Here is a 71,459-nt window from a genome sequence, read left to right on the forward strand (position 1 = left end):
TGTCACGTATTAATGTGCAATGTTTTACCAGTGTAATGTGCTGTGTTTATCATGCTTGTTCTTATACTATGTATATTGTAATGTGCTGTGTTTATTATGTTTGTTCTTATACTATGTATATTGTAATGTGCTGTGTTTGTTATGCACAAGCTTAAGGATAGAATTAGTTTATTTGCTGGGAGGAGTTTAGCAAAGAGGCTGTACAGAGGGCTCTTGGAGAAAGAACGTCCTGCTCTGGGAGAAGTCCTGGGCAGGCTAGCCCAGAGCAAGACGCTCTCCACATCCAGAAACCGAGGGTACCCCGACCGAGGGGATACAAGATGCCACAGACTGTCGGGCAGTGTGGACGGGACCTGGTACTGTGGGAATGTCTCCAGAAGGACTGTTGTGGTTCTCAAATCTGGATGGGAGCCATTGATGCTGAGCAGCCTCCAGAAGTTGCAGGGACAGAGCAGGAAGCATTGTGTTGATTACAGTAAAGTTTTCCCATTGGAACAGAACCGTGGCCTGTGGTGTTTTCCTGAATACTCATCCCCAGCGGCTGAAGTGAGCATGTGATGAAGGTAAATGATTGTGCCGCAGGACTGGGACTTCACTTGTCTGTTTGTGTGCAAGGGGCTGGGGTGCTCACTGACTGGGTCTTAGTTAACTCGGCCATGACTACAACCCCGTGCCACCTTGTTACACAGGCAGCACATGTTCACAATACAATGCCGGAGTAAGGGATGTAGAAGTCAAACTGTGCCAATAAACAGGCCGGATTGATAATGGGAGACAGAATGCGGAAATATTCAGAATCAGGAGTGATGGGAGGAGCTGTGAAATACAAACCTTGCTGGCACGGGATAAGCATAGGAATCTAATCTCTGCAGGACAGGACAGGGTTAAATTCCTGCAGAGATTGGTCATGCCCACCTAAAGGCAAATGGAAACAACATGCAGATGTAGCAGTGGTGAGGAGTGCTGCAAGAGGCAAACTCCAAGAGACTGCCTGATTCAAGGAGAAGCCGTGCAGTGACCCTAGTGAGTAAGGCAGGGGCTGAGGAGGCATGCAAGTTACCGCCTTGACAATCACAGACTCATGTTAGAGCAGGGGGCTAGGTTCACAATTGTGTGTGTGTAGCCCATTCACTATCCCCATCTATTCCCCAACCCCTGAAGATGGCTGGACCATGATTGTAAATACATCATTGTAAATACACACCTGTACTTTGTATCTCCCCCACCTCATTGTAGATTGTAAGCTCTCACGAGCAGGGACGTCTTATTTTGCTTTAATTATTGTATTGTTAACGTTGTTACTTATGACTTTTGTGTTTGAAACTGTTAAACTGTAAAGCGCTGCGGAATATGTTGGCGCTATATAAATAAAGATTATTATTATATTATTATCCCAAAGGTGTTATCTAGGGCTGAGGTCAGAGCCAAACTCCCCCAACCAGGTCTTTATAGACCTTGTGCTCTGGGCACAGTCATAGTGAACAGAAAAGGACCTTCCCCAAACTGTTCTCACAAAGCTGGAAGCTTCAATTTTCCAAAATGTCTTATATGTTGAAGCATTAAGATTTCCCTTCCGTGAAACTAAGAGCTTAGGCCAACCCATAGTCTGAGGGTGACTGCTTTACACCAAACCAGCGGCATTATTCTACATGATGGAAGGCTTGCAGGCATCCACTTTATACCTTTGACAATGAGGCAATGAAAAACCTGATTCAATGAATACTTTTCTCCATATGTAGGGTATCAGCCTATCTTTAGGTTTTAAGGGGTAACTTATTTCCCTGTTGAATGAGAATTACCTATGTAAGGATACTTACAGGCCATGCAATACTACTCTGGACTCTTAGGATTGAGACTTCGAATAGGTGAATATAGATCAAATCCTCTTTCTCTCTGAAGAGGCACTTTGCATATTTAATTTCCCAGAGGAGCATTGCATGACCTATAAGTCTCCTTACACTCTCATGTTACACTCTACAAAGAGGGATATTACCCCTCAATCCCCAGTCATAGGCCTCTCATACAACCAAATCAGATCCAAGTCAGATCACTTGCTTTGCACTGAGGAGGAGCAATACCCCCAAACAGGTGTCTGCAAACATAGATACTGGTTTGGATTTAATCCTAGGTCACATGACAAGGCTCATTAAAGGGTCTGACGAGGCAATTTGCATGCCTATCTCTATGCATTAAAATCAAATGTCCTCTGTAGGAAATAATGTAGTTGTCACTCAGCCTCCCAGTGCTAAAGGTGACAAGATACAGCATTTTTCTTTTCACAGCTTTATACGTACATATCTATTGTGTAATAATGACAGGAGCTGCAACTTTTCCAGTGATGATTCTACAATAATGAGGTGATTTTTTGTATCCGCTCGTTCGGCTCTGCTGCACGCTGGCTTGCTCATTTTCTTTATCTTCTCCTGTTGAACTGCAGTCTCCTTAAATTTCAGTGCAATTATCAGTGGCCCGGGCCATTTACCTTATGTAATGATGGTTGAAAAGGATAATTATGCTGATTGTGCTGCTCCTCTGTGCTGTTTGTTATCCGGTGACAGCTGTCTGTGTGGGGAGAACAGGCAGTGTCGCTACTTACATTGTTTCGCTTCTGCCTGTCAGAAAAGTTGAGACTTTTCACCTTGTCGTGACTCGCTAATTTTTCAGGTTCCTGTCATTGCTTTGCAACTACGTTAACATTTTTCTGCAAATTTCAATACGTAAAAATCCCACATAACCATCATATCAGACTGCATGTAAAAAAAAAAACCTGAAAAAAATACCTACACAACCGAGTCATATATTTCAAAGTCAAAACTCAAAATCTCACATCAAAGGGATTTACCTATCTCAAGTGAAGACATTAGCGGATATGATATCACTTTCTGATAACTGGGGTCTGAGCTTATCTGTCCCCCTCAGCATGGGAGCGCGGCATTCTCTTCTGACTTTCCAGCATAGCTGAGCTCCCAGTCACCTTAATGGGGCTAGGCTTCAGTTTCCTGTGCATCGGGTACTCAAGAGGGTATGTGCAAGGGAAACTGTGTGCCCTTCATTCTCATAAGCAGTGGGGTCTCAGAGTTTGGACCTCCTTTGATCATATATTCAAATGCAGGAGAAGAGAGAGGAACGCACTCACCGATCAGGTAAGATCCAATTCTTTATTCAAGCATGGACAAACTTAGCAGGGAGGGGAGTGGAGGATGACGGACGATGGCCGTTTCGCGCTGACGAGCGCTTCTACTGCTCTTTACTGGTCGTGCATCTCCTGAATTCGTTACTCGCACGAAAAGTACTGTAGTCAGGCTTTTCGTTTCTCGGTGAATAATTAGGTATTCAACTCAGTATATTTGAGTGACCCTCCCAGCTTGCCAATCACAGTATTGCCAGCGCCATGTTTGGTGTGGCATTACTGTGATTGGCTGGCCTTCCAGCATCATAGGGAATATTTAAAGGCTGTCGGTGCCATCTTGCACACATTGCAGCCGGAAACAGCATAGGGAGAGCGTAGTTTGGGGGTAGGGACAATTAAAGTTGTGTAGGGAGAGTGATAGAAGTTTATACTGATCATTTCATTCATTCAAAAAACTCTTTTAAGAGCTGAAGACTGTGAAAAGATTAGATTACTGCTGTTGGCGTGTCTCATAAATGCGATTTTAAAAATTCCCCGTTTCCTTATCTAACAGTTGTGCGACTGGCGCAATCCAGGTAGAGATGTTACATGACAACTTAGCAGGGGCAATAATCTTCATTACTCAGCATTTGGAGTGTGTCAGCAAGGCGATTGAAAAATAATTAAGAATTTTCTCTTGCCTTAAAAAACTAAGTTTCTTTATCTAGCAGTTGTGCGATTGGCGCAACTCCTGCAGAGATACACAAATGTGACTATTTATCTGTAATTAACGCCAGTCTGCTGTTGACATGTATAATCAAGTGGCGAACTCCCAAGAAATAGCCACACATTGCTAGATACAGTGAATTTCTACCTTTGTAAGAGTAGTTGTAAAAAATAAAGGCAGTATTTTTTGTTTCATAAGCATAACGCATTAAATATGAGAAAAGGTGACGTTAAGGGATGTGGATGTGGGGGTGCCCGCCAAGGCTGTGTGACAGATCCAAAGGTGATTGTATCTAGTTCCAGGTTCCTGTCAAAATTTGGTCAACGTGCTACACCAATAACGAACCCAGAGAAGTGCGAGGATGTTGTGGGTTAGATGGCAGACAAAGGCTCCAGTGCGTTGACAAGCAGCACTATGAAGTCTTCCACATTGTCCAGTCTCAGTAGTCAAGAGACTGGGCCTCTGAATCCTCAACCTGGTCCTTCTTCCTCCCACCATCAAGAGTCCCAGGAGACATATGACCCCTAAGGCTGGCCACTCTGAGGAACTGTTTACATTCCCTTGTAATTTGTCAAGCCTCTCAATGTGCACTATTAAAGTGGGTCATGAGGAGGTGGAGTACAGTGATGCCAAAATATTTGTGCACCCACTAACACGAGAAAGGCACATTGGGGAAGGTGGTCAATTGATGTCTGAAGATTAGGAAGGTAATCATGAGGCACAGCTGCCATCAGGTCAGTCTCAAATTGCAGCTCAGAAGGAGGATCAGATTGAGGAATTGGAAGATGATGTGGTCGATGATGAGGCCATTGATCCAAACTGGCATGGTGGCACGCCAAGAGAGCACAGCAGTACAGAGAGGGATGGATTCGTATCAAGAAAACAGGCAAGAAGAGATAGTGGTTTGCCCAGAGTTAGAACTTAGTCAACTGTTCCACAGAGCCCCCCTACTCGGCTAGATAACAAGCCAAGGGTGTGCTGTCCCTCTGCCTGGCATTTTTTTTTCTGAAAGCCCTTCAGATGAAACAACAGTAATTTGCAACATCAGCCATACCAAGGTAAGAAGTGGCAAGAACACTGTCAATCTGAGCACCACCAGCATGCAAAAGCACATGGCAGCCAAGCACCCCAGTAGGTGGGCGGAACAAATCTGTGTCTGAGGGTGAAACCACTGCCTCTTCCCCTGTGTTACGGCCTTCCCAATCTGCTGACCATGAAGCAGGTGTTGATTCCTCCTGCCCACAACCAGCAGTTGGACACATACACACACACAACAGTCAGCAACCGCGTCCTCTTCTTTGTCCCAGTGCAGCGTTCAGTTGTTCCTGCCCCAGACATTTAACAGAAAACAGAAATATCCACCCACCCACAGGCCCAAACGCTAAACACCCACATCGCCAGATTTCTAGCCCTGGAAATGTTGCCGTTTCGACTTGTAGGAATTGAGTCTTTCCGCGACCTCTTGGAGGTGGTAGCCCCATGGTACTCGATTCCTAGCCTACACTGTATTTCCTGGTGTGCCGTCCTTGCGTTACATAAGCACGTGATACACAATATCAGCCATGCTCTGGCCAATGCAGTCACAGGGAAGGTCCACCTAAACACAGACACAGACAAGTTCTTCTGGACAGGGACGATACATGTCCCTGACAGCACACTAGCTGAACCTAGTGGAGTCTGGGACAGAGTCAGAGGGTGGGACATCACACATCTTACCCACACCAAGAATAGCAGGCCCACTTACATCAGGGTTTCATTCTCCTCATATTCCACTCATTCCATGAGGGAGGGACCTCCCAAAGGTAGGAGCGAGAACCTTCACAAATGTTAAAGGAAAAACTAACGTCAAAACGCTCCATGTGAACATATGCTAAAGAGGAGGTATAATTTTTTTTTTTTGGGGGGGGGGATTTTTATTTAGCGTTATATACAGTTGTGCTCAAAAGTTTACATACCCTGGCAGAATCTTTGCTTTCTTGGCCTTTTTTTCAGAGAATATGAATAATAACACCAAAACTTTTTCTTCACTCATGGTTAGTGGTTGGGTGAAGCCATTTTTTGTCAAACTACTGTGTTTTCTCTTTTTAAATCATAATGACAACCCAAAATATCCAAATGACCCTGATCAAAAGTTCACATAACCCATTTCTTAATACCGTGTATTGCCCCCTCTAACATCAATGACAGCTTGAAGTCTTTTGTGGTAGTTGTGGATGAGGTTCTTTATTTTCTCAGATGGTAAAGCTACCCACTCTTCTTGGCAAAAAGCCTCCAGTTCCTGTAAATTCCTGGGCTGTCTAGCATGAAGTGCGCGCTTGAGATCTCCCCAGAGTGGCTCAATGATATTGACGTCAGGAGACTGAGATGGCCACTCCAGAACCTTCACTTTGTTCTGCTGTAGCCAATGACAGGTCGACTTGGCCTTGTGTTTTTTCGATTGTTGTCATGCTGGAACATCCAAGAACGTCCCATGCACAGCTTCTGGGCTGATGATTGCAAATTTGCCTCCAGCATTTGCTGATAACGTGCTGCATTCATCTTTCCTTCAACTTTGACCAAGTTTCCTGTGCCTTTGTAGCTCACACATCCCCAAAACATCACCGATGCACTTCTGTGCTTTACATTAAAACCTACAAGAGAAAAAAGTAAACAAAAACCCTGATGTAACTAAGTAAAAAAGCAAAAGTGCATTTAAATAACACAGAGTTTTTAGTAATACTGTTTTTTTATAAAAAAAATAGCACAAAAGCCATCCCACCTCGTCACGGTAACTCTGATCGGGACAGTCCTACACTGTCTAATATTAAAACCTTACCATGTGTCAATGTTGACCTCAGTGTGCATAAGGGCAGACAAAAGGACTGGGCCCAACCAGTGAAACACCAGACTGGGGAAGCCTTATATATTATCTAGCTCAGAAACAAGGAGGCCACACCCCGGGTTGCACAGAATGCAACAATACAGAGAAAAAAAAACACAAAATTGAGCTTAACTTAAGTTGGTACACATGCAGAGGTTAAATGCATGTTCACATTGGCCATAAAACATTAAAACCTACAAGAGAAAAAAGTAAACAAAAACCCTGATTTAACTAAGTAAAAAAGCAAAAGTGCATTTAAATAACACAGAGTTTTTAGTAATACTGTTTTTTTTATCAAAAAATAGCACAAAAGCCATCCCACCTCATCACGGTAACTCTGATCGGGACAGTCCTACACTGTCTAATATTAAAACCTTACCATGTGTCAATGTTGACCTCAGTGTGAATAAGGGCAGACGAAAGGACTGGGCCCAACCAGTGAAACACAAGACTGGGGAAGCCTTATATAGTCTCTAGCTCAGAAACATGGATGCCACACCCCGGGTTGCACAGAATGCTGTGCTTTACTGTAGGAATGGTGTTCCTTTCATCATAGGCCTTGTTGACCTTTCTCCAAATGTAACATTTATGGTTGTGGCCAAAAAGTTCAATTTTGGTCTCATCACTCCAAATTACCTTGTTCCAGAAGTTTTGAGGCTTGTCTCTGTGCTGTTTTGCATATTTTAGGCGAGAGACTTTGTGGCATTTGTGTTGTGAATTCTGCTTTTGGGCTCCTTCCGGTGGTTGTCGGTGGTAATGCAGTTGTCCCTGGCCTGCAGTCCTGGACAGGTGTATCTGCTAATTGCAATTCTGACTGGGGTATTTAGGTTTGCAGGACACAGTAATGTCCTTTCCAGTTGTCAATGTTTCTTGGGAAGTGTTCGATCTTTGTCTGGCTTCTCCTGCTTAGCTGCCAATTCAGCAAAGATAAGTGTGCTTGTTTTTTCATTGTATTCCTGCTCTGAGTTTAGGAGTCTCTGGAGTTGCAGATATACGTTCCACGTCTTTAGTTAGATGGAGGAATTTTTGGTATAATCTGCTGTGGATATTTTTGGAAGGGTTTTAATACTGACCGCACAGGACTCTGTTCTATCCTTTCCTATTTTAGCTAGAGTGGCCTCTTGTGCTAAATCCTGTTTTCTGCCAGTGTTTGTCTTTCCTCTCCTACTCACAGCCAATATTTGTGGGGGGCTGCCTATCCTTTGGGGTTCTGCTCTGAGGCAAGATAGTATTCCTATTTCCATCTATAGGGGTATCTAGTCCTCCGGCTGTGACGAGGTGTCTAGGGTTTGTTAGGTACACCCCACGGCTACTTCTAGTTGCGGTGTTAAGATCAGGATTTGCGGTCAGTATAGTTACCACGTACTCCAGTGAAAGTTTTCATGCTGCTCCAAGGTCACCGGATCATAACAGTACAACTGGCCTATAATGAGTTAAATGCATCTCAGAAGAAGGGAAGAAAGGTGTTGAGCCATTTTTTTTTTCTTCAGTCTGCTTTATCTTCTCTTCCCTCTTTATCTCTGGGTGGCTGAGGAGCCTAGTGCTAGCATGAATGTTCAGGACTTAGCTTCTCGTGTAGACCAGCTTGCTGCTAGGGTACAGGGTATTTCTGATTATATTGTTCAGACTCCTGTTTTAGAACCGAAGATTCCTACTCCTGATTTGTTTTTTGGTGACAGGTCCAAATTTTTGAGTTTTAAAAACAACTGTAAACTGTTTTTTGCTTTGAGACCTCGATCCTCCGGTGATTCCATTCAGCAGGTTAAAATCGTCATCTCCCTGCTGCGTGGAGACCCGCAGGATTGGGCGTTTTCCCTGGAATCTGAGAATCCGGCTTTGCTTAATGTAGACTTTTTTTCAGGCTTTAGGATTATTATATGATGAACCTAATTCTGTGGATCAAGCTGAGAAGACCTTGTTGGCCTTGTCTCAGGGTCAAGAGGCGGCAGAATTGTATTGTCAGAAATTCAGAAAATGGTCTGTGTTGACTAAATGGAATAATGATGCTTTGGCGGCAATTTTCAGAAAGGGTCTTTCTGAATCCGTTAAAGATGTTATGGTGGGGTTTCCCACGCCTTCCGGTCTGAGTGATTCTATGTCTCTGGCCATTCAGATTGACCGGCGCTTGCGGGAGCGCAGAACTGTGCGCGCTGTGGCGTTGTCCTCAGAGCAGATTCCTGAGGCAATGCAGTGTGATAGGATTCTGTCTAGAATGGAACGACAAGGATTCAGACGTCAGAATGGGTTGTGTTATTATTGTGGTGACGCTTCTCATGTCATTTCAGTCTGCCCTAAGCGGACAAAGAGGATCGCTAGTTCATTTACCATCAGTACTGTACAACCTAAATTTCTGTTATCTGTGTCCTTGATCTGCTTATTGTCATCATTTTCTGTCATGGCGTTTGTGGATTCAGGCGCCGCCTTGAACTTAATGGACTTTGTTTGCCAGGCGTTGTGGTTTTCCCTTGCAGCCTTTGCAGAACCCTATTCCTTTAAGGGGCATTGATGCTACACCCTTGGCTAAAAATAAGCCCCAGTTTTGGACACAGGTGACCATGCGTATGGCGCCAGCCCATCAGGAAGATTGTCGATTTCTGGTGTTGCATAATTTGCATGATGCTATCGTGCTGGGTTTTCCGTGGTTGCAGGTACATAATCCTGTGTTGGATTGGAAGTCCATGTCTGTGACTAGTTGGGGTTGTCAGGGGGTTCATAATGATGTTCCTTTGATGTCAATCTCCTCTTCTTCCTCTTCTGAAATTCCAGAGTTTTTGTCTGATTTTCAGGATGTATTCGATGAGCCCAAGTCCAGTTTCCTTCCACCGCACAGGGACTGCGATTGTGCTATTGACTTGATTCCAGGCTGTAAGTTTCCTAAGGGTCGACTTTTCAACCTGTCTGTGCCTGAACATTACTGCCATGCGGAGCTATATTAAGGAGTCTTTGAAGAAAGGGCATATTCGGCCATCTTCTTCACCGTTGAGAGCGGGGTTCTTTTTTGTTGCTAAAAAAGATGGTTCCTTGAGACCCTGTATTGATTATCGACCTCCTGAATAAAATCATGGTCAAGTTTCAATACCCTTTATCTTTGCTTACTGATTTGTTTGCTAGGATTAAGGGAGCTAGTTGGTTTACGAAGATTGACCTTCGGGGGGCATATAATCTTGTTCGTATTAAGCAGGGTGATGAATCGAAAACTGCGTTTAACACGCCCGAAGGCCATTTTGAATACCTTGTGATGCCATTCGGGCTCACTAATGCTCCATCTGTTTTTCAGTCCTTCATGCAAGATATTTTCCGGACTTATATTGATAAGTTCTTGATTGTATATTTGGACGATATTTAGATTTTTTCCGATGATTGGAAGTCTCATGTGGAACAGGTCAGGATGGTATTTCAGATCCTTCATGACAATGCCCTGTTTGTGAAAGGGTCTAAGTGTTTCTTTGGGGTGCAGAAGGTTTCCTTTTTGGGCTTTATTTTTTCTCCCTCGTCTATAGAGATGGATCCGGTTAAGGTTCAGGCCATTCATGATTGGATTCAGCCCACATCCGTGAAGAGCCTTCAGAAATTTTTGAGTTTTGCAAATTTTTATCGCCGTTTCATTGCTAATTTTTCCAGCGTGGTTAAACCCTTGACCGATTTGACGAAGTGGCGAATTGGTCCTCTGCGGCTGTCTCTGCCTTTCAGGAGCTTAAACGTCGATTTACTTCTGCTCCAGTGTTGCGCCAACGGGATGTTTCTCTTCCGTTTCAGGTTGAGGTTGACGCTTCTGAGATTGAGGCAGGGGCCGTTTTGTCTCAGAGGGATCCTGTTGGTTCATTAATGAAACTGTGTGCCTTCTTTTCCCATAAGTTTTCGCCTGCTGAACGCAATTATGATGTTGGCAATCGGGAGTTGTTGGCTATGAAGTGGGCATTTGAGGAGTGGCGACATTGGCTTGAGGAAGCTAAGCACCGTATTGTGGTCTTGGCCGATCATAAGAATTTGATTTACCTCGAGTCTGCCAAACGGCTGAATCCTAGATAGGCTCGATGGGCCTTGTTTTTTTCCTGTTTTGATTTCGTGGTCTCGTACCTTCCGGGTTCTAAGAACATTAAGGCTGATGCCCTCTCTAGGAGTTTTTTGCCTGATTCTCCTGAGGTCTTAGAACCGGTCGGTATTCTGAAAGAAGGGGTGGTCCTTTCTGCCATTTCCCCTGATTTACGACGGGTTCTTCAGGAATTTCAGGCTGACAAACCTGACCGCTGTCCTGTGGGGAAACTGTTTGTTCCTGACAGATGGACTAGTAGAGTGATTTCTGAGGTTCACTATTCCGTGTTGGCTGGTCATCCTGGCATTTTTGGTACCAGAGACTTGGTTGGTAGGCCCTTTTGGTGGCCTTCTTTGTCGCGTGATGTGCGTTCTTTTGTGCAGTCCTGTGGGACTTGTGCGCGGGCCAAGCCTTGTTGTTTTCCTGTGCTAGTGGGTTGCTTTTGCTATTGCCAGTCCCTGAGAGGCCCTGGACGCATATTTCTATTGATTTTATTTCCGATCTTCCGGTTTCCCAGAGGATGTCGGTTATCTGGATTGTTTGTGACCGGTTCTCTAAGATGGTTCATTTGGTGCCTTTGCCTAAATTGCCTTCCTCTTCGGATTTGGTTCCGTTGTTTTTTCAGCATGTGGTCCGTTTGCATGGTATTCCGGAGAATATTATGTTCGACAGAGGTTCCCAGTTTGTTTCTAGGTTTTGGCGGGCCTTTTGAGCAAGGCTGGGAATTGATTTGTCTTTTTCTTCTGTTTCATCCTCAGACAAATGGTCAGACTGAGCGAACTAATCAGACTTTGGAGACTTATTTGAGATGCTTTGTGTCTGCTGATCAGGGCGATTGGGTGGCTTTCTTGCCATTGGCCGAGTTTGCCCTTAATAATCGGGCTAGTTCGGCTACTTTGGTTTCGCCTTTCTTTTGTAATTTTGGTTTTCATCCTCGTTTTTCTTCTGGGCAGGTTGAGCCTTCTGACTGTCCTGGTGTGGATTCTGTGGTTGACAGGTTGCAGCAGATTTGGGCTCATGTGGTGGACAAGTTGGTGTTGTCTCAGGAGGAGGCTCAACGTTTTGCTAACCGTCGTCGGTGTGTTGGTTCCCGGCTTCGGGTTGGGGATCTGGTCTGGTTGTCTTCCCGTCATGTTCCTATGAAGGTTTCTTCTCCTAAGTTTAAGCCTCGGTTTATTGGTCCTTATAGGATTTCTGAGATTATTAATCCGGTGTCTTTTCGTTTGGCGCTTCCGGCCTCTTTTGCGATCCATAATGTCTTCCATAGATCTTTATTGCGGAAATATGTGGAGCCCGTTGTTCCCTCTGTTGATCCTCCGGCCCCTGTTTTGGTTGATGGGGAGTTGGAATATGTTGTTGAGAAGATTTTGGATTCCCGATTTTCGAGGCGGAAGCTTCAGTACCTTGTCAAATGGAAGGGTTATGGCCAGGAGGATAATTCTTGGGTTTTTTCCTCTGATGTCCATGCCGCTGATTTGGTTCGTGCCTTTCATCTGGCTCATCCTGATGGGCCTGGGGGCTCTGGTGAGGGTTCGGTGACCCCTCCTCAAGGGGGGGGTACTGTTGTGAATTCTGCTTTTGGGCTCCCTCCGGTGGTTGTAGGTGGTAATGCAGTTGTCCCTGGCCTGCAGTCCTGGACAGGTGTATCTGCTAATTGCCATTCTGACTGGGGTATTTAGGTTTGCAGGACTCATTAGTCCTTTCCAGTTGTCAATGTTTTTGGGAATTGTTGGATCTTTGTCTGGCTTCTCCTGCTTAGCTGCCAATTCAGCAAAGATAAGTGTCTGTTTCTTTTTCTATTTCAAAAACCTGACCTGCACATCCAAACATAGACTCAGTGTGAACAGGTGCTGAACCTAGAGTCGCCAACTCGTATATAGTTAGGTAAATAAGGCAGCACACTGCAGCGCTAGAACATACAAACTTGAAAAACGAAATTTGAACTGCATTACTGCACTAGAAATATGAAAAATGAGAGCTTTTAGCGCATAAAAATGGCCAATTTTATGTGTACCTGGTAGCCCCGTTACGGCATCTCTCTTATACCAGGTCCTAAACTTGCCTTACCTCGCTGAGAATAAACATCTCCATCTGAATGGGTACATGTGAAAACCTCTTACTAGACTAAAATTCTCTCTCTCTGTGGAGGGGTATTGGACCTGCTGTAATTAAAACACCTGAAGCTAGAAGGCGGAGTGCACGATCAGAAGGCTAGAGAATACATTTCAAAATCCTGACCTGCACATCCAAACATAGACTCAGTGTGAACAGGTGCTGAACCTAGAGTCGCCAACTCGTATATAGTTAAGTAAATAAGGCAGCACACTGCAGCACTAGAACATACAAACTTGAAAAACGAAATTTGAACTGCATTACTGCACTAGAAATATGAAAAATGAGAGCTTTTAGCGCATAAAAATGGCCAATTTTATGTGTACCTGGTAGCCCCGTTACGGCATCTCTCTTATACCAGGTCCTAAACTTGCCTTACCTTGCTGAGAATAAACGTCTCCATCTGAATGGGTACATGTGAAAACCTCTTACTAGACTAAAATTCTCTCTCTCTGTGGAGGGGTATTGGACCTGCTGTAATTAAAACACCTGAAGCTAGGAGGCGGAGTGCACGATCAGAAGGCTAAAGAATACATTTCAAAAACCTGACAGGCACATCCAAACATAGACTCAGTGTGAACAGGTGCTGAACCTAGAGTCGCCAACTCGTATATAGTTAAGTAAATAAGGCAGCACACTGCAGCGCTAGAACATACAAACTTGAAAAACGAAATTTGAACTGCATTACTGCACTAGAAATATGAAAAATGAGAGCTTTTAGCGCATAAAAATGGCCAATTTTATGTGTACCTGGTAGCCCCGTTATGGCATCTCTCTTATACCAGGTCCTAAACTTGCCTTACCTCGCTGAGAATAAGTGTGCTGCCTTATTTACTTAACTATATACGAGTTGGCGACTCTAGGTTCAGCACCTGTTCACATTGAGTCTATGTTTGGATGTGCCGGTCAGGTTTTTGAAATGTATTCTTTAGCCTTCTGATCGTGCACTCCGCCTCCTAGCTTCAGGTGTTTTAATTACAGCAGGTCCAATACCCCTCCACAGAGAGAGAGAATTTTAGTCTAGTAAGAGGTTTTCACATGTACCCATTCAGATGGAGACGTTTATTCTCAGCGAGGTAAGGCAAATTTAGGACCTGGTATAAGAGAGATGCCGTAACGGGGCTACCAGGTACACATAAACTTGGCCATTTTTATGCGCTAAAAGCTCTCATTTTTCATATTTCTAGTGCAGTAATGCAGTTCAAATTTCGTTTTTCAAGTTTGTATGTTCTAGCGCTGCAGTGTGCTGCCTTATTTACTTAACTGTTTCTTTTTCTATGGCACACAAGCTGTGTGCTTGTTTTTTGATTGTATTCCTGCTCTGAGTTTAGGAGTCTCTGGAGTTGCAGATATACGTTCCACGTCTTTAGTTAGATGGAGGAATTTTTGGTATAATCTGCTGTGGATATTTTTGGAAGGGTTTTAATACTGACCGCACAGGACTCTGTTCTATCCTTTCCTATTTTAGCTAGAGTGGCCTCTTGTGCTAAATCCTGTTTTCTGCCTGTGTTTGTCTTTCCTCTCCTACTCACAGCCAATATTTGTGGGGGGCTGCCTATCCTTTGTGGTTTCTGCTCTGAGGCAAGATAGTATTCCTATTTCCATCTATAGGGATATCTAGTCCTCTGGCTGTGACGAGGTGTCTAGGGTTTGTTAGGCACACCCCACGGCTACTTCTAGTTGCAGTGTTAAGTTCAGGATTTGCGGTCAGTATAGTTACCACCTACTCCAGTGAAAGTTTTCATGCTGCTCCAAGGTCACCGGATCATAACACATTTGCGCAGTAATGTCTTTCTTCTGGTGACTCAACCATGCAGCTCATTTTTCTTCAAGTGACTCCTTATTGTGCATCTTGAAACAGCTGACACCGCTAGTTTTCAGAGAGTCCTGTATTTCAGCTATTATTTGTGGGTTTTTCTTTGCATCCCGAACAATTTTCCTGGCAATTGTGGACAACATTTTTGTTGGTCTACCTGACCGTGGTTTTGTTTGTACAGAGCCCCTGATTTTCCATTTGTTAATCACAGTTTGAATACTGCTGACTGGCATAATCAATTCCTTGGATATCTTTTTGTATCCTTTTCCTGTTTTATACATTTAAACTACCTTTTCCCGTAGATCCGTTGACAATTCTTTAGCCTTCCACATGACTCACAATCCAGAAATGTCAGTGGCTGGATGAAAGATGCAAGAGTCTGTCTGGATCCCAGAAACTCACTCAGCTTTTATGCACACACACTGATTACAAGCAAACAGGTCACATGTTACCTTTAGTAGCCATTCAAACCCAATGGTGTCAACTTCTATGCATCAGGCCAAAATCACCAGGTCATGTGAATTTTTTGATCAGGGTCATTTGGATGTTTTGGCTTGTCATTATGATTTAAAAAGAGAAAACACAGTAGTTTGACAATAAATGGCTTCACCCAACCACTAACCATGAGTGGAGAAAAAGATCATTCATATTTTCTGAAAAAAGGCAAAGAAAGCAAAAATTCTGCTGGGGTATGTAAACTTTTGAGCACAACTGTACATATAATTATGAAGGAAATAATGTTTCTTAGCATTTTTCCCTTTAAAAAAATGTAGGTTTGGTAGGTCTTTTTTAAAATGCATAAAACCGGCGTAATAGTCTAACATTATTCCCAGATACTATATGCGAGTCAGAAAGGCATGCAGGCATCTTCTCCATGCTGTTTCCATTTAGTTTTAACTCTTTCCCACCCATTTCAGTTTTTTTCCGATTCCCCCAGACCTCTTTGCTGGGTCCAGCAGAAAAATAGTCGGCTTTCCCATTGACCAGCATTGGATTTGTTATTCGGTACGAATACACGGATATTAGAAATTGTTTGGGCCGATTTTGCCAAATCCAATATTTGACTATTCGATTATTCGATCAGCACTAATAGTAAACGGCTTATATGGTTACCAGTGTCAGAAAGGTGGGTTTGCATCCTAGGTCATGGGTCTTCCAGCAGGGCAATGACCCAAAACTCATCTCTTCCGACAAGCCTACAGCCTGCAGTGATCCTCAACCTACTGAACAGCCTTACAGCCAGCTCTTCCCTCTCCTAATGTATCCTCACCCACCCCCTGCAAACTGTGAGCCCTCGCGGGCAGGGTCCTCCCTCCTTATGTACTCGTGTGCCTTGTTATCTGCTCATGTTTAATGTATTTGTCTATATTTGCCCCGTATTCACATGTAAAGCGCCATGGAATAAATGGCGCTATAAAAATATATAATAATAATAATAATAATAATAAAACATACTTCAAGAAGCCCCCAGAAATGGATGGGAATAAGGTGCTAGAGATTTCTGAAGTGGTTAGGAATGAGTCCAGATCTAAATCCCATTAAACACCAGTGCTAAGATCTTAAAATTGCTGTTGGGAGACGGCACCTTCAAATATGAGAGACCTGGAGCAGTTTGCAATAGAAGAGAGGTCCAAAATTCCAGTTGAGAACTGTATGAAGCTTGGTGATGGTTATAGGAAGAGATTGATTGCAGTTATTTATTCCAAAGGGTGTGCAATAAAATATTAAGTTGAGAATGCCAACAATTTTATCTGACCCATTTTCTGGATTTTGTGTGAAATTATGTCCAAATTGTCTTTTTTTCAGTTTTTTTTCCTGTCATTTTAATACACACAAAGGATATAAACATGTGTATAATAAAACATGTGTAAAATAAAACATGTTTTCTGGAACAATTTCAAGCGTCCCAACATTTTGGCCATGACTGTATGTTAGACATGAAATCATTATGCACAAGAGAATTAAAAAATTAATTTTGGAGGTAAAAATTACCTTATATAATAAAAATGCTAAAAAATAAAAAAAATTCATTACTTATGCTTTTGCAGTGTTGCATAATAGGAATGTAATATGTGTGCCATAGAAGAGAAATAAGGAAATTGGTAGTAAATAAATACAAAAATGTAGTTACCTTAAAATACAGCAGTTGCTTCACAAGTACCCCAGCACACCACAAAACATGGAGAGTAGTAGATTCGAGCCTAGAATTATGTGGATTTATTCCTTACATTACTTGACTCCAGGGGCATACACAGAAATCAAGGGGCCCCATAACAGAACTTGTAATTGGCGCACCTCTCCACAACACTAAAATTCCTTTCCCAGGGCATCGTCTACCTCCACCTGATCCTATTGAAGTGGATGGGCAAGAACATTACACAGTTCAAAAGATCCTGGACTCACGATAATTCAGAAAGAAAGTTGCAGTGCTTAATAAAGCGGCAAAAGGGTACAGCCCCGAAGAGCCCCTTACTTTGTAGTCTCCTGCTAATTAAAATCACATGTGCCAAATAATAATAATAATCTTTATTTATATAGAGCCAACATATTCCGCAACGCTTTACAGTCTAACAGTTTCAAACACAACAGTCATAAGTAACAACGTTAACAATAATTAAAGCGAAATAAGACGACCCTGCTCGTGAGAGCTTACAATCTACAATGAGGTGGGGGAGATACAAAGCACAGGTGTGTATTTACAATGATGTATTTACAATGATGGTCCAGCCACCTTCATGGGGTGGGGGATAGATGGAGATAGTGAATGGGCTACACACAAACCTAAAATGACTTTGATTAGTGAACGTGGTAGGCCGCTCTGAACAAATGTGTTTTGAGACTATGCAAATTGTGGATGTTCCTAATATCTTGGGGTAGAGCATTCCAGAGGATTGGCGCAGCACAGGAGGTCTTGGAGTCGGTAGTGGGAGGTACGGATTAATGCAGAGGTTAGTCGAAAGTCATTTGCAGAGCGCAGTGGTCGGTTAGGCCGATAGATAGAAATGAGGGAGGAGATGTACAGGGGTGCTGCACTGTGGAGAGCTTTATGGGTGAGAACAAGTACTTTGAATTGTATCCTGTAATGAATGGGCAGCCAGTGTAACGACTCGATTCCTTGATTCGGATCTGGTCTCTCGGTTCCTTCACTCGGATCTGGTCTCTAAGTTCCTTCACTCGGATATGGTCTCTAGGTTCCCTCACTCGGATCTGGTCTCTAGGTTCCCTCACTCGGATCTGGTCTCTAGGTTCCCTCACTCGGATCTGATCTGTAGGTTCCCTCACTCGGATCTGGTCTTTAGGTTCCCTCACTTGGATCTGGTCTCTAGGTTCCCTCACTCGGATCTGATCTGTAGGTTCCCTCACTCGGATCTGGTTTCTAGGTTCCCTCACTCGGATCTGGTATCTAGGTTCCCTCACTCGGATCTGATCTGTAGGTTCCCTCACTCGGATCTGGTCTCTAGGTTCCTTCACTCGAATCTGGTCTCTAGGTTCCCTCACTCGGATCTGACCTGTAGGTTCCCTCACTCAGATCTGATCTGTAGGTTCCCTCACTCGGATCTGGTCTCTAGGTTCCCTCACTCGGATCTGGTCTCTAGGTTCCCTCACTCGGATCTGGTCTTTAGGTTCCCTCACTCGGATCTGGTCTCTAGGTTCCCTCACTCGGATCTGATCTCTAGGTTCCCTCACTCGGATCTGATCTGTAGGTTCCCTCACTCGGATCTGGTTTCTAGGTTCCCTCACTCGGATCTGGTATCTAAGTTCCCTCACTCGGATCTGATCTGTAGGTTCCCTCACTCGGATCTGGTCTCTAGGTTCCTTCACTCGAATCTCGTTTCTAGGTTCCCTCACTCGGATCTGATCTGTAGGTTCCCTCACTCGGATCTGGTCTCTAGGTTCCCTCACTCGGATCTGGTCTCTAGGTTCCCTCACTCGGATCTGGTCTCTAGGTTCCCTCACTCGGATCTGGTCTCTAGGTTCCCTCACTCGGATCTGGTCTCTAGGTTCCCTCACTCGGATCTGGTCTCTAGGTTCCTTCACTCGGATCTGGTCTCTAGGTTCCCTCACTCGGATCTGGTCTCTAGGTTCCCTCACTCGGATCTGGTCTCTAGGTTCCCTCACTCGGATCTGGTCTCTAGGTTCCCTCACTCGGATCTGGTCTCTAGGTTCCCTCACTCGGATCTGGTCTCTAGGTTCCCTCACTCGGATCTGGTCTCTAGGTTCCCTCACTCGGATCTGGTCTCTAGATTCCCTCACTCGGATCTGGTCTCTAGGTTCCCTCACTCGGATCTGGTCTCTAGGTTCCCTCACTCGGATCTGGTTTCTAGGTTCCCTCACTCGGATCTGGTCTCTAGGTTCCCTCACTCGGATCTGGTCTCTAGGTTCCCTCACTCGGATCTGGTCTCTAGGTTCCCTCACTCGGATCTGGTCTCTAGGTTCCCTCACTCGGATCGGGTCTCTAGGTTCCCTCATTCGGATCTGGTCTCTAGGTTCCCTCACTCGGATCTGGTCTCTAGGTTCCCTCACTCGGATCTGGTCTCTAGGTTCCCTCACTCGGATCTGGTCTCTAGGTTCCTTCACTCGGATCTGGTCTCTAGGTTCCCTCACTCGGATCTGGTCTCTAGGTTCCCTCACTCGGATCTGGTCTCTAGGTTCCCTCACTCGGATCTGGTCTCTAGGTTCCCTCACTCGGATCTGGTCTCTAGGTTCCCTCACTCGGATCTGGTCTCTAGGTTCCCTCACTCGGATCTGGTCTCTAGGTTCCCTCACTCGGATCGGGTCTCTAGGTTCCCTCATTCGGATCTGGTCTCTAGGTTCCCTCACTCGGATCTGGTCTCTAGATTCCCTCACTCGGATCTGGTCTCTAGGTTCCCTCACTCGGATCTGGTCTCTAGGTTCCCTCACTCGGATCTGGTCTCTAGGTTCCCTCACTCGGATCTGGTCTCTAGGTTCCCTCACTCGGATCTGGTCTCTAGGTTCCCTCACTCGGATCTGGTCTCTAGGTTCCCTCACTCGGATCGGGTCTCTAGGTTCCCTCATTCGGATCTGGTCTCTAGGTTCCCTCACTCGGATCTGGTCTCTAGGTTCCCTCACTCGGATCTGGTCTCTAGGTTCCCTCACTCGGATCTGGTCTCTAGGTTCCTTCACTCGGATCTGGTCTCTAGGTTCCCTCACTCGGATCTGGTCTCTAGGTTCCCTCACTCGGATCTGGTCTCTAGGTTCCCTCACTCGGATCTGGTCTCTAGGTTCCCTCACTCGGATCTGGTCTCTAGGTTCCCTCACTCGGATCTGGTCTCTAGGTTCCCTCACTCGGATCTGGTCTCTAGGTTCCCTCACTCGGATCTGGTCTCTAGGTTCCCTCACTCGGATCTGGTCTCTAGGTTCCTTCACTCGGATCTGGTCTCTAGGTTCCCTCACTCGGATCTGGTCTCTAGGTTCCCTCACTCGGATCTGGTCTCTAGGTTCCCTCACTCGGATCTGGTCTCTAGGTTCCCTCACTCGGATCTGGTCTCTAGGTTCCCTCACTCGGATCTGGTCTCTAGGTTCCCTCACTCGGATCTGGTCTCTAGGTTCCCTCACTCGGATCTGGTCTCTAGGTTCCCTCACTCGGATCTGGTCTCTAGGTTCCCTCACTCGGATCTGGTCTCTAGGTTCCCTCACTCGGATCTGGTTTCTAGGTTCCCTCACTCGGATCTGGTATCTAGGTTCCCTCACTCGGATCTGGTCTCTAGGTTCCCTCACTCGGATCTGGTTTCTAGGTTCCCTCACTCGGATCTGGTATCTAGGTTCCCTCACTCGGATCTGATCTGTAGGTTCCCTCACTCGGATCTGGTCTCTAGGTTCCTTCACTCGAATCTGGTCTCTAGGTTCCCTCGCTCGGATCTGGTCTCTAGGTTCCCTCGCTCGGATCTGGTCTCTAGGTTCCCTCACTCGGATCTGGTCTCTAGGTTCCCTCACTCGGATCTGGTCTCTAGGTTCCCTCACTCGGATCTGGTCTCTAGGTTCCCTCACTCGGATCTGGTCTCTAGGTTCCCTCACTCGGATCTGGTCTCTAGGTTCCCTCACTCGGATCTGGTCTCTAGGTTCCCTCGCTCGGATCTGGTCTCTAGGTTCCCTCGCTCGGATCTGGTCTCTAGGTTCCCTCGCTCGGATCTGGTCTCTAGGTTCCCTCACTCGGATCTGGTCTCTAGGTTCCCTCACTCGGATCTGGTCTCTAGGTTCCTTCACTCGGATCTGGTCTCTAGGTTCCCTCACTCGGATCTGGTCTCTAGGTTCCCTCACTCGGATCTGGTCTCTAGGTTCCCTCACTCGGATCTGGTCTCTAGGTTCCCTCACTCGGATCTGGTCTCTAGGTTCCCTCACTCGGATCTGGTCTCTCGGTTCCTTTTGCTCATGCCTGGTCACTCACAATATAAGCCAACTCCATCTGTCCTGCTACAGGTCCAGGCGTCAGCCCCTCCCTTCAGTGCCCTCTTGAGCCTTTTATAATTAAGTGCTCCACAGCTGTCACCTGACCTGGAGTCTCCGCCAATCTCTCCCCCTCAGGAACTATGTATTTATTTTTGAAGTTCCTGCTGATTCAGTTCTTGCTTTCTCTTGTTTTTGGCTAGTTAAGCAGTAGAGGGCGCTGCCTGCAGACACCCCATTAGGCCTCACACTGTGGGAAGCTCATCTGTCCGCCTCCATAGAGCACATACCCAGGACCGGCCTAGGAGGCTGGGCTCACATGGGAGTTCTCATTTTTAATATAGGAATGACAATGGTGTGCAGAACACTGACAGTGGTAATCCCCTTTAAGTGTAAAGCATGGACGATCCACAGAGAACATTACTGCCACATGAAGGAGGGATGAACAGCACGTCAGCTTCTATAGTATTTCTTTCACTTCGGATTTCTCCTCTTTTTAAGAACAGAGATGAAAATCCAGCCAAACCCGTCACTGCAGATCCGAGCAAAATGCACAAATCCCGTGACAACCGGATGCGCCATTATCAGACAGGCTGTGCGGCGGCAACTTCTAGTCTGCGCCTGCGCGTGTCGCTCTGACTAGTGATGTGACGTTCATGAACGAGCCGACTCAAAGAGCCGGCTCTTCACTGTGAACGATATGAGCCGGCACCTATCAGTGAGCCGCTTGTTATCTAGTGGCTCTCTGCTCTCCTCCCTTCCCTGATGTCAGCCTGGTGGTGGAGGGAGAGGAGAGGAGCCAGGAGAGACTGTGTGCTGGAGGGGGAGAGAGGAAAGCTGCTGCTGAAAGTGCTGTACGAGAGGAGTCGGCAGCAGCGCAGTTATCCTCAACAACTGCGACCTCACAGGAACGGACAAATATACCTACCTGGGCCTAGAGATTCACCGGTCAGGGAACTTCAAACAAGCCATAGAGACCCTGAAAGACAAGGCCTGCAAAACTTTCTATGCCATCCGAAGGACACTCTACCATCTGAAGCCACCAGTGAGGGTCTGGCTAAAAATCTTCGACTCCATCATCGCCCCAATCCTCCTGTATGGCAGCGAAGTCTGGGGTCCTCACACCTACCCAGACTGGTCAAAGTGGGACTCCAGTCCAACAGAAATATTCCACCTGGAATTCTGCAAGCACCTTCTCCAGGTCCATCGGAGCACCTCCAACAGTGCTTGTCGGGCCGAGCTGGGCAGATTCCCTCTACACCTGACAGTTCTAAAGAGGGCGCTGTCATTCCGGGCTCACCTGCATAGGAGCATTCCAAGCTCCCATCACCATAAAGCCCTGATACATGAAAGTGAAACAGAAAAACCAGAACCCCCGGAACAGCCCAGCCAAACCCAACCGGAGCAGAACACCAATCACAACAACCTGACAAAAGCCGGAATCAGGAAGATGGCAGATGAAGGCCAGGAGAGGTATGTCAGTGACTGGAAGAATGATATCATCAGCTCACAGAAACTGACCATGTACCGGAGCCTACAGAGAGATTACAGACTGGCCCCATATCTGGAGAAACTCCTGGACCCCAGAGACCGCCAGATCCTGAGCCGATATAGACTCAGTGCCCACAGTCTGGCCATCGAATGTGGCCGACACAGGCAGAGCTACAAGCCCAGGGAGGAAAGACTGTGCCAACACTGTGACCAGGAGGCCATAGAGGACGAAACCCACTTCCTGCTACACTGCTCCAAATACTCAGCAGTGAGGGACACTCACTTCAGGAGACTCTCACATCTCTTCCCAGACTTCATCACCATGAAGGAGGAAGAGAAAACATATATCCTGCTGGCAGAAGAAGAGAGAGCGGTGGAGATAGCAGCGCGGTATGTGAGCGAATGTCATAGACTGCGAGAAAGAGAACTATGATGCCATGGACTATGGCCCCCAACCTGGACCTGCCCCATCCACCTCCCCTATGCCATGGACTATAGCCCCCAACCTGGATCTGCCCCATCCACCTCCCCTATGCCATGGACTATAGCCCCCAACCTGGACCTGCCCCATCCACCTCCCCTATGCCATGGACTATAACCCCCACAATGGATCTGCCCCATCCACCTCCCATATGCCATGGACTATAGCCCCCATCCACCTCCCCTATTGCATGGTCTATAGCCCCCACAATGGATCTGCCCCATCCACCTCCCATATGCCATGGACTATAGCCCCCATCCACCTCCCCTATTGCATGGTCTATAGCCCCCACAATGGATCTGCCCCCATCCACCTCCCCTATGCCATGGATTATAGCCCCCAACCTGGATCTGCCCCATCCACCTCCCCCACAGCTCCTACCCAACATCCCCACAGTCCCTATCCCTATTGCCTCTATACACTTGCTTTGGCAAAACTGATGTGTATTTGGTCCTGCCAATAAAGCTTCTTTGAATCTTTGAATCTTGAATCTATCTCATTCACCCGGCCAATACAGAAGCAGGATGTAAATGAGGGCAGAACATGTGACCACAGAGCAGCCAGTCACAGCTCAAGTTTCACTTGTCCTCATGCACTCATTGCACTGTCTTCTTACATCTTTATTGGCATCCTGCCCTCCCTGTGTTCAGTGTGTTATAGTGATGGACGGTACCTGACTGTCTGGAGGTGTGTGGTTTCTGACAAATTCCATCAGTAAAAAGTGACTGATCCTAACACTACTGTGCAAAACACATGATCAAAGATGAGTGACAAACGGCAGAAGAGAAGCAGCATTTGGGCTCACTTTGATGACATTGGAAACAGTAAGGCTCAATGCAGACTTTGTAAGCACACACTATCTTTTCGAGCAGGGTCTACCATAACCTTCATAGGCATATCAGAACTGCACACCCTACAGTGCCTATTGAAGATAGCACGCAGGTATCTGCTCCAGACCATGTGACGGTGACCCCCAGTACATCATCTACTGGTACTGCTGCTGCAGCGTCTACAGCCACCCCTCAGGCATCAGTTACACCAAAAACTAGTGCCTAGCAACATCAGTCCCTTCAGAGAGAATTTTCTCCAAAACAGGGCAGATAATCACAGAGAGAAGAAACCGGATCAGCCCGTCCAAACTGAGGCACTTAGTGTTTCTTAATGCCAATTTGTCCTAATGACCTTCTAAAAATGTTTCACTGTTAAGTTAAACTGCTGTTTTGCACATTTTTTGCATTTGTTTGATAACTAGAAGGTTTTGTGTCATTATGTTGGTGAGATTACTGAAGAGCCGATTCAAGAGCCGAAAGAGCCGATTCCCAAAAAAAACCCCGAAGTCCCATCACTAGCTCTGACGTCACTTCCTACACGTGGTGATACAGGCGCTGTGTGGGCGGAGCCAGACGTCAGTGACCGCGTTCTGTCATTGATCAGTTTCCTGTCAGGTGACCCTCAGCTGTCCACTCACAACACACTGTGGAAGGTCGCGTCCTTGGTTGCCGGGGCACAAGATGGCGGGCCGCAAGATATTCGGGAAGCTGCGGCACAATGCAGACTTACCGGCCGCCCTGCTGCTCCCCCCGGAGCCTCCCGCCGCCGTCCCTTCTCTGTACCCGCCGGTTGTGGCCTCAATGACCGCTAGGAGCAAAGCGTCCAGGCGGCGGCGCATAGAGGGGCACTACAGCCGGGTGCATGCGCAGACGGACACCGCCGCCAAGCTGAAGCTGATCTCCGGCCTGCAGCGGCTGAAGTATGTGGTGTACCCGCAGACACTGGCGGTGGGCGCCGACCGCTGGTACCAGCACTTCACCAAGACGGCGTACGTGAGGGGGCTCCCGGGGCAGAGCGAGGGGGCGGCCGGGCTGGGGGAGCAGGACATGTCCGGCCTGAAGTCTGCGCTGTGCGAGGCCCTGCTGCAGCACCTCTACTACACCACTAAGGGGCGCAGCTTCCTGTACCGCAGCCAGGAGCTGTCCGCGGCACCCTTCCTGAGCAGCGCCGTGTCCATCCTCCGCAGCTGCTGCGCCCGGTACAACCCTGCCCTGACCCGCTGCAGCCTGGGTGAGTGAGTGCTGCCAACAGAGGTGTGGGGGAGGGTCTCGGGTCTGCCTCCTGCACCCCTCTAGCGTATCACCTGCTGGGATGGGGGGTTAGGAGCCCTGCACCTCCCTGATGTATCCCATGGGGGGTTAGAGGAGTCCTGCACCTCCCTGATGTATCCCATGGGGGGTTAGAGGAGCCCTGCACCTCCCTGATGTATCCCATGGGGGGTTAGAGGAGTCCTGCACCTCCCTGATGTATCCCATGGGGGGTTAGAGGAGTCCTGCACCTCCCTGATGTATCCCATGGGGGGTTAGAGGAGCCCTGCACCTCCCTGATGTATCCCATGGGGGGTTAGAGGAGCCCTGCACCTCCCTGATGTATCCCATGGTGGGGGGGTTAGAGGAGTCCTGCACCTCCCTGATGTATCCCATGGGGGGTTAGAGGAGTCCTGCACCTCCCTGATGTATCCCATGGGGGGTTAGAGGAGCCCTGCACCTCCCTGATGTATCCCATGGTGGGGGGGTTAGAGGAGTCCTGCACCTCCCTGATGTATCCCATGGGGGGTTAGAGGAGTCCTGCACCTCCCTGATGTATCCCATTGGGGGTTAGAGGAGTCCTGCACCTCCCTGATGTATCCCATGGGGGGTTAGAGGAGCCCTGCACCTCCCTGATGTATCCCATGGGGGGTTAGAGGAGCCCTGCACCTCCCTGATGTATCCCATGGGGGGTTAGAGGAGTCCTGCACCTCCCTGATGTATCCCATGGGGGGTTAGAGGAGTCCTGCACCTCCCTGATGTATCCCATGGGGGGTTAGAGGAGCCCTGCACCTCCCTGATGTATCCCATGGGGGGTTAGAGGAGCCCTGCACCTCCCTGATGTATCCCATGGGGGGTTAGAGGAGTCCTGCACCTCCCTGATGTATCCCATGGGGGGTTAGAGGAGTCCTGCACCTCCCTGATGTATCCCATGGGGGGTTAGAGGAGCCCTGCACCTCCCTGATGTATCCCATGGGGGGTTAGAGGAGCCCTGCACTTCCCTGATGTATCCCATGGGGGGTTAGAGGAGTCCTGCACCTCTAGCGTATCACATGCTGGGATTGGGGGTTAGGTGCCCTGCACCTCCCTGATGTATCCCATGGTGGGGGGTTAGAGGAGTCCTGCACCTCCCTGATGTATCCCATGGGGGGTTAGAGGAGCCCTGCACCTCCCTGATGTATCCCATGGTGGGGGGAGAGAGGAGTCCTGCACCTCCCTGGTGTAACCCGTGGTGGGGGTTAGAGGAGTCCTGCACCTCCCTGGTGTAACCCGTGGTGGTGGTGGTGGGGGGGGTTAGAGGAGTCCTGCACCTCCCTGGTGTAACCCATGGTGTGTGGTGGGGGGGGGGGTTAGAGGAGTCCTGCACCTCCCTGGTGTATCCCATGGTGGTGGGGTTGGGGGTTACAGGAGTCCTGCACCTCCCTGGTGTAACCCATGGTGGTGGGGTGGGGGGATTAGAGGAGTCCTGCACCTCCCTGGTGTAACCCATGGTGGTGGGGTGGGGGGATTAGAGGAGTCCTGCACCTCCCTGGTGTAACCCATGGTGGTGGTGGGGGTTAGAGGAGTCCTGCACCTCCCTGATGTATCCCATGGTGGGGGGGTTAGAGGAGTCCTGCACCTCCCTGATGTATCCCATGGGGGGTTAGAGGAGCCCTGCACCTCCCTGATGTATCCCATGGTGGGGGGGTTAGAGGAGTCCTGCACCTCCCTGATGTATCCCATGGGGGGTTAGAGGAGCCCTGCACCTCCCTGATGTATCCCATGGGGGGGTTAGAGGAGCCCTGCACCTCCCTGATGTATCCCATGGGGGGTCAGAGGAGCCCTGCACCTCCCTGATGTATCCCATGGTGGGGGGGTTAGAGGAGTCCTGCACCTCCCTGATGTATCCCATGGGGGGTTAGAGGAGTCCTGCACCTCCCTGATGTATCCCATGGGGGGTTAGAGGAGCCCTGCACCTCCCTGATGTATCCCATGGTGGGGGGTTAGAGGAGTCCTGCACCTCCCTGGTGTAACCCGTGGTGGTGGTGGTGGTGGTGGGGGTTAGAGGAGTCCTGCACCTCCCTGGTGTAACCCATGGTGTGGGGGGGGGGGGGGGGGGGTTAGAGGAGTCCTGCACCTCCCTGGTGTATCCCATGGTGGTGGGGTGGGGGGTTACAGGAGTCCTGCACCTCCCTGGTGTAACCCATGGTGGTGGGGTGGGGGGATTAGAGGAGTCCTGCACCTCCCTGGTGTAACCCATGGTGGTGGTGGGGGTTAGAGGAGTCCTGCACCTCCCTGGTGAAACCCATGGTGTGTGGGTTGGGGGGATTAGAGGAGTCCTGCACCTCCCTGATGTATCCCATGGGGGGTTAGAGGAGCCCTGCACCTCCCTGATGTATCCCATGGGGGGTTAGAGGAGCCCTGCACCTCCCTGATGTATCCCATGGTGGGGGGTTAGAGGAGTCCTGCACCTCCCTGGTGTAACCCATGGTGTGTGGGGGGGGGGGGGTTAGAGGAGTCCTGCACCTCCCTGGTGTAACCCGTGGTGGTGGTGGTGGGGGGGGTTAGAGGAGTCCTGCACCTCCCTGGTGTAACCCATGGTGGTCGTGGTGGGGGTTAGAGGAGTCCTGCACCTCCCTGGTGTAACCCATGGTGGTGGTGGTGGTGGTGGGGGTTAGAGGAGTCCTGCACCTCCCTGGTGTAACCCATGGTGGTGGGGTGGGGGGTTAGAGGAGTCCTGCACCTCCCTGGTGTAACCCATGGTGGTGGGGTGGGGGGATTAGAGGAGTCCAGCACCTCCCTGGTGTAACCCGTGGGGTGGGGGGATTAGAGGAGTCCTGCACCTCCCTGGTGTAACCCATGGTGGTGGGGGGGGGTTAGAGGAGTCCTGCACCTCCCTGATGTATCCCATGGTGGTGGGGTGGGGGGTTAGAGGAGTCCTGCACCTCCCTGGTGTAACCCATGGTGGGGGGGGGGTTAGAGGAGCCCTGCACCTCCCTGATGTAACCCATGGTGGTGGGGTGGGGGGATTAGAGGAGTCCTGCACCTCCCTGGTGTAACCCATGGTGGTGGGGGGATTAGAGGAGTCCTGCACCTCCCTGGTGTAACCCATGGTGGTGGTGGGGGTTAGAGGAGTCCTGCACCTCCCTGGTGTAACCCATGGTGTGTGGGGTGGGGGGATTAGAGGAGTCCTGCACCTCCCTGATGTATCCCATGGGGGGTTAGAGGAGCCCTGCACCTCCCTGATGTATCCCATGGGGGGTTAGAGGAGCCCTGCACCTCCCTGATGTATCCCATGGTGGGGGGTTAGAGGAGTCCTGCACCTCCCTGGTGTAACCCATGGTGGTGGTGGTGGTGGTGGTGGGGGTTAGAGGAGTCCTGCACCTCCCTGGTGTAACCCATGGTGGTGGGGTGGGGGGTTAGAGGAGTCCTGCACCTCCCTGGTGTAACCCATGGTGGTGGGGTGGGGTGGGGGGATTAGAGGAGTCCAGCACCTCCCTGGTGTAACCCATGGTGTGTGGGGTGGGGGGATTAGAGGAGTCCTGCACCTCCCTGGTGTAACCCATGGTGGTGGGGGGGGGGTTAGAGGAGTCCTGCACCTCCCTGATGTATCCCATGGTGGTGGGGTGGGGGGTTAGAGGAGTCCTGCACCTCCCTGGTGTAACCCATGGTGGGGGGGGGGGGGGGGTTAGAGGAGCCCTGCACCTCCCTGATGTATCCCATGGGGGGTTAGAGGAGCCCTGCACCTCCCTGATGTATCCCATGGTGGGGGGTTAGAGGAGTCCTGCACCTCCCTGATGTATCCCATGGGGGGTTAGAGGAGCCCTGCACCTCCCTGGTGTAACCCATGGGGGGTTAGAGGAGTCCTGCACCTCCCTGATGTATCCCATGGGGGGTTAGAGGAGCCCTGCACCTCCCTGATGTATCCCATGGGGGGTTAGAGGAGCCCTGCACCTCCCTGATGTATCCCATGGGGGGTTAGAGGAGCCCTGCACCTCCCTGATGTATCCCATGGTGGGGGGTTAGAGGAGTCCTGCACCTCCCTGATGTATCCCATGGGGGGTTAGAGGAGCCCTGCACCTCCCTGATGTATCCCATGGTGGGGGGTTAGAGGAGTCCTGCACCTCCCTGGTGTAACCCATGGGGGGTTAGAGGAGCCCTGCACCTCCCTGATGTATCCCATGGGGGGTTAGAGGAGCCCTGCACCTCCCTGATGTATCCCATGGGGGGTTAGAGGAGCCCTGCACCTCCCTGATGTATCCCATGGGGGGTTAGAGGAGCCCTGCACCTCCCTGATGTATCCCATGGGGGGTTAGAGGAGCCCTGCACCTCCCTGATGTATCCCATGGGGGGTTAGAGGAGCCCTGCACCTCCCTGATGTATCCCATGGGGGGTTAGAGGAGCCCTGCACCTCCCTGATGTATCCCATGGGGGGTTAGAGGAGCCCTGCACCTCCCTGATGTATCCCATGGGGGGTTAGAGGAGCCCTGCACCTCCCTGATGTATCCCATGGGGGGTTAGAGGAGCCCTGCACCTCCCTGATGTATCCCATGGGGGGTTAGAGGAGCCCTGCACCTCCCTGATGTATCCCATGGGGGGTTAGAGGAGCCCTGCACCTCCCTGATGTATCCCATGGGGGGTTAGAGGAGCCCTGCACCTCCCTGATGTATCCCATGGGGGGTTAGAGGAGCCCTGCACCTCCCTGATGTATCCCATGGGGGGTTAGAGGAGCCCTGCACCTCCCTGATGTATCCCATGGGGGGTTAGAGGAGCCCTGCACCTCCCTGATGTATCCCATGGGGGGTTAGAGGAGCCCTGCACCTCCCTGATGTATCCCATGGGGGGTTAGAGGAGCCCTGCACCTCCCTGATGTATCCCATGGGGGGTTAGAGGAGTCCTGCACCTCCCTGATGTATCCCATGGTGGGGGGTTAGAGGAGTCCTGCACCTCCCTGGTGTAACCCGTGGTGGTGGTGGTGGTGGTGGGGGTTAGAGGAGTCCTGCACCTCCCTGGTGTAACCCGTGGTGGTGGTGGGGGGGGTTAGAGGAGTCCTGCACCTCCCTGGTGTATCCCATGGTGGTGGGGTGGGGGGTTACAGGAGTCCTGCACCTCCCTGGTGTAACCCATGGTGGTGGGGTGGGGGGATTAGAGGAGTCCTGCACCTCCCTGGTGTAACCCATGGTGGTGGGGTGGGGGGATTAGAGGAGTCCTGCACCTCCCTGGTGTAACCCATGGTGGTGGTGGGGGTTAGAGGAGTCCTGCACCTCCCTGGTGTAACCCATGGTGGTGGTGGGGGTTAGAGGAGTCCTGCACCTCCCTGGTGTAACCCATGGTGTGTGGGGTGGGGGGATTAGAGGAGCCCTGCACCTCCCTGATGTGTCCCATGGGGGGGTTAGAGGAGCCCTGCACCTCCCTGATGTATCCCATGGGGGGTTAGAGGAGCCCTGCACCTCCCTGATGTATCCCATGGGGGGTTAGAGGAGCCCTGCACCTCCCTGATGTATCCCATGGGGGGTTAGAGGAGCCCTGCACCTCCCTGATGTATCCCATGGGGGGTTAGAGGAGCCCTGCACCTCCCTGATGTATCCCATGGGGGGTTAGAGGAGCCCTGCACCTCCCTGATGTATCCCATGGGGGGTTAGAGGAGCCCTGCACCTCCCTGATGTATCCCATGGGGGGTTAGAGGAGCCCTGCACCTCCCTGATGTATCCCATGGGGGGTTAGAGGAGCCCTGCACCTCCCTGATGTATCCCATGGGGGGTTAGAGGAGCCCTGCACCTCCCTGATGTATCCCATGGGGGGTTAGAGGAGCCCTGCACCTCCCTGATGTATCCCATGGGGGGTTAGAGGAGCCCTGCACCTCCCTGATGTATCCCATGGGGGGTTAGAGGAGCCCTGCACCTCCCTGATGTATCCCATGGGGGGTTAGAGGAGCCCTGCACCTCCCTGATGTATCCCATGGGGGGTTAGAGGAGTCCTGCACCTCTAGCGTATCACATGCTGGGATTGGGGGTTAGGTGCCCTGCACCTCCCTGATGTATCCCATGGTGGGGGGGTTAGAGGAGCCCTGCACCTCCCTGATGTATCCCATGGGGGGTTAGAGGAGCCCTGCACCTCCCTGATGTATCCCATGGTGGGGGGTTAGAGGAGTCCTGCACCTCCCTGGTGTAACCCGTGGTGGTGGTGGTGGTGGTGGGGGTTAGAGGAGTCCTGCACCTCCCTGGTGTAACCCGTGGTGGTGGTGGGGGTTAGAGGAGTCCTGCACCTCCCTGGTGTAACCCATGGTGTGGGGGGGGGGGTTAGAGGAGTCCTGCACCTCCCTGGTGTATCCCATGGTGGTGGGGTGGGGGGTTACAGGAGTCCTGCACCTCCCTGGTGTAACCCATGGTGGTGGGGTGGAGGGATTAGAGGAGTCCTGCACCTCCCTGGTGTAACCCATGGTGGTGGGGTGGGGGGATTAGAGGAGTCCTGCACCTCCCTGGTGTAACCCATGGTGGTGGTGGGGGTTAGAGGAGTCCTGCACCTCCCTGGTGTAACCCATGGTGTGTGGGGTGGGGGGATTAGAGGAGTCCTGCACCTCCCTGATGTATCCCATGGGGGGTTAGAGGAGCCCTGCACCTCCCTGATGTATCCCATGGGGGGTTAGAGGAGCCCTGCACCTCCCTGATGTATCCCATGGTGGGGGGTTAGAGGAGTCCTGCACCTCCCTGGTGTAACCCATGGTGGTGGTGGTGGTGGGGGTTAGAGGAGTCCTGCACCTCCCTGGTGTAACCCGTGGTGGTGGTGGTGGTGGGGGTTAGAGGAGTCCTGCACCTCCCTGGTGTAACCCGTGGTGGTGGTGGTGGTGGGGGTTAGAGGAGTCCTGCACCTCCCTGGTGTAACCCATGGTGTGGGGGGGGGGGTTAGAGGAGTCCTGCACCTCCCTGGTGTAACCCATGGTGGTGGGGTGGGGGGTTAGAGGAGTCCTGCACCTCCCTGGTGTAACCCATGGTGGTGGGGTGGGGGGATTAGAGGAGTCCAGCACCTCCCTGGTGTAACCCATGGTGGTGGGGGGGGGGTTAGAGGAGTCCTGCACCTCCCTGATGTATCCCATGGTGGTGGGGTGGGGGGTTAGAGGAGTCCTGCACCTCCCTGGTGTAACCCATGGTGTGGGGGGGGGGGGGTTTAGAGGAGTCCTGCAGCTCCCCGGTGTAACCCATGGTGGGGGGATTAGAGGAGTCCTGCACCTCCCCGGTGTAACCCATGGTGGGGGGTTAGAGGAGTCCAGCACCTCCCTGGTGTAACCCATGGTGTGTGGGGTGGGGGGATTAGAGGAGTCCTGCACCTCCCTGGTGTAACCCATGGTGGTGGTGGGGGGGGTTAGAGGAGTCCTGCACCTCCCTGGTGTAACCCATGGTGGGGGGGGGGGGGGTTAGAGGAGTCCTGCACCTCCCCGGTGTAACCCATGGTGGGGGGATTAGAGGAGTCCTGCACCTCCCCGATGTATCCCATGGTGGGGGGATTAGAGGAGTCCTGCACCTCCCCGATGTATCCCATGGTGGGGGGATTAGAGGAGTCCTGCACCTCCCCGATGTATCCCATGGTGGGGGGATTAGAGGAGTCCTGCACCTCCCCGATGTATCCCATGGTGGGGGGATTAGAGGAGTCCTGCACCTCCCTGATGTATCCCATGGTGGGGGGGGTTAGAGGAGTCCTGCACCTCCCTGATGTATCCCATGGGGGGTTAGAGGAGCCCTGCACCTCCCTGATGTATCCCATGGGGGGTTAGAGGAGCCCTGCACCTCCCTGATGTATCCCATGGGGGGTTAGAGGAGCCCTGCACCTCCCTGATGTATCCCATGGGGGGTTAGAGGAGCCCTGCACCTCCCTGATGTATCCCATGGGGGGTTAGAGGAGCCCTGCACCTCCCTGATGTATCCCATGGGGGGTTAGAGGAGCCCTGCACCTCCCTGATGTATCCCATGGGGGGTTAGAGGAGCCCTGCACCTCCCTGATGTATCCCATGGGGGGTTAGAGGAGCCCTGCACCTCCCTGATGTATCCCATGGGGGGTTAGAGGAGTCCTGCACCTCTAGCGTATCACATGCTGGGATTGGGGGTTAGGTGCCCTGCACCTCCCTGATGTATCCCATGGTGGGGGGGTTAGAGGAGCCCTGCACCTCCCTGATGTATCCCATGGGGGGTTAGAGGAGCCCTGCACCTCCCTGATGTATCCCATGGTGGGGGGTTAGAGGAGTCCTGCACCTCCCTGGTGTAACCCGTGGTGGTGGTGGTGGTGGTGGGGGTTAGAGGAGTCCTGCACCTCCCTGGTGTAACCCGTGGTGGTGGTGGGGGTTAGAGGAGTCCTGCACCTCCCTGGTGTAACCCATGGTGTGGGGGGGGGGGTTAGAGGAGTCCTGCACCTCCCTGGTGTATCCCATGGTGGTGGGGTGGGGGGTTACAGGAGTCCTGCACCTCCCTGGTGTAACCCATGGTGGTGGGGTGGAGGGATTAGAGGAGTCCTGCACCTCCCTGGTGTAACCCATGGTGGTGGGGTGGGGGGATTAGAGGAGTCCTGCACCTCCCTGGTGTAACCCATGGTGGTGGTGGGGGTTAGAGGAGTCCTGCACCTCCCTGGTGTAACCCATGGTGTGTGGGGTGGGGGGATTAGAGGAGTCCTGCACCTCCCTGATGTATCCCATGGGGGGTTAGAGGAGCCCTGCACCTCCCTGATGTATCCCATGGGGGGTTAGAGGAGCCCTGCACCTCCCTGATGTATCCCATGGTGGGGGGTTAGAGGAGTCCTGCACCTCCCTGGTGTAACCCATGGTGGTGGTGGTGGTGGGGGTTAGAGGAGTCCTGCACCTCCCTGGTGTAACCCGTGGTGGTGGTGGTGGTGGGGGTTAGAGGAGTCCTGCACCTCCCTGGTGTAACCCGTGGTGGTGGTGGTGGTGGGGGTTAGAGGAGTCCTGCACCTCCCTGGTGTAACCCATGGTGTGGGGGGGGGGGTTAGAGGAGTCCTGCACCTCCCTGGTGTAACCCATGGTGGTGGGGTGGGGGGTTAGAGGAGTCCTGCACCTCCCTGGTGTAACCCATGGTGGTGGGGTGGGGGGATTAGAGGAGTCCAGCACCTCCCTGGTGTAACCCATGGTGGTGGGGGGGGGGTTAGAGGAGTCCTGCACCTCCCTGATGTATCCCATGGTGGTGGGGTGGGGGGTTAGAGGAGTCCTGCACCTCCCTGGTGTAACCCATGGTGTGGGGGGGGGGGGGTTTAGAGGAGTCCTGCAGCTCCCCGGTGTAACCCATGGTGGGGGGATTAGAGGAGTCCTGCACCTCCCCGGTGTAACCCATGGTGGGGGGTTAGAGGAGTCCAGCACCTCCCTGGTGTAACCCATGGTGTGTGGGGTGGGGGGATTAGAGGAGTCCTGCACCTCCCTGGTGTAACCCATGGTGGTGGTGGGGGGGGTTAGAGGAGTCCTGCACCTCCCTGGTGTAACCCATGGTGGGGGGGGGGGGGTTAGAGGAGTCCTGCACCTCCCCGGTGTAACCCATGGTGGGGGGATTAGAGGAGTCCTGCACCTCCCCGATGTATCCCATGGTGGGGGGATTAGAGGAGTCCTGCACCTCCCCGATGTATCCCATGGTGGGGGGATTAGAGGAGTCCTGCACCTCCCCGATGTATCCCATGGTGGGGGGATTAGAGGAGTCCTGCACCTCCCCGATGTATCCCATGGTGGGGGGATTAGAGGAGTCCTGCACCTCCCTGATGTATCCCATGGTGGGGGGGGTTAGAGGAGTCCTGCACCTCCCTGATGTATCCTGGGGAGAGTTATGCCCCAGTAATATGGGGTACAAACCCCTCCTTCCTCGATGCTGAGATTTGACGAGCCCTGTATGGCTGGAGAGTGAGCGTGTGCTCCATTCATTCTCGACAGGACCGCTGGGGATTGAGCACCTGCCACTGGCCGTAGCTCCAGTAATACAATCGACAGGGGATACCTTCCAAACTTGGATCAATCCAATGCCCGTTAATAAAGATTAATTCAGAAGTTTGTGTGACTAAGGGTATGTGCACACGTTGCGGATTCTCTGCGGATCCGCAGCGTTTTTTGCAGTGCAGAAACGCTGCAGATCCGCAATTGATTTACAGTACCATGTAAATCAATGAGAAAAAAAAAGCTGTGCACACTTTGCGGAAAATCCACTGCGGAAACGCTGCGGTTTAAAAGAAGTAGCATGTCACTTCTTTTTTGCGAATCTGCAGCGTTTTTGTACTCATTCCATTATAGAAATCCGCATGGGTAAAAAACACAGCAAATCCGCAAGAAAACAGCAGAAAAAAACGCACAAAAAATGCGGAACCGTACAAAAACCGCGACAAATCTGCAGGTGCGTTTTCTGCCAGAAGAGGCAGAATCCGCACCAGAAATTCCTAAGGCTAATCCACAACATGTGCACATAGCCTAAAAATGCAGCTTGACCCGCCATAAACCAGCCCTCACATCTGGATGATAGTTGTGGTCTGCACGTGTGGAAGCGGCTGCCGGTAATATCCGGGCACTTGCTGCGTAGTTGCGGCATACGATACCTCCCACCCATCGCTCGCTACCTCAGGATACTCCTTAATCATGTTGCCATTTTCTCATTTACAGATATGAAGCCGCAGGTGAACTTTTATTGGCTGCGTGGCGAGACCAAGGTTCCTCGGGGCCACAGGAAAGGTTGTATAGACCCACTCAGATTTCAGGTGGATGATGCGCCACTTGTGCAAATCAGAGTGCCCGAACCACTTAAAGAAGTAAGTCTTATTGGGTAGTGAGAAGTTGTATGGTTTCTTTATCAATAAATCGATCTACTGCTGATTGCTGTCATTTAACTCCTTCCTGACAAATGAAGGGTTTATTCATGTTCTACAGCACAGCGCTATAGTTCGTATAGTGGCCAATTTTGGGTACTGCGGGTCAGCATTTTGTTGAAGTGAATAAGAGCTTAGCTGCAATACCAAAGAAGGGCCACTGGAATGCGGCGTGCGGAGCTGTGCTGTTCCTGCTCTATACGTAGTGGGTATGCTGAATATCGGAGCCTCACTGGTCTAATAGGATAAGGCTAGGTCATCAATATCAGTCAAGGAAGCCCCCTTTAAAACTCTTGAACATAATAATGGTACATTAATAATTAATATTACCATTCTTCCCCTTTTTTTTTTTTCAGTTTGTTCCTTTAGACTTCGTTGTAGCTGAAGAGATTCCTGTTGTTGCATACGAGCCAAGCCGGTTACCACTGTTCCAGAGACAGTATGATAACAATATATTCATAGGTAAGTCACAGCAGAAAAAGAGCCTTTTTAAAGGGAACATGTCACCAGTTTTGTGACATAGCAGCTACAAATATCACCTTATTCAACATCTGCTATGCATTCCCTAAATCCTTATAGAACCCCTTACTCCCCCCTTGTATGCTCCTGAAAACCATTTTAATTTCTCCTGCGCTGTATGGTAATCTCAGTCCGGTCTGATGACGTGGTTTTGGGCCCCCCCATCTCTCCCATCGTGGACGAAACCACGCACATCAGACAGGACTTAGATCACCATACAGCAAGGGAAAAATTAAAAAGGTTTTTGGGAGCATACAATGGGGGGGGGGGGGGGGAGTAAGGTGATACTTTTAGCTATTTCACAAAATTGATGATCAGTTCCCCTTTAACCCCTATCTGACCTCGGACGGGATAGTACGTCCGAGGTCAGATCCCCTGCTTTGATGCAGGGCTCCGCGGTGAGCCCGCATCAAAGCCGGGACATGTCAGCTGTTTTGAACAGCTGACATGTGCCCGTAATAGGCGCGGGCAGAATCGCGATCTGCCCGCACCTATTAACTAGTTAAATGCCGCTGTCAAACGCAGACAGTGGCATTTAACCACCGCTTCCGGCCGGGCGGCCGGAAATGACGTCATCGCCGACCCCCGTCACATGATCGGGGGTCGGCGATGCGTCAGGATTGTAACCATAGAGGTCCTAAAGACCTCTATGGTTACTGATCGCCGGTGGCTGTGAGCGCCACCCTGTGGCAGATCGCTGCTATGTAGCAGAGGCGATCGAGTTGTGCCTGCTTCTAGCCTCCCATGGAGGCTATTGAAGCATGGCAAAAGTTAAAAAAAAAAAAGTTAAAAAAAATGTGAAAAAAATAAAAAAAATATAAAAGTTTAAATCACCCCCCTTTCGCCCCAATCAAAATAAATCAATAAAAAAAAAAATCAAATCTACGCATATTTGGTATTGCCGCGCTCAGAATCGCCCGATCTATCAATTAAAAAAAAGCATTAACCTGATCGCTAAACGGCGTAGCGAGAAAAAAATTCGAAACGTCAGAATTACGTTTTTTTTAGGTCGCCGCGACATTGCATTAAAATGCAATAACGGGCGATCAAAAGAACGTATCTGCACCAAAATGCTATCATTAAAAACGCCAGCTCGGCACGCAAAAAATAAGCCCTCAATCGACCCCAGATCACGAAAAATGGAGACGCTACGAGTATCGGAAAATGGCGCAATTTTTTTTTTTTTTTTTTTTTTTTAGCAAAGTTTGGAATTTTTTTTCACCACTTAGATAAAAAATAACCTAGTCATGTTAGGTGTCTATGAACTCGTACTGACCTGGATAATCATAATGGCAGGTCAGTTTTAGCATTTAGTGAACCTAGCAAAAAAGCCAAACAAAAAACAAGTGTGGGATTGCACTTTTTTTGCAATTTCACCGCACTTGGAATTTTTTTTCCCGTTTTCTAGTACACGACATGCTAAAACCAATGATGTCGTTCAAAAGTACAACTCGTCCCGCAAAAAATAAGCCCTCACATGGCCAAATTGACGGAAAAATAAAAAAGTTATGCCTCTGGGAAGGAGGGGAGTGAAAAACGAACACGGAATAACGAAAAATCCCAAGGTCATGAAGGGGTTAAAGAGTTAACCAGCAGATCTAAATAACTTTCTCTAGGGAGGTGATCGGTATTGAACTGAAGTGTCCGTCATCTTGGCACAATGACAGATCCTTAATGTTGGTAGAACAGGTGCCTGTGAGCATGTGTAGTAGGAATCTCCACTGCGGGGACTTGGGGATACATAAGCCATGTGCTATCGTGTTCTCTCCAGGTCACAGCAACTGCTCTTACTTCAGCAGCCTGGTATCTTCAGTATTAGATGAGATGGGATGGACAGCAGTGTGAGCAGCCTCTTCTTACCTCAGCACTTCTAATATCTCCAGTATTAGATCTGATAGGGTGGACAGCAGTGTGAGCAGCCTCTTCTTACCTGAGCTCCCCTGGTATTCTCCAGAAGTAGATCAGATAGACATAGATAGCAGTGTGAGCAGCCTCTACTTACCCCAGGACCTCTGTATCTCCAGGATTAGATCAGATGGGGTAGACAGCAGTGTGAGTCGCCTCTTCTTTCCTCAGCTTTCCTGGTATCTATGCGAAATTTAAATGTCAGTCAGTGCATGTGTACCACCTCCTATCTCCTCCCCCTGCAACACGCTGATGGGGTTTTATGACAGGTGGGTATCTGGTGAAGTTCCCTATTAGAGCAATCTTGGTCCTCCTTTGAAGCTCAGCTATAAGGTGAACTTCCGAGGGGATGGCAATTTACACTATTTCCTGTGATAATGTAGAATTGCAGTATACACAATTGTGTGAAGTGTTTGCCCCCTTCGTGATTTCCTATTCTTTTGCATGTTTGTCACAACTAAGTGTTTTAGATCACCAAACAGATTTAAATGTTAGACAAAGATAACACAAGTAATCTCAGAATGCAGTTTATAAACAGTCCTTTTATTAAGGGAAAGATAAATCCAAACCTACAGGGCCCTGTGTGTAAAAGTGATTGTCCCTCCCCCGTACCTTCCATAAAACATAAATGAACTGTGGTTTATCACCTCTTTGGAAAGCAGAGTTCAAATTCCCTAGCCACGCGCAGACCTTATTACTGCAACACCTGTTCTCAATCAAGAAATCACTTAAATAGGACCTGCCTCACAAAGTGAAGTATACCAAAATCTTGACATTCCGCTATCTTAAGAAATTCTAGAATATATAAAACACAACATAATAGAGTTATCGGTCTGGAAAAGGTTTTATAAAGCCATTTCTACAGTGCCTTGCAAAAGTATTTGGCTCCCTGGAACTTTTCAACCTTTTCAAACATATCATGCTTCAAACATAAAGATACCAAATGTAAATTTTTGGTGAAGAATCAACAAGTGGAACACAATTGTAAAGTTGAACGAAATGTATTGGTTATTTTAAATGTTTGTGGAAATTCAAAAACTGAAAGTGGGGCGTGCAACATTATTCTGCCCCTTTACTTTCAGTGCAGCAAACTCACTCCAGAAGTTCATTGTGGATCTCTGAATGATCCAATGTTGCCCTAAATGCCTAATGATGATAAATATAATCTACCTGTGTGTAATCAAGTCTCCGTATAAATGCTCTTGCTCTGTGATAGTCTCAGGGTTCTGTTTGAAGCACAGAGAGCATCATGAAGACCAAGGTACACGACAGGCAGGTCTGTGATACTGTTGTGGAGAAGGTTAAAGCAGGATTTGGGTACAAAATGATTTCCAAAACTTTAAACATCCCAAGGAGCACTGTGCAAGCGATCATATTGAAATGGAAGGAGTATCATACCACTGCAAATCTACCAAGACCCGGCCGTCCCTCTAAACTTTCATCTCAAACAAGGAGAAGACTGATCAGAGATGCAGCCAAGAGGCCCATGATCACTCTGGATGAACTGCAGAGATCTACAGCTGAGGTGGGACAGTCTGTCCATAGGACAACAATCAGCCGTACGCTGCACAAATCTGGCCTATATGGAAGAGTGGCAAGAAGGAAGCCATTTCTCAAAGATATCCATAAAAAGTGTGGTTTAAAGTTTGCAACAAGCCACCTGGGAGACACACCAAACACGTGGAAGAATGTGCTCTGGTCAGATGAAACCAAAATCGAACTTATTGGCAACAATGTCAAATGATATGTTTAGCGTAAAGGCAACACAGCTCATCACCCTGAACACACCATCACCACTGTCAAACATGGTGGTGGCAGCATCATGGTTTGGGCCTGCTTTTCTTCAGCAGGGACAGGGAAGATGGTGAAAATTGATGGGAAGATGGATGGAGTCAAATACATAACCATTCTTGAAGAAAACCTGTTGGAGTCTGCAAAAGACCTGAGACTGGGACGGAGATTTGTCTTCCAACAAGACAATGATCCCAAACATAAAGCAAAATCTACAATGGAATGGTTCACAAATAAACATATCCAGGTGTTAGAATGGCCAAGTCGAAGTCCAGACCTCAATCCAATCGAGAATCTGTGGAAAGAGCTGAAAACTGCTGTTCACAAACGATCTCCATCAAACCTCACTGAGCTCGAGCTGTTTACCAAGGAAGAATGGGCAAGAATTTCAGTCTCTCGATGTACAAAACTGATAGACGTACCCCAAGCGACTTGCAGCTGTAATCGCAGCAAAAAGTGGCGCAACAAAGTATTAAGCTAAAGGGGCCGAATAATATTGCACGCCCAACTTTTCAGTTGTTACATTTCCACAAAAATTTAAAATAAGCAATAAATTTGGTTCAACTTCACAATTGTGTTCCACTTGTTGTTGATTCTTCACCAAAAATTTACATTTGGTATCTTTATGTTTGAAGCATGATATGTGGGAAAAGGTTGAAAAGTTCCATGGAGCCGAATACTTTCGCAAGGCACTGTCAAGCTTTGGTACTCCAGCCATCCACAGTGAGATCCATTATCCAGAAATGGTGAAAACATGGAACAGTGGTGAACCCTTCCCAATTGTGTTTGGCCGACCAAAATTGCCCCAACAGCAGCAATGACTCATCGAAGAGGTCTCAAAAGACCCCACAGCAACATCCAAAGAACTGCAGGCTACACTTGTCTCAGTTAAGGTCAGTGTTCATGACTCCACCATAAGAAAGAAACTGGGCAAAATGGTCTGCATGGCAGAGTTCCAAGATGAAAACCACTGCTGAGCTATAGGAACATAAAGGCTTGTCTCAGTTTTGTCAGAAAACATTTTGGTAATACCCAAGACTTTTGGACAAATACACTGTGGACTGACAAAACAAAAGTTTAACTTTTTGGAAGGTATATGTCCAATTACATCTGGCGTAGCAGTAACACAGCATTTCAGAAAAGGAAAATCAAACAGTAAATTGTGATGGTCTGGGGCTGTTTTGCTGCTTCAGGACCAAGAAGACTTGCTCTGCTAAATAGAACCATGAATTCTGCTGCCTGCTAGTGATGAGTAAGTGTGCTCGTTACTTGGGTTTTCCGGGCATGCTTGGGTGTTCTCCGAGTATCTTGGGCATGCCATAGATTGTCTCCCTGCAGCTGCATGATTTGCGGCTGCTAGACATTCTGAATAACATTCCCTAACAAACAGGCAATCCCTGGATGTGTTCAGGTTGTCTAACAGCTGCAAATCATGCAGCTGCAGAGACAAAAACATAATCTACGAGCACGCCCTAAAATACTCGGTGAACACCCGAGCATGCTCGGAAAACTTGGAGTAACGAGCACACTTATTCATCACTACTGCCTACCCAAAAATCCTGAAGAATATCCAGCCATCTGTTCATGACCTCAAGCTGAAGTGCCCTTGGGTTATGCAAAAAAACAATGATCTCAAAGCACAGCTGCAAGTCCACCTCTGAATGGTTTAAGAAAGACAAAATTGAAACTTTGTAGTGGCCTAGTCACAGTCCTGACCTTGATCCGATTGAGATGCTGTGACATGCCCTTAAAAAGGCCGTTCATGCTTGGAAACCCTTTAATGTGCCTGAGCGTTGTAAAAAACTTGTTTGGATTTCTTTTTCCATTAATAATAAAGACCTTCAGTTATAAACTGCATTTTCTGTTTACTTGTTATCTTTTGCCTAATATATAAATTTGTTTGGTGATCTGAAACATTTAAGTGTGACAAACGTGCAAAAGAATAGGAAATCAGGAAGGGGGCAAACAATTTTCATACAACTGTGGTATAAGTCAGCGTTTCCCAAACTCCAGCCCTCACAGCCCCCTACAGATCATGTTTTCTGCATTTTATTAATATTGCTCAAGTGATAAAATATACTTTCAAGGCATGTGAAATTGATACAGGTTCTCATTTGTGCAATTCTAAGAAAATCCTGGAAGCACGTGTTGTTGGGTGTGAAGACGGGGTTTGGGAAAGGCTGATATAAGCAATCACACAAATACAAGTAGTGCGTGGTGTGGGTTTTTTTTTTTTTTTTGTACATATGAATTACCCACTCACATTACTAAAAAAAGCAGTACTTCAGAAATGTCCCATCCAAAAAAAAATACAAAACTAATTAACCTGACTGGTAAACGTAATGAGAATCACCAGAATTGTTTTTTTTTACTGTCGCCTCATTGGGAGACACAGGACCATGGGTGTTATGCTGTTGTCCATTAGGAGGCGACACTATGCATAATCTGAAAAAGATTAACCGTGGCTCCTCTGCAGTATACACCCCTGGACGGCGTCAGCCTTCTCCAGTTTTTGCTTAGTGTCGCATAGGAGGCACACCTAAAAATTTTTACTCCGTTTTTTTTCCCGACGGATTACAGATGAAGAAAAGTGGGTCTCCTGTGAGACTCCCGGCATGGCTCCTTCCTCGGCCCCCTATTACGGGGTGCCCGGTTGAAGCCAAGATGGCTATTCCCCATGTCCCTCCTTCCCCAGTCCCTCGGGTGCTGGGTCGAAGTCGAGACCCCCCTTCCCCAATTCCTTTTGGTTTCTGTGTTGAGGTCGAGGCGAGGATAAAGCCCCCTGATGGTGACAGCAGCACCCTCCCTAATCCCCCTCTGGGGGCATTAGGTTGAGACGCCTCAGGTAGGGCCTGTACAGGCAGCACTCTGCAGCTCCCAGCAGCATGGGCCAGCACACTGCACCTGCATCCAGGGACCCCAGCCCAGCTGCGGGCTCCTGTCGGGGCCGGGGGGAGTGCAGGCAGGCATGGCACATACAGGCACAGGACTCCCTGCGTCCCTGTCTCTGCGGCAGCACCAGCTCTATACTAGCTCAGGGGGACCCCTTCCGCTTATAGCCCCACCGCTATCCTGCCTTTTACATCCGGGGGGGAGGGGGGCTCGGTCACAGGACCAGGCCAGCCAGTCTCCGGGGGGCACAGGACTGTGGATCTTCGGCGCTGGACCTAGGGCCAAACTTGTGGGGTAAGATCATAGCTGTTTTTTTTTTTTTTTTACCCGGCTGTGAATCCATATTCCCTATAAGGCTTCCCTGTAGGGTCCTCTGCATAGCCAGCCTTTCTGCACTCTGTGCACTATGCCGGGCTCAAGGTCCAAAAGAACCAGGCAGGACTGCTATTATGCATTCTGCACAGCCTGCAGGACCGCTCTCCCCAGTGGCAGCACGTACCTGCACTGCCAGGACTGCATCCAGACTACTGTCAGCCCCAAGAAGCCCCTGCCAATGCTTCGGTGTCTAATGCCACGCCGGAATGGGTCACTCAGATGTCGCAATCTATGATGCAGTCTATAGATAACCTAACCTCCACATTGCTTCAGGCTCTGCAGAGTCATGCCTCGGCTATGACCGTTACCCAGCAAATGGAGCGCTTGACTCAGGAACAGGACGACCCTGGCACATCCACGTCTAGGTCAGGACGCAAGCGGACCCATAGGTCAAGTCCATCTGCGTCATCCCCTTCTAGTGAGAGACACCGTAGTTCCAGGTCATCTAGACCGTCACCTTCCAGGGGCAGACAATGCAGAGCTCTGCAATCCCCGACCAGAGAAGGCCTCCTCCCCAGCTCACCCAGCAGGGGACGCCTCAGTGATGCACAGGATTCGGAAGGCATCTGTGACTCAGACAAGGAAACGGAGGGGTCCCTGATTCAAATCCCCGCCCTAGCAATACAGCGCTAGTTGATGACTTAATCTCTTCCATCCATCGGATGCTGGACATTTCTGATCCGTCACTAGAGGCCCCAGAACACAAGATTTCCTTCGAAGGACCTCTGAAGCCGCCTATGGTTTTCTCTAACCCCCCAGAGTTTAAGGCGATCCTTAAAAGCCGCTCTCACAGCCTGAGAACAAATTCGCTAATTGCAAATATCTGGAGACGAGGTACCCCTTCCCGCAGAAGGACACCATGGAATGGACAGACCCACCCGAAGTGGACGCCCCAGTCTCCAGACTAGCAGCACAGACCCTGCTTTCACTGTCCGATAGCTCAACCCTCAGGGACGCAGCAGACCGGCAGGTAGAACGCATGGCTCGTTCAATTTTCGAGCCTGCAATCCCTGGCTCCCGCATTTGCTTCAGTTTGGGCTGCCAAGGCCATTCTGGCCTGGGCCAAAAATTTACAAGCTGGCCCCCAAGCATCCGCTCCTGAGCTGTCGGACCAAGCGGTTCAAATAGCAGTTGTAGCAGATTACATGCTTCATGCAGCTCTGGATTCAGCAAGGGGTGTCGCGGGGATAGCATCAAACGACATCACAATTTGGCGTATCCTCTGGCTGCAGGAATGGAAAGCGGACGCAGCTTCAAAGAAGTCCCTCACGCACCTCCCCTACCTTGGGCGACTTTTCGGTGAACAGTTGGACACGATGATATCCAACGCCACTGGGGGTAAGAGTACCTCTTTCCCAAATGAAACCTAAACGCACTTACAAGAAGCGTAACCAAACTCGATTCTGATCCTTTCGGAAGTCCTCGGGCTGGTCCGTCTCGCGTCCAGCACAAAATTGTAACCGTTCCCCACGCAGGGACAACTCAGTTCGACGCAAAGGTCGGACAAGACCTGGCAGTCAAAAGCAGGCCAGTCTAAGCCCAGAGGAGGAAAATCTCAGACTTTCTCCTCATCATGACTCACGGACTCCGGAAGACACCACACCCTTAGGCGGCCGACTTTTGCTCTTTCATCAAGTCTGGCTGCCTATTACAGAAGACAGGTGGGTCAGGGAACTAGTGTCTTCCGGATACAAGATGGAGTTCACCTCCAACCCACCGGACTGATTCTTCCTCTCTGTTTCCCCAAAACCGCCAGCCAAGGCTCATGCCTTCCACCAAGAGGTTTCCTCGCTTCTTCAAGCATGAGTCATAGTACCGGTCCCCACGGCCGAGCGCTTCCGAGGATTCTACTCCAATCTATTCGTAGTCCCCAAGAAAGGCCACGTGCGGCCCATACTGGACCTAAAACAACTCAACAAATATATGTACGGGTTCGTCACTTCCACATGGAGTCCCTTCGGTCCATCATTGCGTCCATGGAGAAGGGAGAATATCTTGCCTCCACAGACATATAAGACGCATATCTGCATATACCGATTGCACCTACCTATCAGATTTCTCAGGTTCGCCATCGACCAGGACCCCTACCAGTTCGTGGCTCTCCCATTCGGACTCGCCACGGCTCCCAGAGTGTTTACCAAAGTCATGGCAGCCACCATGAACGTCCTGCACTCCAGAGGCATAGTAGTCGTTCCATACCTGGACGATCTACTCATCAAGGCTCCCACCTTCAAGGACTGCGAGCTCAGCATCTCAATCACAATCGACACTCTGAGTCGCACGGGCTGGTTAGTCAACCTGCAAAAGTCATCACCAACCCCGAGTCAGTCTCTGACCTTCCTGGGAATGCTATTCAACACCTCCAGGGGTCTAGTGCTCCTTCCCAAGGACAAGGCATTGGCTCTCTGCCTAGGAGTTCGCACCCTCCTCCGCAAACCCCCTCGAGCTCTCCGGTTTGCCATGAGTCCTCGGCAGGATGGGGGCAGCAATAAAAGCGGTCCCACTTGCCCAGTTTCACCTCAGAACCCTCCAACTAGCCATCCTCAAGTGCTGGGACAAGAACCCTTTATCTCTCGACAGGGAGTTCCAGCTAACGTCGTCAACCAGGAGGTCCCTGCACTGGTGGCTCAAGCCAACCTCACTAGCAAAGGGGAAACCCTTTCTCACAGGTCAATGGAAGGTTCTAACCACCGATGCGAGCCTGACGGGTTGAGGTGCAGTGCACCTACACCACAGGGCAAGTGGTCCCCAGTGGAAGTGACCATGCCTATTAACATCCTAAAAATTCGTGCCATCCTCCGGGCATTGAGGGCCTTCCATCACTTGCTGGCAGCCTCTCAGTGCTCTCACATCAGAATACAGTCGACAATGCCACTGCTGTGGCATATGTGAATCACCAAGGGGGGACCCACAGTACCCAGGCGATGCGAGAAGTGTCACACATCATCCACTGGGCGGAGGACACAGGGTCGGTTCTCTCGGCGGTCCACATTCCGGGTGTGGACAACTGGGAAGCAGACTTCCTCAGCCGACAAGGAATAGACACGGGAGAGTAGTCTCTCCATCCCAAAATTTTTCGCCAGATCTGCCATCGCTGGGGACCCCGGATGTGGACCTAATGGCATCCCACTTCAATGCCAACGTCTCCATCTTCATGGCAGAGCACACGATCCACGGTCGCTCGGAGCAGACGCTCTGGTTCAGGACTGGACCCAGTTCCAGCTTCTGTACATTTTTCCTCCTCTCCCCCTGATATCCAGAGTGGTGAGGAAGATCAAGCAAGAGGGAGTTCCAACCATCCTAATCGCACCGGACTGGTCCAGACGTACATGGTATGCCGACATCGTACAACTTAATCCAGACGCCCCCTGGCGCCTCCCCGACCGCCTGGAACTTCTATCACAAGGCCCGTTCTACCACCCGAACTCAGGAGCCCTCAATTTGACGGCGTGGCCCTTGAAACCTGGGTTCTAACCCAGGCAGGGCTCTCGCCGGACATCATTAGGACCATGATCAGGGCACTGAAGCCAGCCTCTGCCAAGATTTATTACCGTACCTGGAAAGCTTTCTTTACCTGGTGCGAATCTCGTGGCCAGACCCCATTTCCTTATTCCCTCCCCAAACTACTTTGGTTTTCTCCAATCGGGTCTGGAGGCCAGGCTGTCCCTGGGCTCGCTTAAGAGCCAGGTGTCGGCCCTCTCAGTGTTTTTTCAAAGGCGCATTGCTGCAAAGCCGCAAGTGAGGACTTTTCGTCAGGGGGTTTTCCCGATTGGTTCCCCACTACAGACGTCCACTAGAAACGTGGAACCTCAACCTGGTCCTGACAGCATTGCAGGAACCACCCTTCGAACCCCCTTAAGGAGGTCCCGCTCCGCCTTCTCTCCCAGAAGGTGATTTTCCTGGTGGCAATCACCTCGCTATGCAGGGTGTCTGAACTGACAGCACTCCTGCAGACAGCCCTTCCTGGCTTTTCACCAGGACAAGGTAGTTCTCCGTACGGTCCCATCCTTCCTTCTGAAGGTTGTATCCAACTTCCACCTCAATGAGGAAATTTCTCTGCCTTCCCTTTGTCCGGTCCCGGTTCATAGAGTGGAGAAGGCTCTGCATACGCTTGACCTTGTCAGGGCATTGCATATATGTGTCTAGGACTGCGTCCTTCCGGAGATCTGATTCTTTTTTTCCTTCTTCCGGAAGGTGGCCGCAAGGGTCTGCCAGCTTCCAAAGCTACCCTTGCCAGGTGGATCAAATCCACCATACAAGAGGCCTACCGCCTTAGGAATTCTCCTCTTCCAGCTGGTATTACGGCACGCTCTACACGGGCAGTAGGGGCCTCTTGGGCCATTCGGCACAACAAGTGTGTAAGACGGCCACTTGGACTAGCCTACACACGTTTACTAAACACTACAGAGTTCATACCCAGTCCTCAGCGGACGCGAGCCTGGGTAGATGTGTTCTGCAAGCGACGGTGCCCCAAGTGTAGGGGCTTGTCTGCACAATATTCGTCCACTGCTTCCCACCCAGGGACTGCTTTGGGACGTCCCATGGTCCTGTGTCCCCCAATGAGGCAACATAATAAAGGAGATTTTTGTGTACTCGCCGTAAAATCTTTCTCTTAGCCTCTAATTGGGGGACACAGCTCCCACCCTGTTGCCCTTCCGGGCCGTTGTTACTGTCGAGTTCTCATATTGTTTGCTTGAGCTAGCACATAGTTGCCTTCTTATAGGCATGGTTATAATATTCATGTTACGTTCCTCCTAATGCTTTTGCACAAAACTGGAGAAGGCTGACTCCGTCCAGGGGTGTATACTGCAGAGGAGGAGCCACAGTTAATCTTTTTTCAGATTATGCATAGTGTCGCCTCCTAGTGGACAGCAGCATAACACCCACGGTCCTGTGTCCCCAAATTAGAGGCTAAGAGAAAGAGATTGTACGGTGAGTACACAAAAATCTCCTTTTTATTTTCAGTCGTCATACCGCCTCCCCACTCCCAACCCCCCCCCCCCCAAAAAAAAAAGAGCAAAGGGCTAAAAATGCCACATGAACCCAAATATTGTAAAAATGAAAACTGCAGCTCAACAAACAAAAAAACAACTTCTAACCGAGCTCCAGTGATGGAAAGGAAAAATTTTACGGGTCTCGGAAAATGGTAAAACAAGCCAAAGTTTAATTCTATTTTTATTATTTGCAAACTTCAGATTTTAAACAGTTTTTAATAGAGGATCTATGGACTGTTATGACTAATAGAGCCGATTAGATTGCTGTAATTACACTCAACTTTTTTTGTTACAAGTGCACATGATGGGACTTCAGTGCACCTTTAGCATGGCAAGGAGCTCAGTGCATGGATCATGTGACACGGGCGCCGATGGGTGGGGTTTGTGACTGGCTTCTGGCGCGAGCATGTTAAATGTCACTGTCCGTGATTGACAGCGGCATTTAACTTGGTAACCCCAACCTCATGCTGACTTCCGTTTTCATTGCAAAAACCTGCTGACAGATTCCTTTTTTTTTTTACGGTGTTTTCACATTGCGCTTTTCTCCTCATCCGTAGGTCCTGTTGGGGTTTACGCCTCCTTATATTCGGGCGTATGCACCAATGGGGCCATAGAATGTAATGGGGCGAACGTTTAGAGGCGGACACTTAGACCTAGTGTGATTTCACATTGCGCTTTTCTTCTAAGGGAACTGCTATACCAAGACAGGTTCTCAAACCTGGCTTTATTCCGTTGGGGGGGGGGGGGGGGAGATCTTATTACAATGTAGAAATATGAGGAGACTGTGCAGACACATTTATAATTTTTAGTTACGTTTCAGTTTTTTTTTTGTTCTCCATTCTACAGTGATTTTGTTGAGATCTTCCATCAGTTTGAACTGCATTTCACAAGTTATTGTTTTATTTTTATTTTTCCTTGGATGAGAAAAAAACATTTCAGCACTTAGATGGCATCCAAATGGAGCCCTAAGGCCGGCAATAGTGAGAGTAAGGTTTAATAATCATCATAGATGCAGATTCTTTACTGTTAGAGCTGTGAGATTATGGAACTCTCTGCCACATGATGAGGTAATGGCTGATTCACTAATGTACAATCGGGGTCTAGATACCTTTCTTGAAAACTATAATCTTACAGGTTCTGAGCATTGGATTCTGTGATGGGACGATGATTCGGGGATCTAGTGTGATTTCCGTATGTGGAGTCAGGAGCCAATTGTTTCCCTAATGTGGGGCAATTGGCATCTGGCCATGGGGTTTTTGTCTTCCTCTGGGTCAGCATGTTGGGTGAGAGATCGATCTCGAATGACTAAAGTCTACCTTAAACACTGTGAAACTAAATTGCTGCGCTTGGTAGAAAATAGTGTAACTTGTGTGTACACTTTTTCTTATTAGCAGTGGTAAAGGTAACACATTTTTGAGTTAAATCTACTTACTATTGTAACATATGTAATGTTACATTTTCACACATCCCGATGGAAAAATTGGAACACCTGTGAGATAAAAATACTCGCTATGCCCCCAGATGAATGCCTTGAGGGGTCTAATGGGCCCTTGTTGTTGGATTTTTCTGCTGTTCCGGCACTTGGGGTCCCTGCAAATGGCACCCTCAAACTATTCCAGCCAAATGTGTGCTAAAAAAAACTATTAAATAATGCTCATTCCGTTTTCAACTCTGCCGTGAAACACAAGTTCACCTTAAGGAGAAATTTCGTTACAAATTGTGGGGTCTTTTTCCTATAGTAGCCCTTGTCAGAAATGCAATTGGGGATGAAACATTTTGGAGGAGTGGTGTTTTTTTATTTATTTATTTATTTATTTTTTTTTTGTTATAACTGCCCAAAGTTTTGAACTGCGAAGCACCTGTGGGCGCAAAATGCTCAACAGCCTTGGAGAGATTTCTTGAGGGGTATAGTTTGTAAAATGGAGTCACTTGTGGGGAGGTTTTGGCTTCTCAGGGGCTCTATAAATGTGACCTGGCGTCCGCTAGCTGATTGTCTCCCGTCTAAGTGAGCACATCTGATTTTTACAGATACATTGCCATTCTGTAACATTAACTCTAAATGGTCTTGGAAGTGATTAATTGCTGCTGTAAAATAGTGGATTGTATGTGGACTGCACACACATTACGTGAGAAAAAGTCTTATTTTTATACATGAGACTGTCCGATTATTTTTTTTTTTTTCCCTCGTGAATCTTCCCCTTACTGTGCAGTTGCCTCTGAGCTGGTGAGTAGCTGCTGTGATGCAGCACAGGATTTCTATAATAAACATAAATCGTATCAAGCTAAATGTAACTAGAAATGTCTGAATCACTAGGCAGAAGACTCCTGGCAGATTTGAAAAATTTGGTCTGGTCAGGATCACCAGAACTGGCTGTGGTGGGAAGGTGTTAACGAAAAATAGGGAGGACAAAATGATGATAAATGTAACATCAGAACATATTAGGGTTTCACAACTCTATATTCATAATGCAGTCTAGTAGGAATGTGGCCGGTAGCATGCATATCGCATACTTGTGGTCACATGACAGCTTGCTGTTGGCCCCAGAGTATCCTTGCAGCGCACTATTTAAGATTCAAAAGTCTGATGTGACATATTGACTAACGATGTGTAGTTTTAAACTGGACACCCCTTTAAAATATCAAAATGAGTTGGTCTGGAATGGGTTAATAGCCTCAACCTCCAGTCCTCTTATCTTTTGTGTGTTGCTGCTATTATAGCATTGGAAAAGCAAATGGGCCCAGCAATGGAATCCTCAGTGTATATGGAACCTTACTAATTGTTCACCTAGAAAGCGTTCTTGGCTGTGGATCCGGACTAACTTTCTGCTCTATCCTTTCTAGGTTCCAAGTTAGATGACCCTTGTAGCTTTGGCCACACTCAGTTTCACCTTGTGCCGGACAAATTCAAGAGGGAGAGGCTACAAAAGCTGAACCGAGGAGACCACGCAGAAGTATTCCTGCGAGCAAATGCCATAGCAAGCCTTTTTGCCTGGACGGGAGCTCAAGCCATGTACCAAGGTGCGTTGTACGAGTGAGTGCATTGGTTTAAAGCAGGATCTGCCCTAAATGTGTGATGGAGGTAGATCTCGCCTCTGAGTCCTGCATCATCTCCGGATTGGTGCCAAGACTTGCACTGCTGAGTATGTAGGTGACTACACACCTGAGCTGCGTCCTCTATGACTTCTATGGGAATTCTGAAAACTACTATACATATATATTTTCTTTAATTCTGGCCTTTTTATTGTCCGGCCTTAGCATACATCTTTTCAGTTACTGTGTCTGCAGACTTGTGAATCCTCATGTAGCGTGTGCTGCTCACTGTGAGGATTCTCCAGCAGTGGACGCGTGACCACAGTTATGCGTTTTGCATACATGCGGTGACGTGCCAACTGGATGTGTCTGATCTCGGGCAATACACTTGCATTGAGCGAGACCGCGCACTTCTAGTCTAATTGTGGGCGGAAGTATGAAAATCGCATACCTGCAGTCACATAACCATCTGCTGCTCCCAGCAATGAAGAATTCTCAGTGTGCAAGTTTGCGGTTCCATAGTGACTTGTAGCCTAATGCCGGACAAGCCCTTTAAAGTATTATGAGTGGATCTCATTGGGCTCCAAACCCTAAGGACTCACACTGGCAAGTAGCATCCAATGATTCTCTCGTGCAAAAGAAACGGATGCTATATGCGAATGACTCTCCGCTCAAGCTGCGAGCATGATCAGTGTCATTGTACTGTGATCTGATTCTCAAATGCGAAAGAATCTGATCACGGGTGTGGGAAAAAATAGAGAACTTAATTTCTCCATTCCGTGAGTCGGTGTATATCTGACTGCACTCGGCTGGTATTCAACTGCAGTCTGCAGTTTTGCATGCACCCATAGACTTGTATGGGTGCGTGCCATCCTATTTACGCTGAAATTGCAGCGTAGAAAACGCTAAATGCTAGTCTGCAGTACTCCATAGTATACAGTGGATTACAAAAGTAATCACTCCCCTTGGCATTTTTCCTGTTTTGTTACCTAACAACTTGGAATTTTTTTTTTTTTTTTTATATTTATTTGTGTTTGCATAAGTTGATGTAAAGAACATGCCTACAGCTGTAAACATTTGTTTTTCCTTTTTGTATTGTGAGGCAAATAGACAAAATAACTTGAAACTTCAGTGTGCTTAACTATTCACCCCCCTTAAAGTCAGTGCTTTGTAGAGCCTCCTTTTGCTGCAATTACAGTTGCAAGTCACTTTGGATAAGTCTCTATGAGCTTTCCACTTTTCACTGGGATTTTTGTCCATTCCTCAAAGCAAAACTACTCCAGCTCATTCAAATTGGATGGTTTCCTCTGGTAAAAAGCAATCTTCAAGTCTGAGCAGATTATCAATTGGATTGAGATCCAGGCTTTCATTAGGCCACTCCAAAACATTTACATGTTTACCCTTTAACCACTCGAGGGTTGCTTTAGCAGTATGCTTTGGGTCATTGTCTTATTGGAAGGTGATCCTCAGTCCCAGCCTCAAATCAATAACAAACAGATTTTTCTCAACAAAATTCCTGTATTTCACACCATCCATTTTCCTTTTGACTAGGGACATTTTCTCTAGTCACCTTCCACGACGGCATATGGAGGTTGTCTCTTTGCCCTAATGGGGAACAGGAAACACAGAGAGGTTTAAAAGGACCTCCCACCTGCCAGTGTCTTTCCTGTTCCCCATGGGACAGGGAGAGGTCTCCAGGTGCTGTAGTGGCCGGCGACTGCGGTACCTTTATGCAGGCTTTGCCTGTCAGAGCCGGGCAGCTGTTGTCGCGTTCCGCCTCCTCCTTTTGCTGCTCCCGTCGTCCTGCTGTGCAGGTGCCTCGGGACCCCCTCCCGGCCTTCCCGCGCCCCCACGAGGGCAAAGCAGGCCTGGGAACCCTCACCGGGCTCCTCCATGAGCTGCCCGGCGTTCTCCCCCTCCATCGGCGGCGTTCCGGATGTGACGTCGGCACTCTCGCACGTCACTTCCGGTCCTTCATTCCTCTGGAAGCCGGTTCTTCCAGGATCGCCGGCCGGCGTGTCGGACTAATGGCGTCCCCTCACATGGATCCTGGAGGGGGAGGGGGAACTCTTGATTGCTGGAGGCAGGTGCAGGACAGCGTTCTTAAACCCTGCTGAACCACCACTGAGGTAAGGCTATTTCCCCAGTATGGATGGTTCCTTGTGCCCTGCGTCTGCGGAGCCCAGCGCTACCCCTGCTACAGTGAGTGTTTTGCAGGGATAGGATCCGGGAGGTAGTACCTATAGGGGGTTTAGTGTCCTCACTCCTCTCTCCCTTTCCATTTCAGGGAGAGAAGTCTGCCCCTAAAGCCGCTATTAAAAAGAAGTGCCCAGTCTGTTCTACTAAATTCCCTCTTAACTGGGACAAAAAACTCTGCCAGCCATGTACTGACAAGATTGTAAAAGCTGAGCAACCATCTCTGCTGGATGAAATTCGCTCCTTAGTAAAACAGGAAGTGCAATCTTCATTAGCAGCTTTTAATCCTCCGCCTCCGCCACCACATTCCCCAGCTAAAAAGAGGAAAATTCAGGTAGTTGAATCGGACTCTAATTCAGACCTTTCCCATACTTCATCTGTGGGCTGGGAAGATCCTGTATCACCTAAAGCTGAGGTCAGGAAATACCTCTTTTCCTCAGATTACATTGAGGATCTAGTTTCTGCTGTCCGTAATACTATGGGCCTAGAAGAGGAATATGAACCGCAGTCCGTACAGGATCAGATGTTTGGTGGGCTCAGATCGCTAACATTGTTAGTATGATTAATCAGGAATGGGAACAGCCTGAGAAACGCCTCAGTACCCCTTCAGAGATGAAGCATAGATTTCCTCTAGAGGGTGTAACAATCAAATTGGACATTCCTAAGGTTGATGTGCAGGTGGCTAGAGTCGCCAAAAGAACAGCACTCCCTTTTGAGGATTCCTCACAATTAAAGGATCCTATGGACAGAAAGATTGAAAGTCTCCTAAAAAAAGTCTTGGGAAACTTCTACGTCTATCCTTAAGGCCAATGTCGCTTCCACTTGTGTTGCCCGGGCCCTCTCCTGCTGGTTGGAGAAATTAGAGTCTCATATATCTCAGGGTACCCCAAGAGGTGAATTATTAGATTCACTTCCCATCCTGCATAGAGCCTCTGGGTTTCTGGCTGATGCTTCTCTAGAATCCGTTAGAGTAGCCGCCAGATCTCTCGTACTCTCCAACTCTGCTAGAAGAGCCCTCTGGCTTAAAATGTGGAGCGGTGATATCACCTCAAAGGCCAAGTTGTGTGCTATACCCTTTAAGGGAGATTGTTTTCGGTCCGGCCTTAGACGATATTCTTGACAAGGCTACTGACAAGAAAAAGGCACTCCCGGAGCAAAAACAACCGAGGAAACGGTTTTTTCGTGCCCCATAGTCTCAGCCCCCTCAAGCAAGAGGGAAAGGCAAAACCGGCAGGTGGAGTTACGCAAAGGGTAGAGGGAAAAATATTTTTGTCCCCCAGCAGCAGCAGCAACAGTCCCAACAGGACAAGCAATGACTCCGACCCGGTAGGGGGGGAGACTCTCAAAATATGTGGGTCAGTGGGAAAATATCACCAGTTCCCACTGGGTCCTCAATGTCATCAAGGAGGGCCTATTGATCGAGTTAATTTCTTCCCCCCCCCTCAGGGTCTAAAAGTTACTACCCTTCCGACCTCAAGAGATCACAATTTGTTGACATTGGGTCTCAGGGATCTTATGGAATCAAATGTGATCTCCCCAGTTCCATATCTGGAACAGGGAAAAGGACATTATTCCCGACTATTCTTAGTACCCAAACCCTCAGGGGATGTACGAATTATTATAAACCTAAAAGGTCTAAACCAACATGTGAAATATTGCAAGTTCAAGATGGAGTCTGTAAGATCTGCAATTCCTCTGATAGGACATCACTCCTTTATGGCAACCATCGACCTAAAGGATGCATATTTTCACATTCCTATCCACCCGAGACACAGAAAATACCTCAGGTTTGCGATACAGGGGAGTCATCGAGTGGAGCACTATCAGTTTGGAGTCCTTCCCTTCGGCATTTCCTCAGCACCAAGAGTATTCTCCAAGATCATGGCAGAGGCAGTGTCATTTATCCGGAGTCAAGGTGTCTGTATAGTGCCCTACCTGGACGATCTCCTGATAGTAGCCCCCACCGAGATGTCCCTGATGTCCCATGTGTCAACCACTTTGGAGATATTGAAGTCTCTGGGTTGGATTCCAAACATGAAGAAGTCTCAGCTTCAACCCTCAAAAACCAGAAAGTTCTTGGGTGTGGTTCTGGACTCAACAAAACAGATGTCCTTTCTCCCATACGATCACAGGCTACCATTAGTAGCAAAAGTCAGAAAATTCAAGGAGACGAGATTTCCTACTCTTCGAGAAGGAATGTCTCTCTTAGGCTCCATGACAGCCTGCATACAATCGGTGGCTTGGGCTCAAGCTCACTCGAGAATTCTCCAAACCCACATTCTAGACAGGTGGGATGGTCGACCTGGCACTCTAACAAAAAGGATTCACACACCCGGTCGAGTGAAAGCATCCTTAACATGGTGGATGAATTCCAGAAACCTCCTGAAGGGTGTGAGCTGGATTCAGCTTCCGCTAACCACGATCAAGACAGATGCCAGCAGGATGGGCTGGGGAGCCATAATAAATCACGTTCCTTACCAAGGTCTTTGGAACCAGTCGATCAGCGAGAAATCGTCAAATTTCAGAGAGCTCAAAGCTGTGGAAGAGGCCCTGTTAGCAGCAAGCCGTCAGATTTCTTTTCAACATGCCCAGATCTATTCGGACAATATGACCACGGTGGCTCATATCAAGCACCAGGGCAGTACAAAATTCCTCAGTTTGAAAAAGATCTCCGCTCGAATTTTTTATTGGGCCGAAAAACACTTACTGTCCCTGACGGCAATTCACCTGAAAGGGACTGCAAATATTCAAGCAGACTACCTGAGTCGCCAGGACATTCATCCTGGCGAGTGGAGCCTGGACCTTCAAACGTTCAACATGCTAGTACAAAAGTGGGGTCTTCCAGAGGTCGACCTCTTTGCCTCTCACCAGAACGCAAAAGTCAAAACCTTTTTTTCCTTGAACCCAAGAGGCAATCCCAGAGGAGTGGATGCCCTAGTCCAAGATTGGCACTTCCAGCTTGCCTATGCATTTCCGCCAATCCCAATCCTTGCAAAGGTTCTAAGAAAGATACGAATAGAAGGGACTCTGACTATTCTGATAGCTCCCTTTTGGCCCAAAAGAAGTTGGATCAACTTGATCATCCAACTACAAGTGGATGGACCGGTAATGTTACCTCTGAAGAACAATCTCCTCTCTCAGGGTCCTATTCTCCACGAAGACCCTCAGAAATGGAACTTAGCGGCGTGGTTACTGAAGCCCAAGTCTTGAAAGCAAAAGGACTATCGGACCCTGTCATAGCCACTCTCCAAAAATCGAGAAAGCCAGTAACCAACGCCATCTACAACAAAATCTGGAAAAAGTTTTCGTCGTTTTGTTTGCCTAACCTTCCAGACCAATATACCTAACATTTTAGATTTTTTACAAAAAGGCTTAGAAATGAGTCTTAGACCCAGTACTCTCAAGGTCCAGGTCTCGGCACTTAGTTCCTTTTTTGATCAAGATCTAGCAGGTCATCGCTGGATCAAAAGGTTCTTAACATCAGCAACTAGGATGAATCCTAGAAAACAGATCATAGTTCCCCCATGGGATCTCAATGTAGTGCTCCAAGGTCTTACAGGCCCGCCTTTTGAACCTTTGTCCTCCTGCTCTCTTCAAAATCTTGCCTATAAAACTGTTTTTTTTAGCCATAACTTCGGCTAGAAGAGTGGGTGAACTACAAGCCTTATCTATAAGAGAGCTGTATCTTCTAGTGAGAGATGACTCAATAGTACTTCGTCTAGATCCTTCTTTTCTTCCGAAGGTAGTCTGACTTTCATCGTTCCCAAGAGATTGTTCTACCAACTTTTTGCCATAATCCTGCAAACTCGGAAGAAAGAAGATTCAACACTCTGGATGTCCGACGTATTCTTCTACAATACTTAGATCAGACCCGTGCTCTCAGAACCGATCATAACCTCTTTGTCCATCTCTCTGGGCAAAATAAGGGGAAAAAAGTAGCTAAAAGTACCATTGCTACATGGATCAAAAAAGCCATTACGGAAGCCTACCTTGCTCAAAACAAAATACCTCCAGTAGGGATCAAGGCCCATTCAACAAGATCTACGTCAGTCTCCTGGGCAGAAAGAGCAGGTGCATCCCCAGAGCAGATCTGCAGGGCAGCAACGTGGTCTTCACTTCATACCTTCTCTAATCATTACAGATTAGATGTATTGTCCAATAAGGACTTAGTCTTCGGCCGTAAAGTTCTCCAGGCCGTTGTCCCTCCCTAGTGCCAAATTAGTTGGTATTCCTACATATGCCGTCGTGGAAGGTGACTAGAGAAAATAGAATTATTCTTACCTTTAATTCGGTTTCTAGGAACCTTCCACGACGGCACTAATTTCCCACCCGATACATATTCCTGGACTAGTTCTGGGATTCAGAAGGTAAACCGGTGCTATGGTTTCAGTTGTAAGTCACTGGCAGGTGGGAGGTCCTTTTAAACCTCTCTGTGTTTCCTGTTTCCCATTAGGGCAAAGAGACAACCTCCATATGCCGTCGTGGAAGGTTCCTAGAAACCGAATTAACGGTAAGAATAATTCTATTTTCTCTGTCCCTGCTGCCGAAAAGCATCCCCCACAACATGATGTTTCCACCACCATGTTTCACTGTGGGGATGGTGTTCTTGGGGTGATGAGCTGTGATGGTTTGGGCCAGACATACCTTTTACCTTTGTGGCCAAAAAATCTAAATTTTTGTCTCCTCTGAGCACAGCACCTTTCTCCGTACATTTGCGGCGTCTCCCACATATCTTTTGGCAAACTCTCTAAACGAGCTTTACAATTTTTGTGTGTACTGCTTATTGTGGTTTTATGGACAGATACTCCAGTCTCTGCTTGGGAACTCTGCAGCTCATTCAGGGTTATTCTTTGGTCTCTGTGCTGCCTCTCTGATTAATGCCCTCCTTGTCTGGGCTGAGAGTTTTGGTGTACAGCTCTCTTGGCAGGGGCATTGTGGTACCATGTTCTTTTGTTTGATAATGGATTTGATGATGCCCTGGGGGATCATCAGAGATTGGGATATTTTTTATAACCCAACGCTGACTTGTCTTTCTCAATAACTTTGTCCCTGACTTGTTTGGAGAGCTCCTTGGTCTTCATGGTGTTGTTTGGTGAGTGGTGTTGCCGCCTCTGTGGCTTTTCAGAAAAGATAGTGTGTGTGTGTGTGTGTGTGTACTAACAGACATGGAACACCTAAATTGCACACAGGTGGGCTTCCTATTACTGAGACAGTGAAGATAGTTTATTGCACCAGAAAGTGCTAATGATCACACACATATCCGATTAAAAAAATATTTAGGCACAGGTTGTAATGTAACACAATAGGTAAAAAGCCAAGATGGGTGGGAGGTTTTGATGTGTGAATATTTTCACAAGCCACTGTGACATTAGATTGAGTGCTATCGGTGTTGTACGCTGGCTACGCGCCACTGTGAGCGAGCTCTAGCAGTGAGTGGCAGTATGTTGGCTTTGTGGTTATCTATGTAGGTCCAGCCGCACACAGATGTGGTTCTGCTTGTGGGGTGATCGGTCTGATGCCTCGTTACCGAGCTGTCCTCTGGCAATGACTGTGCCGCAGTGCAGACCTAATAACAACTGCCTAGTGCCACCGGCTTATGTTTTGTGCTCCTAATTCTTTCCCTTTTATTCTCCCGCAGGCTTCTGGAGTCAGGCAGATGTCACGCGGCCTTTTGTCTCACAAGGTGTTATTTCTGACGGGAGGCATTTTTCATTTTTCTGCTACCAGCTGAATACTTTGGCTCTGGCCGTGGATGCAGACAAAGACCCAAATCGTAAGAACATTTGCTGGGGAACGGAAAGCGCTCCTCTATATGAAACGGTGGAAAAAGACGACATCAAAGGATTTAATGATGATGTGTTTAGACAGCTAGTTCGCTTTTTCCTCAACTCGCCGGCTTAGCTCCATGGCCTCAAAGAAAAGAATAAACTTTCCTAGCTATTTCATATGTACATATATATATATATTTCAGAAATTGCCTCCTTGCAGTCCAGGAAATAAAATGAATTCTCAGATTTTTACCACGTTATGATTGTTTGTTTTTCATGCAAGAAAGCACACGTTTTTTTTTTTTTCTGTAATGTTTGTGATTATACTTTGAGCAGTAAAGCGAATCTTTCACCAGACAGACCGTTTCCAGCGATTTATCACTTACTGAGCTGCCTGTCGTTTTGATGAAATTCCTTTATCTGCTGCAGATCTAGCAGTTCTCTGAACGCTGAGCTCTGTATAACCCCGCCCACAGCACTGATTGGTAGCTGTCTGCCCATGCACAGTGTACACAACTACCAATCAGTGGTGTGGGCGGGGTTATACAGAGCTCATGAATAGTGAGGGCTACATGGCAGAAGGGTTACTAGTCCCCTAGTAATAATGTCCTGCTGATAATACTGATCTTATATAAACTACAAGCAGCCCAGTAAGTGACACATCATTATAATTAGGGTCTCTGTCTCTACATTATGCTACACTCTGATTAGCTGGCAATAAATTGGTGACACATTTCCTTTTCAAATGTCCTTTTTGTTAAAATGGTAACATTTCACCAAAAATGATGTACCACTTGATGTCTTGCTGCCAAAGTCCTTCAGTTGATCAGCTATTGATGGGATAGACCGAGAGGAGGATGAGTCCCCAAGGAGGGTGGAGTTCTTGGTTCTACAGGCAGTTGGAATGTATAACAGGATCCATTAAATTTCTCATTATCCTGCGTTATAGGAACTTACCCCATTTATAACCCAGCCATAGGTGATAAATGGGTGAGAACGGGACCCCCAGAGTGAATACATGACCACCACTCCAATACTGTAAACAGTGTGGCCGTTTACACAGTGCCAACATATTCCACAAGGTTCTGAAGACCGTGTCATCACTGTCTTCATTGGGACTTACAATGTAATGGATGTGAGAGCAGTAAAACCTGCACAGTACCAAGTTATTCAAAGATCATGGGACTGATTGAGACAAGAGTACAGGCCAATGAGGAATACACCTGACTGGCTGCAGGTAAACACCGGTGGTTCTTGAAGGTCAAATCGTTAATGACAACTTCAATTTACAAGGATTCTCAAAGTTCGGAAGCTCTAGAGATGTGTTTGATTAAACGGTCAGATATAGGGGGAAGTGCACCTATCCAACTGTATGCATGTAGAGGGGGATATGTCCGTATCAGAGGTGTACCGTGTCCTGGGAATGATTATGTCCTTTTAATCCAAGTTTCTTCTCGGTCCATCTTTTCTGCTGACTGACAAGTCTCATTCTGTATTCTGGGTCCTCATTTAACGATCAGTCTGCGCCAGATAATGCCGTTCTGGTTGTGGCATTTATCATCTCCTACCACCTATAAACAAATTAAAGCAGATGTGATGTACGGGCCACCATTCTCTTGGGTATGTGCCACCAGAGAAGTTAAGCCAGCCATGCCATAATTCCACCCAGTTCTTGAGCATAGAGTACGTCATCTTCCAACCTATAAGAAGGTCAGTGACTCGCAGCGCACAATAATTCTTCCATCCCCCAAATCTAGCATCTCGTGTGATTAATAAGACCTTTAGAAGGTGCTGGAGAAGATCCAGTGATTCAGGAGGTTGAAGAGCAAAAACCAACTGACAGGTCTCCATTGATACGTATAGTTAAATGGTTTATTTTTTAGTTATTATGACCAAGGACCATGTAAAAGGAAAGAAAATGCATTTTCCACACTAGATGGCATTGTTGGACCATTAAATTTTATTAGACCAGACCAGTGATATACAGGAACATCTGTCTATACCTTGTCTAGGCTTAGAAAGCAAGTCTGCAGTCACTCTGCTGAATCATGACTGCATGTGGTGTGCTCTGATTGCCCATGCGAGACTTCGGCTACATGTTCGTTTCTATAAGATTTGCATGATTGCCAACTAGACTCACGTTTCTCTCAAAAGTGAACTGAGCGAGGTGGAAGAGACTAGTTGGCACATGACAGCTAGTCTGCAAACTGAATACGTGGAAAATTTTGACGGCGCGCGCCGCACCACTTGTCATGATTCGGCACACACGTAGAGCAACTGCAGACTTTTGTCTGAAGCTTTGAGAATCCCTTTACTCCAAGGCTGAATCTCCGCAGTGAATGACGATTCTTGTGTTGCCTGCAGGTTTACGTTTTTCTGTTTTAAATATAAATTTCTTTATCGCTTCATTGGGGGACACAGGTAACCATGGGGTGTATGCTGCTGTCGCTAGGTGGCTGACACTATGCAAAAAAAGGAAAATGGCTCCTCCTCTGCAGTATACACCCTCTGATAGGCACCAAGTACCTCAGTTTGTGCTTAGTGTCTGTAGGAGGCGGACCTGGATCTTCAGATCCGCTGCTAACCTTGATTCCTTTACAGGTTTTATTGTTTTTATTAACGTTTTGGTTTTCTTTTTCAGATCACAGCATTCAGGGATTCAGGGTGCAATCTTCCACCCTGCCTCCCCAGGAGGGTGGCTGAGCGAGCAGTGTGGTGTTGTCCGCATCGCAGCTCTCAGATCGCCGGCAGGACATTATCCCCTGTCACCCTCCCAGGTGCTCCAGAGTCTTTATGGTGGCAATCCTTGTCAAACAGTCCCCCTCACGCCTCTCCTCGGAGAGGGCTGAGAGGAAGATGGTGGTCACCAGCGGTGACCCTCCCCCTTGTTTTTGGGGTCGAGGCCGTCTTCTGGACGAAGGATTCCGTATCCAGCGACCCCTCTCTCATTGGGCCCCTGGACGATCCTCTCTCCCCACTCTGCCTGTGGAACCAGACATACAGGTACCAGCGCTTCAGCAGCCGCTCCACCGCAGCAGTATCTCATCCCCCTGACTAGATGTACAGCAAGAATCCCGGCCGTTTTACTTTCACTTTCACCACTGCGGCCGGCCACACCCTCCTCGAGCGCGCTTTTTCTGCGCTCTTTTCCTCCTCCACTCAGGAGGGCTCTTACAACTCGGGCACACCCTTCCCTTTCGGTGCGGCCGTATCAGGAGCCTTGGCTTATTACGTCACTAAACAACAACTGCCATCTTTTCCTCAGCTAGTGCTTTAACGCCCTCCGCATTAAGCGCGCGTATTTATGGCGCGCTTTTCTCCCTATCAAGGGGCCTCCTCCCCCCTACTCGGTGCACTCCTCTGGCGGCACAGTCAAGGGAAGGGCCCCTACTCCCACCAGACGCAGACTAGGACCTTCGTTTACCGACCCTGCCACTGCGGGTGCCGAGACTGCACATAATTCCATGTCTTTTGCTAATTTAGTCCCCAACTTTGGGGCCCCCACTTCCTGACACTCTCAGAAGTGGACAATTTTAATCCGGACTAGGACCTTCTTTAATGCCAATTTCCGGTCCTGTCATTGTCAGTGCGGAGGCTTCGCATAATTATATGTACCCGTTAATTTAGCGGCGTCGGGGCCTTTTCCCCCGACTCTGTGTAGCCGCCTTCCGCTTAGCCACGCCCTCTTGCGGGACTCCGCTCATTAGGGTACGCTGAGGCCCCGTCTCCTGGCCTAATGAGAGTGTTTTTTTTCTCTATCCCTCTCTCCCGATACACGCTCACCCCCCCCCCCACACAGGGGGGGACATAGTATATCTCTGCCTGCAGGTTGAGTGAAGATTCAAAGCCGTATGTAGAATAGTGCAGTCACCATCGCCTTCCGAAGGGCACAAAAGGGCATGCTTCATTAACCTACTGGTTCTGGGGACACTGCAGCCCGAACATTGACAGCCGTCTCTGTTATCAGGTAGGACCAGCTCAGACTGGTTATTTTCTCTCTTCACAAGGGCTCAGCTCTCCCAGCTGTAGCCCTAGCCTACTACTTATGCCCAATCTCAGGGAGGCCCATTCCTGTCCCTATAATCCGCAATGCTTGTGCCATCCGTACAAAAGCAGTGGCATTCAGATAAACCCTCTAACACCCGGGATGAGAGCACTCCCCTCCTTCCAGAGTGGGCTGTTGCCAGGTCAGTCGGTCTCAGATCTGACCAAACTCTCACAGTCCCTGGTCCAGGTCCTGGAGCGTCCTTCACGTTTGTCTTCTGCCACCAGTGCTCCGAAAACCTCTCACTGTGATTCGCACGCACCTGACCGCGACCTTCACAGGGACAGATCGCGTACAAAGCAAAAGAAGCGACTGGTCCCTCTACTTTTTCCTGGACGCATTCCTCATCCCATGCCCCTCGACGGGGGTGGTTTTTGGCTCGGATATGGATTCCCAGTCTGAGTCCCATATGGACCAGACCTGAACGAAGCAAGATATGCTCATTAACCTCATCTTGGCAAAATACCAAATTTCTGAACCTACGGGAGGATGAGGCTCCTGCTCACGAGCACTCTGTTACTTTCAAATGGGTAAAAATGTTTTTTCCCGGAATTTTCCCTGATCACAGGGAACTTGTCATGACTATGTCTAAACACTGGGAACACTCTGAAAAGCGCCTCCCAGGTAGGAGGAATCTACACATCCTCTACCCCTTTAGACCAGGCCTTCTTGATAAATGGGCAGAATCCCTAAGGTGGATCTGCCTGCTTCTTGCCTGTCTTCCTAGACAGCCTTGTCTCTACTATCAGTGCATCCCTTAAGGATTCTACAGATAGACAGATTGAATCCTTGGTTAAGTCCATCTGCTCTCTTTTTCCGTCTCTCCCCTCGGCCCGAGAGTGGTGAAAAGGATAAAGGAAGAAGGGATCCCTATATTCCGGTTATCTTCGGATTGGCCAAGAAGGACTCGGTGAATATGTTCATAGACACCCCTTGGAAGCTTCCAGGCTGTCCAGATCCTCTCTCTCAAGGTTCCCTCTTCCACCAGAGTTCATAGTCTGTCTTTAACAGCATGGCCGTTGAGGCCATAATCCTGGGGTGGCTGTTTTTTTTTCCACATCTGGTCATTCAGACCATGATTTGGACCGGGAAACCAGCATCCTTGCATATCTACCACAAATATTGAAAGGCCTTCTTTTGGTGGAGTATGGACAAGGGTCTGGTCCCTATGTCCGTTTTCCTTTCATTCTTGGTTTTCTTCAAGGAGTCGCCCACCTGGCTCATCCTTATTGTCCTCCAATAAATCCATGGGATTTTAATCTAGTCTTAGGCGCGCCGCAGCGCGCTCCTGTTTTAGCCCATTCAACACATGACATTTCTCTTTGTTCAGTTATGTTCATCAGGAGAGTTTCCGAGTTAGTGGCATTGTCCTGCCGTTCCCTGCTCCTGATCCTATGTCAGGACAAGGTGGTTCTCGGGCCTGGCCCTTCCTTTCTTCCCGAGGTGGTCTTCTCCTTTCTCATTAAAGAAGTCATTGTCCTTTCTTCTGTGTCTCTCCAGTCCATCCCCTGGAGAAGTCCCTCTACAAGCTGGATTCCGTCACAGCTATCCGAGTCTACCTTTCAAGGACTGCTCCCTTTCGTCAATCTGATTCCCTGTTCATCACCTCTGAAGGTTGCTTTAAAGGGCTCCTGGCTTCTAGTTTCTCTATTGCCGTGAGGCAGTCCTCTTCCAGGACAAACGGCCTCTTCCGACAGTGCTCCCGACAGTGCAGTCTCCTCGGGGGCTGAAGGCTCACTCCGCCCTGCGGTGGGGGCCTCCTAGGCTGTTCGTTACCAGGATTTGGCTTTCCAGACTGTAAGGCTGCAACCTGGTCATCATTACCCTCTTTTGTTAGTCTTTACAGGGTTCATACCATGCCTCGTTTGATGCAGGCCTGGGAAGGAAGGTGCTGCAGGTGGCGGTTTTGCACTGACCGACCTGAGCCCATTATTCCTTGAATCTTCCTGTTTCCCACCCTAGGGACTGCTTTGGGACGTCCCATGGTTACCTGTGTCCCCTGTTGTGAATTCTGTGGCTGAGTTCACTACTGTGGTCACAAGTGGTATTGCAGTCTCTGGGCTTCCTCCCTCAGGTGTTTTGGTGAGCTCGTTGGCTGCCTTGCTATTTAGCTCCACCTGAGTCTGTCTTCCTTGCTCCTTGTCAATGTTCCAGTGTTGGATCTGAGCTACTGCATCTTTCCTTGGGCCTGCTGCTCTGCTAGATAAGTGCTTCTAGTTTGTTTTCTGTTTTTTCTGTCCAGCTTGCTATTAACTTTTGCTGGAAGCTCTGAGAAGCAAAGGGGTGCACCGCCGTGCTGTTAGTTCGGCACGGTGGGTCTTTTTGCCCCTTTGCGTGGTTTTCGTTTTAGGGTTTTTTGTAGACTGCATAGTTCTCTTTGCTATCCTCGCTCTGTCTAGAATATCGGGCCTCACTTTGCTGAATCTATTTCATTCCTACGTTTGTCTTTTCATCTTGCTAACAGTCATTATATGTGGGGGGCTGCTTATTCCTTTGGGGTATTTCTCTGAGGTAAGTCAGGCTTGTATTTCTATCTTCAGGCTAGTCAGCTCCTCAGGCAGTGCCGAGTTGCATAGGTAGTGATAGGCGCAATCCACTGCTGCTTATAGTTGTGTGAGGATAGATCAGGTACTGCAGTCTACAGAGATTCCACGTCTCAGAGCTCGTCCTATTGTTTTTGGTTATTGCCAGATCTCTGTATGTGCGCTGATTACTGCACGCTGTGTTGCCTGATTGCCAGCCATAACAGTACAAGGAGCCTCACCAATGATTCCCAATAGAGGGAAAAAAGAAATCCTGACATCATTTTTTTTTCTTAGCTCTGTCTTCAGTCTTTTTTTTCCCCTAGACATTAGAGTGCTTCAGGACACAGCTGTGGACATGGATATTCAGGCTCTGTGCTCCTCAATGGATAATCTCGTTGTAAATGTACAAAAGATTCAAGATACTATTGATCAGAAATCGATGCTAGAACCAAGAATTCCGATTCCTGATTTGTTTTTTGGTGACAGAACTAAGTTCCTGAGCTTCAGAAATAATTGTAAGCTATTTTTGGCCTTGAAACCTCATTCTTCTGGTAATCCTATTCAACAGGTTTTGATTATTATTTCTTTTTTGCGCGGCGACCCACAGGACTGGGCGTTTTCTCTTGCACCAGGAGATTCTGCATTGAGTAATGTTGATGCATTTTTCCAGGCGCTGGGATTGCTTTACGATGAGCCTAATTCAGTGGATCAGGCTGAGAAAAATCTGCTGGCTTTATGCCAGGGTCAGGATGATGTAGAGGTATATTGTCAGAAATTTAGGAAGTGGTCAGTACTCACTCTGTGGAATGAATCTGCACTAGCGGCTTTGTTCAGAAAGGGTCTCTCTGAAGCTCTTAAGGATGTAATGGTGGGATTTCCTATGCCTGCTGGTTTGAATGAGTCTATGTCCTTGGCCATTCAGATCGGTCGTCGCTTGCGCGAGCGTAAATCTGTGCACCATCTGGCGGTATTGTCTGAGAGTAAACCTGAGCCTATGCAGTGCGACAGGACTATGACTAAAGTAGAACGGCAAGAACACAGACGTCTGAACAGACTGTGTTTCTATTGTGGTGATTCTACTCATGCTATTTCTAATTGTCCTAAACGCACTAGGCGGTTCGATAGCTCTGCCGTTATTGGTACTGTACAGTCCAAATTCCTTTTGTCCATTACCTTAATGTGCTCTTTGTCATCGTATTCTGTCATGGCGTTTGTGGATTCAGGCGCTGCCCTGAATCTGATGGATTTGGATTATGCTAAACGTTGTGGATTTTTCTTGGAGCCTTTGCGGTGTCCTATTCCGTTGAGAGGAATTGATGCTACACCTTTGGCCAAGAATAAGCCTCAGTACTGGGCCCAGCTGACCATGTGCATGGCTCCTGCACATCAGGAAGTTATTCGCTTTCTGGTACTGCATAATTTGCATGATGTGGTCGTGTTGGGGTTGCCATGGCTACAAACCCATAATCCAGTATTGGATTGGAACTCTATGTCGGTAACCAGCTGGGGTTGTCAGGGAGTACATGGTGATGTTCCATTTTTGTCTATTTCGTCATCCATTCCTTCTGACATCCCAGAGTTCTTGTCGGACTTTCAGGATGTATTTGAAGAGTCCAAGTCTGATGCCCTACCTCCGCATAGGAATTGTGATTGTGCTATCGATTTGATTCCTGGTAGTAAATTCCCTAAGGGTCGTTTATTTAATTTGTCCGTACCTGAACACACCGCTATGCGCAGTTATGTGAAGGAGTCCCTGGAGAAGGGACATATTCGCCCATCGTCGTCACCATTGGGAGCAGGGTTCTTTTTTGTAGCCAAGAAGGATGGTTCGCTAAGACCGTGTATTGATTACCGCCTTCTTAATAAGATCACTGTTAAGTTTCAGTATCCCTTGCCATTGATTTCTGACTTGTTTGCTCGGATTAAGGGGGCTAGTTGGTTTACTAAGATTGATCTTCGTGGTGCGTATAATCTGGTGAGAATCAGGCAGGGAGATGAATGGAAAACGGCATTTAATACGCCCGAGGGTCATTTTGAGTATCTGGTGATGCCGTTCGGACTTGCCAATGCTCCATCTGTTTTTCAGTCTTTTATGCATGACATTTTCCGTGAGTATCTGGATAAATTCTTGATTGTTTACTTGGATGACATTTTGATCTTCTCAGATGATTGGGAGTCTCATGTGAAGCAAGTCAGAATGGTTTTCCAGGTACTGCGTGCTAATTCCTTGTTCGTGAAGGGATAAAAGTGTCTCTTCGGTGTGCAGAAAGTTTCATTTTTGGGGTTCATCTTTTCCCCTTCTACTATCGAGATGGATCCGGTTAAGGTTCAGGCCATCCAGGATTGGACTCAGCCGACATCTCTAAAAAGTCTGCAGAAATTCCTGGGCTTTGCTAATTTTTATCGTCGCTTCATCTGTAATTTTTCTAGCATTGCCAGACCATTGACCGATTTGACCAAGAAGGGTGCTGATTTGGTTAATTGGTCTTCTGCTGCCGTGGAAGCTTTTCAGGAGTTGAAGCGTCGTTTTTGCTGTGCCCCTGTGTTGTGTCAACCTGATGTTTCTCTTCCGTTCCAGGTCGAGGTTGATGCTTCTGAGATTGGTGCAGGGGCGGTTTTGTCACAGAGAGGTTCTGGTTGCTCAGTGTTCAAACCATGTGCTTTCTTTTCCAGGAAATTTTCTGCTGCTGAGCGTAATTATGATGTGGGCAACCGAGAGTTGCTGGCCATGAAGTGGGCATTCGAGGAGTGGCGTCATTGGCTTGAGGGTGCTAAGCATCGCGTGGTGGTTTTGACTGATCATAAGAACCTTACTTATCTTGAGTCTGCCAAGCGCTTGAATCCTAGACAGGCCCGTTGGTCGTTATTTTTTGCTCGTTTTGATTTTGTGATTTCATACCTTCCGGGCTCTAAAAATGTGAAGGCGGATGCTCTGTCTAGGAGTTTTGTGCCCGACTCTCCGGGGTTATCTGAGCCGGCGAGTATCCTCAAGGAAGGAGTCATTGTGTCTGCCATCTCCCCTGATTTGCGGAGAGTGTTGCAGAAATTTCAGGCTAATAAACCTGATCGTTGTCCGGCCGAGAAACTGTTCGTCCCTGATAGGTGGACTAGTAAAGTTATCTCTGAACTTCATTGTTCGGTGCTGGCCGGTCATCCAGGAATCTTTGGTACCAGGGAGTTGGTTGCTAGATCCTTCTGGTGGCCATCTCTGTCACGGGATGTGCGTGCTTTTGTGCAGTCCTGTGGAATTTGTGCTAGGGCTAAGCCCTGCTGTTCACGTGCCAGTGGGTTGCTTTTGCCCTTGCCGGTCCCGAAGAGGCCTTGGACACATATTTCGATGGATTTCATTTCTGACCTTCCCGTTTCTCAAAAAATGTCGGTCATTTGGGTGGTCTGTGATCGCTTTTCTAAAATGGTCCATCTGGTGCCCTTGGTTAAATTGCCTTCCTCCTCTGATTTGGTGCCTTTGTTCTTCCAGCATGTGGTTCGTTTACATGGCATTCCTGAGAATATTGTTTCTGACAGAGGTTCCCAGTTTGTCTCGAGGTTCTGGCGAGCCTTTTGTGGTAGGATGGGCATTGACCTATCTTTCTCCTCGGCCTTCCATCCTCAGACTAATGGCCAGACCGAACGAACCAATCAGACCTTGGAAACATATCTGAGATGTTTTGTTTCCGCTGACCAGGATGATTGGGTGTCATTTTTGCCGTTGGCTGAGTTCGCCCTTAATAATCGGGCCAGCTCGGCTACCTTGGTCTCTCCATTTTTCTGCAATTCTGGGTTCCATCCTCGTTTCTCTTCAGGACAGGTTGAGTCTTCGGACTGTCCTGGTGTGGATTCTGTGGTGGACAGGTTGCAGCAGATCTGGACTCAGGTAGTGGACAATTTGACCTTGTCCCAGGAGAAGGCTCAGCTTTTCGCTAATCGCAGACGCCGTGTGGGACCCCGACTTCGTGTTGGGGATCTGGTTTGGTTATCTTCTCGTCATATTCCTATGAAGGTTTCCTCTCCTAAATTTAAACCTCGTTTTATTGGTCCGTATAGGATTTCTGAGATTCTCAATCCGGTGTCTTTTCGTCTGACCCTCCCAGACTCCTTTTCCATACATAATGTATTCCATAGGTCGTTGTTGAGGAGATACGTGGCACCTATGGTTCCATCTGTGGAGCCTCCTGCCCCTGTTTTGGTGGAGGGGGAATTGGAGTATATTGTGGAGAAGATTTTGGATTCTCGTGTCTCTAGACGGAAACTCCAGTATCTGGTCAAATGGAAGGGTTATGCTCAGGAAGATAATTCCTGGGTTTTTGCCTCTGATGTCCATGCCCCAGATCTTGTTCGTGCCTTTCATGTGGCTCATCCTGGTCGGCCTGGGGGTTCTGGTGAGGGTTCGGTGACCCCTCCTCAAGGGGGGGGTACTGTTGTGAATTCTGTGGCTGAGTTCACTTCTGTGGTCACAAGTGGTATTGCAGTCTCTGGGCTTCCTCCCTCAGGTGTTTTGGTGAGCTCGTTGGCTGCCTTGCTATTTAGCTCCACCTGAGTCTGTCTTCCTTGCTCCTTGTCAATGTTCCAGTGTTGGATCTGAGCTACTGCATCTTTCCTTGGGCCTGCTGCTCTGCTAGATAAGTGCTTCTAGTTTGTTTTCTGTTTTTTCTGTCCAGCTTGCTATTAACTTTTGCTGGAAGCTCTGAGAAGCAAAGGGGTGCACCGCCGTGCTGTTAGTTCGGCACGGTGGGTCTTTTTGCCCCTTTGCGTGGTTTTCGTTTTAGGGTTTTTTGTAGACTGCATAGTTCTCTTTGCTATCCTCGCTCTGTCTAGAATATCGGGCCTCACTTTGCTGAATCTATTTCATTCCTACGTTTGTCTTTTCATCTTGCTAACAGTCATTATATGTGGGGGGCTGCTTATTCCTTTGGGGTATTTCTCTGAGGTAAGTCAGGCTTGTATTTCTATCTTCAGGCTAGTCAGCTCCTCAGGCAGTGCCGAGTTGCATAGGTAGTGATAGGCGCAATCCACTGCTGCTTATAGTTGTGTGAGGATAGATCAGGTACTGCAGTCTACAGAGATTCCACGTCTCAGAGCTCGTCCTATTGTTTTTGGTTATTGCCAGATCTCTGTATGTGCGCTGATTACTGCACGCTGTGTTGCCTGATTGCCAGCCATAACAGTCCCCCAAATGAAGCGATAAAGAAAGAAGGATTTTTGGTACTCACCGTAAAATCTTTCTTGGAGCCTTCATTGGCGGACACAGCACCCTCCCTAACTGTTTGTATCATTAATGTGCCTTCGTTGTTGCATTGGCACATATGTGGTACCATTATTTGGTATGTTGTCTCCTCCATACATCTGTGACCTCGTCTCCCGGTACTTACCTACCCGCAACCTCCGATCCTCACAAGATCTCCTACTCTACTCCCCTCTTATCTCCTCTTCCCACAATCGTATACAAGATTTCTCTCGTGTATCACCCCTACTCTGGAACCCTCTACCACAACACA

The 71,459-nt window shown here is 48.7% G+C and overlaps 1 protein-coding gene across 2 annotated transcripts; it reads left to right on the forward strand.

Moving 5' to 3' along the window:
- The first annotated feature begins 24,498 nt into the window (after positions 1 to 24,498).
- MRPS30 (mitochondrial ribosomal protein S30) lies at positions 24,499 to 59,646 on the forward strand. Of its 2 annotated transcripts, none has more exons than XM_069748662.1 (5): positions 24,499 to 25,095; positions 35,722 to 35,867; positions 36,281 to 36,386; positions 51,242 to 51,431; positions 59,265 to 59,465. In XM_069748662.1, exons 1-5 carry the CDS (start codon positions 24,546 to 24,548, stop codon positions 59,320 to 59,322), a joined length of 1,050 nt encoding a protein of 349 aa, XP_069604763.1. In that variant the 5' UTR covers positions 24,499 to 24,545; the 3' UTR covers positions 59,323 to 59,465. The 2 variants fall into 2 exon arrangements, with proteins under 2 accessions (XP_069604763.1, XP_069604754.1); XM_069748653.1 differs by having other exon boundaries at positions 24,501 to 25,095; positions 51,242 to 51,418; positions 59,265 to 59,646.
- Positions 59,647 to 71,459: the final 11,813 nt, after the last annotated feature.

The sequence above is a fragment of the Ranitomeya imitator genome, chromosome 1 (genome assembly GCF_032444005.1).
Source record: "Ranitomeya imitator isolate aRanImi1 chromosome 1, aRanImi1.pri, whole genome shotgun sequence".
Classification (NCBI taxonomy): Eukaryota; Metazoa; Chordata; class Amphibia; order Anura; family Dendrobatidae; genus Ranitomeya; species Ranitomeya imitator.

What these genes read in the sequence shown, in the direction of transcription:
- MRPS30 (XM_069748653.1), top strand. Translation starts at nt 24,546, where the DNA reads ATGGCGGGCCGCAAGATATTCGGGAAGCTGCGGCACAATGCAGACTTA. An exon ending in TGATAACAATATATTCATAG is followed by an intron (nt 36,387 to 51,241) that starts GTAAGTCACAGC and finishes TATCCTTTCTAG; the next exon opens with GTTCCAAGTTAGATGACCCT. An exon ending in AGCTCAAGCCATGTACCAAG is followed by an intron (nt 51,419 to 59,264) that starts GTGCGTTGTACG and finishes ATTCTCCCGCAG; the next exon opens with GCTTCTGGAGTCAGGCAGAT.